Source organism: Crinia signifera, unplaced genomic scaffold (genome assembly GCF_055691185.1).
Source record: "Crinia signifera unplaced genomic scaffold, ASM5569118v1 HAP2_SCAFFOLD_401, whole genome shotgun sequence".
NCBI classification, from domain to species: domain Eukaryota; kingdom Metazoa; phylum Chordata; class Amphibia; order Anura; family Myobatrachidae; genus Crinia; species Crinia signifera.
This window is the reverse complement of record NW_028142294.1, coordinates 1,207-72,703: the sequence shown is the minus strand read 5'-3', so window position 1 is coordinate 72,703 and position 71,497 is coordinate 1,207. Positions and strand designations below refer to the sequence as shown.

General features: G+C 42.8%; 1 protein-coding gene across 3 annotated transcripts; it reads left to right on the top strand.

Annotated features, from left to right (window-relative positions):
- Positions 1-41,328: 41,328 nt before the first annotated feature.
- On the top strand, positions 41,329-57,776 carry LOC146055234 (uncharacterized). Of its 3 annotated transcripts, XR_014468540.1 has the most exons (11): positions 42,001-42,431; positions 43,225-43,452; positions 51,895-52,480; positions 52,583-52,663; positions 52,750-52,830; positions 52,917-52,997; positions 53,084-53,164; positions 53,246-53,326; positions 53,484-54,670; positions 54,839-57,527; positions 57,647-57,776. XR_014468540.1 is itself a non-coding variant. In XM_083168226.1 (10 exons), exons 1-9 carry the CDS (start codon positions 42,012-42,014, stop codon positions 54,665-54,667), a joined length of 2,823 nt encoding a protein of 940 aa, XP_083024352.1. In that variant the 5' UTR covers positions 41,329-42,011; the 3' UTR covers positions 54,668-54,670; positions 54,839-57,638. The 3 variants fall into 3 exon arrangements, 2 of the variants coding, with proteins under 2 accessions (XP_083024352.1, XP_083024351.1); XM_083168226.1 differs by lacking the exon at positions 57,647-57,776 and having other exon boundaries at positions 41,329-42,431; positions 54,839-57,638; XM_083168225.1 differs by lacking the exons at positions 52,750-52,830; positions 57,647-57,776 and having other exon boundaries at positions 54,839-57,638.
- Positions 57,777-71,497: the final 13,721 nt, after the last annotated feature.

Genomic DNA, 71,497 nt, shown 5'->3' with positions numbered 1-71,497 from the left:
AACGCGGTTTTCTCTAAGGCTGAATAAGCTGGGGCCGATTTTTCAACGTTATCTTGTTCACACAATGCCTACAAGTCTAAATCTGCATTTTCAGCCTTCCAGCTCTTTTCGTTAAGGAGATATTGCAAAGCATTTGGAAAAAATGTCAACGCGGTTTTCTCTAAGGCGGAATAAGCTGGGGCCGATTTTTCAACGCTATCTTGTTCACACAATGCCTACAAGTCTAAATCTGCATTTTCAGCCTTCCAGCTCTTTTCGTTAAGGAGATATTGCAAAGCATTTGGAAAAAATGTCAACGCGGTTTTCTCTAAGGCGGAATAAGCTGGGGCCGATTTTTCAACGCTATCTTGTTCACACAATGCCTACAAGTCTAAATCTGCATTTTCAGCCTTCTAGCTCTTTTCGTTAAGGAGATATTGCAAAGCATTTGGAAAAAATGTCAACGCGGTTTTCTCTAAGGCGGAATGAGCTGGGGCCGATTTTTCAACGCTATCTTGTTCACACAATGCCTACAAGTCTAAATCTGCATTTTCAGCCTTCTAGCTCTTTTCGTTAAGGAGATATTGCAAGGCATTTGGAAAAAATGTCAACGCGGTTTTCTCTAAGGCTGAATAAGCTGGGGCCGATTTTTCAACGTTATCTTGTTCACACAATGCCTACAAGTCTAAATCTGCATTTTCAGCCTTCCAGCTCTTTTCGTTAAGGAGATATTGCAAAGCATTTGGAAAAAATGTCAACGCGGTTTTCTCTAAGGCGGAATAAGCTGGGGCCGATTTTTCAACGTTATCTTGTTCACACAATGCCTACAAGTCTAAATCTGCATTTTCAGCCTTCTAGCTCTTTTCGTTAAGGAGATATTGCAAAGCATTTGGAAAAAATGTCAACGCGGTTTTCTCTAAGGCGGAATGAGCTGGGGCCGATTTTTCAACGCTATCTTGTTCACACAATGCCTACAAGTCTAAATCTGCATTTTCAGCCTTCCAGCTCTTTTCGTTAAGGAGATATTGCAAAGCATTTGGAAAAAATGTCAACGCGGTTTTCTCTAAGGCGGAATAAGCTGGGGCCGATTTTTCAACGCTATCTTGTTCACACAATGCCTACAAGTCTAAATCTGCATTTTCAGCCTTCCAGCTCTTTTCGTTAAGGAGATATTGCAAAGCATTTGGAAAAAATGTCAACGCGGTTTTCTCTAAGGCGGAATAAGCTGGGGCCGATTTTTCAACGTTATCTTGTTCACACAATGCCTACAAGTCTAAATCTGCATTTTCAGCCTTCCAGCTCTTTTCGTTAAGGAGATATTGCAAAGCATTTGGAAAAAATGTCAACGCGGTTTTCTCTAAGGCGGAATAAGCTGGGGCCGATTTTTCAAAGTTATCTTGTTCACACAATGCCTACAAGTCTAAATCTACATTTTCAGCCTTCTAGCTCTTTTCGTTAAGGAGATATTGCAAAGCATTTGGAAAAAATGTCAACGCGGTTTTCTCTAAGGCGGAATGAGCTGGGGCCGATTTTTCAACGCTATCTTGTTCACACAATGCCTACAAGTCTAAATATGCATTTTCAGCCTTCCAGCTCTTTTCGTTAAGGAGATATTGCAAAGCATTTGGAAAAAATGTCAACGCGGTTTTCTCTAAGGCGGAATAAGCTGGGGCCGATTTTTCAACGCTATCTTGTTCACACAATGCCTTCAAGTCTAAATCTGCATTTTCAGCCTTCCAGCTCTTTTCGTTAAGGAGATATTGCAAAGCATTTGGAAAAAATGTCAACGCGGTTTTCTCTAAGGCGGAATAAGCTGGGGCCGATTTTTCAACGTTATCTTGTTCACACAATGCCTACAAGTCTAAATCTGCATTTTCAGCCTTCTAGCTCTTTTCGTTAAGGAGATATTGCAAGGCATTTGGAAAAAATGTCAACGCGGTTTTCTCTAAGGCTGAATAAGCTGGGGCCGATTTTTCAACGTTATCTTGTTCACACAATGCCTACAAGTCTAAATCTACATTTTCAGCCTTCTAGCTCTTTTCGTTAAGGAGATATTGCAAAGCATTTGGAAAAAATGTCAACGCGGTTTTCTCTAAGGCGGAATGAGCTGGGGCCGATTTTTCAACGCTATCTTGTTCACACAATGCCTACAAGTCTAAATATGCATTTTCAGCCTTCCAGCTCTTTTCGTTAAGGAGATATTGCAAAGCATTTGGAAAAAATGTCAACGCGGTTTTCTCTAAGGCGGAATAAGCTGGGGCCGATTTTTCAACGCTATCTTGTTCACACAATGCCTTCAAGTCTAAATCTGCATTTTCAGCCTTCCAGCTCTTTTCGTTAAGGAGATATTGCAAAGCATTTGGAAAAAATGTCAACGCGGTTTTCTCTAAGGCGGAATAAGCTGGGGCCGATTTTTCAACGTTATCTTGTTCACACAATGCCTACAAGTCTAAATCTGCATTTTCAGCCTTCTAGCTCTTTTCGTTAAGGAGATATTGCAAGGCATTTGGAAAAAATGTCAACGCGGTTTTCTCTAAGGCTGAATAAGCTGGGGCCGATTTTTCAACGTTATCTTGTTCACACAATGCCTACAAGTCTAAATCTGCATTTTCAGCCTTCCAGCTCTTTTCGTTAAGGAGATATTGCAAAGCATTTGGAAAAAATGTCAACGCGGTTTTCTCTAAGGCGGAATAAGCTGGGGCCGATTTTTCAACGTTATCTTGTTCACACAATGCCTACAAGTCTAAATCTGCATTTTCAGCCTTCTAGCTCTTTTCGTTAAGGAGATATTGCAAAGCATTTGGAAAAAATGTCAACGCGGTTTTCTCTAAGGCGGAATGAGCTGGGGCCGATTTTTCAACGCTATCTTGTTCACACAATGCCTACAAGTCTAAATCTGCATTTTCAGCCTTCCAGCTCTTTTCGTTAAGGAGATATTGCAAAGCATTTGGAAAAAATGTCAACGCGGTTTTCTCTAAGGCGGAATAAGCTGGGGCCGATTTTTCAACGCTATCTTGTTCACACAATGCCTACAAGTCTAAATCTGCATTTTCAGCCTTCCAGCTCTTTTCGTTAAGGAGATATTGCAAAGCATTTGGAAAAAATGTCAACGCGGTTTTCTCTAAGGCGGAATAAGCTGGGGCCGATTTTTCAACGTTATCTTGTTCACACAATGCCTACAAGTCTAAATCTGCATTTTCAGCCTTCTAGCTCTTTTCGTTAAGGAGATATTGCAAGGCATTTGGAAAAAATGTCAACGCGGTTTTCTCTAAGGCTGAATAAGCTGGGGCCGATTTTTCAACGTTATCTTGTTCACACAATGCCTACAAGTCTAAATCTGCATTTTCAGCCTTCTAGCTCTTTTCGTTAAGGAGATATTGCAAAGCATTTGGAAAAAATGTCAACGCGGTTTTCTCTAAGGCGGAATAAGCTGGGGCCGATTTTTCAACGCTATCTTGTTCACACAATGCCTACAAGTCTAAATCTGCATTTTCAGCCTTCTAGCTCTTTTCGTTAAGGAGATATTGCAAGGCATTTGGAAAAAATGTCAACGCGGTTTTCTCTAAGGCGGAATAAGCTGGGGCCGATTTTTCAACGCTATCTTGTTCACACAATGCCTACAAGTCTAAATCTGCATTTTCAGCCTTCTAGCTCTTTTCGTTAAGGAGATATTGCAAAGCATTTGGAAAAAATGTCAACGCGGTTTTCTCTAAGGCGGAATGAGCTGGGGCCGATTTTTCAACGCTATCTTGTTCACACAATGCCTACAAGTCTAAATCTGCATTTTCAGCCTTCCAGCTCTTTTCGTTAAGGAGATATTGCAAAGCATTTGGAAAAAATGTCAACGCGGTTTTCTCTAAGGCGGAATAAGCTGGGGCCGATTTTTCAACGCTATCTTGTTCACACAATGCCTACAAGTCTAAATCTGCATTTTCAGCCTTCCAGCTCTTTTCGTTAAGGAGATATTGCAAAGCATTTGGAAAAAATGTCAACGCGGTTTTCTCTAAGGTGGAATAAGCTGGGGCCGATTTTTCAACGTTATCTTGTTCACACAATGCCTACAAGTCTAAATCTGCATTTTCAGCCTTCCAGCTCTTTTCGTTAAGGAGATATTGCAAAGCATTTGGAAAAAATGTCAACGCGGTTTTCTCTAAGGCGGAATAAGCTGGGGCCGATTTTTCAACGTTATCTTGTTCACACAATGCCTACAAGTCTAAATCTGCATTTTCAGCCTTCTAGCTCTTTTCGTTAAGGAGATATTGCAAAGCATTTGGAAAAAATGTCAACGCGGTTTTCTCTAAGGTGGAATAAGCTGGGGCCGATTTTTCAACGTTATCTTGTTCACACAATGCCTACAAGTCTAAATCTGCATTTTCAGCCTTCCAGCTCTTTTCGTTAAGGAGATATTGCAAAGCATTTGGAAAAAATGTCAACGCGGTTTTCTCTAAGGCGGAATAAGCTGGGGCCGATTTTTCAACGTTATCTTGTTCACACAATGCTTACAAGTCTAAATCTGCATTTTCAGCCTTCTAGCTCTTTTCGTTAAGGAGATATTGCAAAGCATTTGGAAAAAATGTCAACGCGGTTTTCTCTAAGGCGGAATGAGCTGGGGCCGATTTTTCAACGCTATCTTGTTCACACAATGCCTACAAGTCTAAATCTGCATTTTCAGCCTTCTAGCTCTTTTCGTTAAGGAGATATTGCAAAGCATTTGGAAAAAATGTCAACGCGGTTTTCTCTAAGGCGGAATGAGCTGGGGCCGATTTTTCAACGCTATCTTGTTCACACAATGCCTACAAGTCTAAATCTGCATTTTCAGCCTTCCAGCTCTTTTCGTTAAGGAGATATTGCAAAGCATTTGGAAAAAATGTCAACGCGGTTTTCTCTAAGGCGGAATAAGCTGGGGCCGATTTTTCAACGCTATCTTGTTCACACAATGCCTACAAGTCTAAATCTGCATTTTCAGCCTTCCAGCTCTTTTCGTTAAGGAGATATTGCAAAGCATTTGGAAAAAATGTCAACGCGGTTTTCTCTAAGGCGGAATAAGCTGGGGCCGATTTTTCAACGTTATCTTGTTCACACAATGCCTACAAGTCTAAATCTGCATTTTCAGCCTTCTAGCTCTTTTCGTTAAGGAGATATTGCAAAGCATTTGGAAAAAATGTCAACGCGGTTTTCTCTAAGGCGGAATAAGCTGGGGCCGATTTTTCAACGTTATCTTGTTCACACAATGCCTACAAGTCTAAATCTGCATTTTCAGCCTTCTAGCTCTTTTCGTTAAGGAGATATTGCAAAGCATTTGGAAAAAATGTCAACGCGGTTTTCTCTAAGGCTGAATAAGCTGGGGCCGATTTTTCAACGTTATCTTGTTCACACAATGCCTACAAGTCTAAATCTGCATTTTCAGCCTTCCAGCTCTTTTCGTTAAGGAGATATTGCAAAGCATTTGGAAAAAATGTCAACGCGGTTTTCTCTAAGGCGGAATAAGCTGGGGCCGATTTTTCAACGTTATCTTGTTCACACAATGCCTACAAGTCTAAATCTGCATTTTCAGCCTTCTAGCTCTTTTCGTTAAGGAGATATTGCAAAGCATTTGGAAAAAATGTCAACGCGGTTTTCTCTAAGGCGGAATGAGCTGGGGCCGATTTTTCAACGCTATCTTGTTCACACAATGCCTACAAGTCTAAATCTGCATTTTCAGCCTTCCAGCTCTTTTCGTTAAGGAGATATTGCAAAGCATTTGGAAAAAATGTCAACGCGGTTTTCTCTAAGGCGGAATAAGCTGGGGCCGATTTTTCAACGCTATCTTGTTCACACAATGCCTAAAAGTCTAAATCTGCATTTTCAGCCTTCCAGCTCTTTTCGTTAAGGAGATATTGCAAAGCATTTGGAAAAAATGTCAACGCGGTTTTCTCTAAGGCGGAATAAGCTGGGGCCGATTTTTCAACGTTATCTTGTTCACACAATGCCTATAAGTCTAAATCTGCATTTTCAGCCTTCTAGCTCTTTTCGTTAAGGAGATATTGCAAGGCATTTGGAAAAAATGTCAACGCGGTTTTCTCTAAGGTGGAATAAGCTGGGGCCGATTTTTCAACGTTATCTTGTTCACACAATGCCTACAAGTCTAAATCTGCATTTTCAGCCTTCCAGCTCTTTTCGTTAAGGAGATATTGCAAAGCATTTGGAAAAAATGTCAACGCGGTTTTCTCTAAGGCGGAATAAGCTGGGGCCGATTTTTCAACGCTATCTTGTTCACACAATGCCTACAAGTCTAAATCTGCATTTTCAGCCTTCCAGCTCTTTTCGTTAAGGAGATATTGCAAAGCATTTGGAAAAAATGTCAACGCGGTTTTCTCTAAGGCGGAATAAGCTGGGGCCGATTTTTCAACGTTATCTTGTTCACACAATGCCTACAAGTCTAAATCTGCATTTTCAGCCTTCTAGCTCTTTTCGTTAAGGAGATATTGCAAGGCATTTGGAAAAAATGTCAACGCGGTTTTCTCTAAGGCGGAATAAGCTGGGGCCGATTTTTCAACGCTATCTTGTTCACACAATGCCTACAAGTCTAAATCTGCATTTTCAGCCTTCTAGCTCTTTTCGTTAAGGAGATATTGCAAAGCATTTGGAAAAAATGTCAACGCGGTTTTCTCTAAGGCGGAATGAGCTGGGGCCGATTTTTCAACGCTATCTTGTTCACACAATGCCTACAAGTCTAAATCTGCATTTTCAGCCTTCCAGCTCTTTTCGTTAAGGAGATATTGCAAAGCATTTGGAAAAAATGTCAACGCGGTTTTCTCTAAGGCGGAATAAGCTGGGGCCGATTTTTCAACGCTATCTTGTTCACACAATGCCTACAAGTCTAAATCTGCATTTTCAGCCTTCCAGCTCTTTTCGTTAAGGAGATATTGCAAGGCATTTGGAAAAAATGTCAACGCGGTTTTCTCTAAGGTGGAATAAGCTGGGGCCGATTTTTCAACGTTATCTTGTTCACACAATGCCTACAAGTCTAAATCTGCATTTTCAGCCTTCCAGCTCTTTTCGTTAAGGAGATATTGCAAAGCATTTGGAAAAAATGTCAACGCGGTTTTCTCTAAGGCGGAATAAGCTGGGGCCGATTTTTCAACGCTATCTTGTTCACACAATGCCTACAAGTCTAAATCTGCATTTTCAGCCTTCCAGCTCTTTTCGTTAAGGAGATATTGCAAAGCATTTGGAAAAAATGTCAACGCGGTTTTCTCTAAGGCGGAATAAGCTGGGGCCGATTTTTCAACGTTATCTTGTTCACACAATGCCTACAAGTCTAAATCTGCATTTTCAGCCTTCTAGCTCTTTTCGTTAAGGAGATATTGCAAGGCATTTGGAAAAAATGTCAACGCGGTTTTCTCTAAGGCGGAATAAGCTGGGGCCGATTTTTCAACGCTATCTTGTTCACACAATGCCTACAAGTCTAAATCTGCATTTTCAGCCTTCTAGCTCTTTTCGTTAAGGAGATATTGCAAAGCATTTGGAAAAAATGTCAACGCGGTTTTCTCTAAGGCGGAATGAGCTGGGGCCGATTTTTCAACGCTATCTTGTTCACACAATGCCTACAAGTCTAAATCTGCATTTTCAGCCTTCCAGCTCTTTTCGTTAAGGAGATATTGCAAAGCATTTGGAAAAAATGTCAACGCGGTTTTCTCTAAGGCGGAATAAGCTGGGGCCGATTTTTCAACGCTATCTTGTTCACACAATGCCTACAAGTCTAAATCTGCATTTTCAGCCTTCCAGCTCTTTTCGTTAAGGAGATATTGCAAAGCATTTGGAAAAAATGTCAACGCGGTTTTCTCTAAGGCGGAATAAGCTGGGGCCGATTTTTCAACGTTATCTTGTTCACACAATGCCTACAAGTCTAAATCTGCATTTTCAGCCTTCTAGCTCTTTTCGTTAAGGAGATATTGCAAGGCATTTGGAAAAAATGTCAACGCGGTTTTCTCTAAGGCTGAATAAGCTGGGGCCGATTTTTCAACGTTATCTTGTTCACACAATGCCTACAAGTCTAAATCTGCATTTTCAGCCTTCTAGCTCTTTTCGTTAAGGAGATATTGCAAGGCATTTGGAAAAAATGTCAACGCGGTTTTCTCTAAGGCGGAATAAGCTGGGGCCGATTTTTCAACGTTATCTTGTTCACACAATGCCTACAAGTCTAAATCTGCATTTTCAGCCTTCCAGCTCTTTTCGTTAAGGAGATATTGCAAAGCATTTGGAAAAAATGTCAACGCGGTTTTCTCTAAGGCGGAATGAGCTGGGGCCGATTTTTCAACGCTATCTTGTTCACACAATGCCTACAAGTCTAAATCTGCATTTTCAGCCTTCCAGCTCTTTTCGTTAAGGAGATATTGCAAAGCATTTGGAAAAAATGTCAACGCGGTTTTCTCTAAGGCGGAATAAGCTGGGGCCGATTTTTCAACGCTATCTTGTTCACACAATGCCTACAAGTCTAAATCTGCATTTTCAGCCTTCCAGCTCTTTTCGTTAAGGAGATATTGCAAAGCATTTGGAAAAAATGTCAACGCGGTTTTCTCTAAGGCGGAATAAGCTGGGGCCGATTTTTCAACGTTATCTTGTTCACACAATGCCTACAAGTCTAAATCTGCATTTTCAGCCTTCTAGCTCTTTTCGTTAAGGAGATATTGCAAGGCATTTGGAAAAAATGTCAACGCGGTTTTCTCTAAGGCTGAATAAGCTGGGGCCGATTTTTCAACGTTATCTTGTTCACACAATGCCTACAAGTCTAAATCTGCATTTTCAGCCTTCCAGCTCTTTTCGTTAAGGAGATATTGCAAAGCATTTGGAAAAAATGTCAACGCGGTTTTCTCTAAGGCGGAATAAGCTGGGGCCGATTTTTCAACGTTATCTTGTTCACACAATGCCTACAAGTCTAAATCTGCATTTTCAGCCTTCCAGCTCTTTTCGTTAAGGAGATATTGCAAAGCATTTGGAAAAAATGTCAACGCGGTTTTCTCTAAGGCGGAATAAGCTGGGGCCGATTTTTCAACGTTATCTTGTTCACACAATGCCTACAAGTCTAAATCTGCATTTTCAGCCTTCTAGCTCTTTTCGTTAAGGAGATATTGCAAGGCATTTGGAAAAAATGTCAACGCGGTTTTCTCTAAGGCTGAATAAGCTGGGGCCGATTTTTCAACGTTATCTTGTTCACACAATGCCTACAAGTCTAAATCTGCATTTTCAGCCTTCCAGCTCTTTTCGTTAAGGAGATATTGCAAAGCATTTGGAAAAAATGTCAACGCGGTTTTCTCTAAGGCGGAATAAGCTGGGGCCGATTTTTCAACGTTATCTTGTTCACACAATGCCTACAAGTCTAAATCTGCATTTTCAGCCTTCCAGCTCTTTTCGTTAAGGAGATATTGCAAAGCATTTGGAAAAAATGTCAACGCGGTTTTCTCTAAGGCGGAATAAGCTGGGGCCGATTTTTCAACGTTATCTTGTTCACACAATGCCTACAAGTCTAAATCTGCATTTTCAGCCTTCTAGCTCTTTTCGTTAAGGAGATATTGCAAGGCATTTGGAAAAAATGTCAACGCGGTTTTCTCTAAGGCTGAATAAGCTGGGGCCGATTTTTCAACGTTATCTTGTTCACACAATGCCTACAAGTCTAAATCTGCATTTTCAGCCTTCCAGCTCTTTTCGTTAAGGAGATATTGCAAAGCATTTGGAAAAAATGTCAACGCGGTTTTCTCTAAGGCGGAATAAGCTGGGGCCGATTTTTCAACGCTATCTTGTTCACACAATGCCTACAAGTCTAAATCTGCATTTTCAGCCTTCCAGCTCTTTTCGTTAAGGAGATATTGCAAAGCATTTGGAAAAAATGTCAACGCGGTTTTCTCTAAGGCGGAATAAGCTGGGGCCGATTTTTCAACGTTATCTTGTTCACACAATGCCTACAAGTCTAAATCTGCATTTTCAGCCTTCTAGCTCTTTTCTTTAAGGAGATATTGCAAGGCATTTGGAAAAAATGTCAACGCGGTTTTCTCTAAGGCTGAATAAGCTGGGGCCGATTTTTCAACGTTATCTTGTTCACACAATGCCTACAAGTCTAAATCTGCATTTTCAGCCTTCCAGCTCTTTTCGTTAAGGAGATATTGCAAAGCATTTGGAAAAAATGTCAACGCGGTTTTCTCTAAGGCGGAATGAGCTGGGGCCGATTTTTCAACGCTATCTTGTTCACACAATGCCTACAAGTCTAAATCTGCATTTTCAGCCTTCCAGCTCTTTTCGTTAAGGAGATATTGCAAAGCATTTGGAAAAAATGTCAACGCGGTTTTCTCTAAGGCGGAATAAGCTGGGGCCGATTTTTCAACGCTATCTTGTTCACACAATGCCTACAAGTCTAAATCTGCATTTTCAGCCTTCCAGCTCTTTTCGTTAAGGAGATATTGCAAAGCATTTGGAAAAAATGTCAACGCGGTTTTCTCTAAGGCGGAATAAGCTGGGGCCGATTTTTCAACGTTATCTTGTTCACACAATGCCTACAAGTCTAAATCTGCATTTTCAGCCTTCTAGCTCTTTTCGTTAAGGAGATATTGCAAGGCATTTGGAAAAAATGTCAACGCGGTTTTCTCTAAGGCTGAATAAGCTGGGGCCGATTTTTCAACGTTATCTTGTTCACACAATGCCTACAAGTCTAAATCTGCATTTTCAGCCTTCCAGCTCTTTTCGTTAAGGAGATATTGCAAAGCATTTGGAAAAAATGTCAACGCGGTTTTCTCTAAGGCGGAATAAGCTGGGGCCGATTTTTCAACGTTATCTTGTTCACACAATGCCTACAAGTCTAAATCTGCATTTTCAGCCTTCTAGCTCTTTTCGTTAAGGAGATATTGCAAAGCATTTGGAAAAAATGTCAACGCGGTTTTCTCTAAGGCGGAATGAGCTGGGGCCGATTTTTCAACGCTATCTTGTTCACACAATGCCTACAAGTCTAAATCTGCATTTTCAGCCTTCCAGCTCTTTTCGTTAAGGAGATATTGCAAAGCATTTGGAAAAAATGTCAACGCGGTTTTCTCTAAGGCGGAATAAGCTGGGGCCGATTTTTCAACGCTATCTTGTTCACACAATGCCTACAAGTCTAAATCTGCATTTTCAGCCTTCCAGCTCTTTTCGTTAAGGAGATATTGCAAAGCATTTGGAAAAAATGTCAACGCGGTTTTCTCTAAGGCGGAATAAGCTGGGGCCGATTTTTCAACGTTATCTTGTTCACACAATGCCTACAAGTCTAAATCTGCATTTTCAGCCTTCTAGCTCTTTTCGTTAAGGAGATATTGCAAGGCATTTGGAAAAAATGTCAACGCGGTTTTCTCTAAGGCTGAATAAGCTGGGGCCGATTTTTCAACGTTATCTTGTTCACACAATGCCTACAAGTCTAAATCTGCATTTTCAGCCTTCCAGCTCTTTTCGTTAAGGAGATATTGCAAAGCATTTGGAAAAAATGTCAACGCGGTTTTCTCTAAGGCGGAATAAGCTGGGGCCGATTTTTCAACGCTATCTTGTTCACACAATGCCTACAAGTCTAAATCTGCATTTTCAGCCTTCCAGCTCTTTTCATTAAGGAGATATTGCAAAGCATTTGGAAAAAATGTCAACGCGGTTTTCTCTAAGGCGGAATAAGCTGGGGCCGATTTTTCAACGTTATCTTGTTCACACAATGCCTACAAGTCTAAATCTGCATTTTCAGCCTTCTAGCTCTTTTCTTTAAGGAGATATTGCAAGGCATTTGGAAAAAATGTCAACGCGGTTTTCTCTAAGGCGGAATAAGCTGGGGCCGATTTTTCAACGCTATCTTGTTCACACAATGCCTTCAAGTCTAAATCTGCATTTTCAGCCTTCCAGCTCTTTTCGTTAAGGAGATATTGCAAAGCATTTGGAAAAAATGTCAACGCGGTTTTCTCTAAGGCGGAATAAGCTGGGGCCGATTTTTCAACGTTATCTTGTTCACACAATGCCTACAAGTCTAAATCTGCATTTTCAGCCTTCTAGCTCTTTTCGTTAAGGAGATATTGCAAGGCATTTGGAAAAAATGTCAACGCGGTTTTCTCTAAGGCTGAATAAGCTGGGGCCGATTTTTCAACGTTATCTTGTTCACACAATGCCTACAAGTCTAAATCTGCATTTTCAGCCTTCTAGCTCTTTTCGTTAAGGAGATATTGCAAAGCATTTGGAAAAAATGTCAACGCGGTTTTCTCTAAGGCGGAATGAGCTGGGGCCGATTTTTCAACGCTATCTTGTTCACACAATGCCTACAAGTCTAAATCTGCATTTTCAGCCTTCCAGCTCTTTTCGTTAAGGAGATATTGCAAAGCATTTGGAAAAAATGTCAACGCGGTTTTCTCTAAGGCGGAATAAGCTGGGGCCGATTTTTCAACGCTATCTTGTTCACACAATGCCTACAAGTCTAAATCTGCATTTTCAGCCTTCCAGCTCTTTTCGTTAAGGAGATATTGCAAAGCATTTGGAAAAAATGTCAACGCGGTTTTCTCTAAGGCGGAATAAGCTGGGGCCGATTTTTCAACGTTATCTTGTTCACACAATGCCTACAAGTCTAAATCTGCATTTTCAGCCTTCTAGCTCTTTTCGTTAAGGAGATATTGCAAGGCATTTGGAAAAAATGTCAACGCGGTTTTCTCTAAGGCTGAATAAGCTGGGGCCGATTTTTCAACGTTATCTTGTTCACACAATGCCTACAAGTCTAAATCTGCATTTTCAGCCTTCCAGCTCTTTTCGTTAAGGAGATATTGCAAAGCATTTGGAAAAAATGTCAACGCGGTTTTCTCTAAGGCGGAATAAGCTGGGGCCGATTTTTCAACGCTATCTTGTTCACACAATGCCTACAAGTCTAAATCTGCATTTTCAGCCTTCCAGCTCTTTTCGTTAAGGAGATATTGCAAAGCATTTGGAAAAAATGTCAACGCGGTTTTCTCTAAGGCGGAATAAGCTGGGGCCGATTTTTCAACGCTATCTTGTTCACACAATGCCTACAAGTCTAAATCTGCATTTTCAGCCTTCTAGCTCTTTTCGTTAAGGAGATATTGCAAAGCATTTGGAAAAAATGTCAACGCGGTTTTCTCTAAGGCGGAATGAGCTGGGGCCGATTTTTCAACGCTATCTTGTTCACACAATGCCTACAAGTCTAAATCTGCATTTTCAGCCTTCTAGCTCTTTTCGTTAAGGAGATATTGCAAGGCATTTGGAAAAAATGTCAACGCGGTTTTCTCTAAGGCTGAATAAGCTGGGGCCGATTTTTCAACGTTATCTTGTTCACACAATGCCTACAAGTCTAAATCTGCATTTTCAGCCTTCCAGCTCTTTTCGTTAAGGAGATATTGCAAAGCATTTGGAAAAAATGTCAACGCGGTTTTCTCTAAGGCGGAATAAGCTGGGGCCGATTTTTCAACGTTATCTTGTTCACACAATGCCTACAAGTCTAAATCTGCATTTTCAGCCTTCTACCTCTTTTCGTTAAGGAGATATTGCAAAGCATTTGGAAAAAATGTCAACGCGGTTTTCTCTAAGGCGGAATGAGCTGGGGCCGATTTTTCAACGCTATCTTGTTCACACAATGCCTACAAGTCTAAATCTGCATTTTCAGCCTTCCAGCTCTTTTCGTTAAGGAGATATTGCAAAGCATTTGGAAAAAATGTCAACGCGGTTTTCTCTAAGGCGGAATAAGCTGGGGCCGATTTTTCAACGCTATCTTGTTCACACAATGCCTACAAGTCTAAATCTGCATTTTCAGCCTTCCAGCTCTTTTCGTTAAGGAGATATTGCAAAGCATTTGGAAAAAATGTCAACGCGGTTTTCTCTAAGGCGGAATAAGCTGGGGCCGATTTTTCAACGTTATCTTGTTCACACAATGCCTACAAGTCTAAATCTGCATTTTCAGCCTTCCAGCTCTTTTCGTTAAGGAGATATTGCAAAGCATTTGGAAAAAATGTCAACGCGGTTTTCTCTAAGGCGGAATAAGCTGGGGCCGATTTTTCAAAGTTATCTTGTTCACACAATGCCTACAAGTCTAAATCTACATTTTCAGCCTTCTAGCTCTTTTCGTTAAGGAGATATTGCAAAGCATTTGGAAAAAATGTCAACGCGGTTTTCTCTAAGGCGGAATGAGCTGGGGCCGATTTTTCAACGCTATCTTGTTCACACAATGCCTACAAGTCTAAATATGCATTTTCAGCCTTCCAGCTCTTTTCGTTAAGGAGATATTGCAAAGCATTTGGAAAAAATGTCAACGCGGTTTTCTCTAAGGCGGAATAAGCTGGGGCCGATTTTTCAACGCTATCTTGTTCACACAATGCCTTCAAGTCTAAATCTGCATTTTCAGCCTTCCAGCTCTTTTCGTTAAGGAGATATTGCAAAGCATTTGGAAAAAATGTCAACGCGGTTTTCTCTAAGGCGGAATAAGCTGGGGCCGATTTTTCAACGTTATCTTGTTCACACAATGCCTACAAGTCTAAATCTGCATTTTCAGCCTTCTAGCTCTTTTCGTTAAGGAGATATTGCAAGGCATTTGGAAAAAATGTCAACGCGGTTTTCTCTAAGGCTGAATAAGCTGGGGCCGATTTTTCAACGTTATCTTGTTCACACAATGCCTACAAGTCTAAATCTGCATTTTCAGCCTTCCAGCTCTTTTCGTTAAGGAGATATTGCAAAGCATTTGGAAAAAATGTCAACGCGGTTTTCTCTAAGGCGGAATGAGCTGGGGCCGATTTTTCAACGCTATCTTGTTCACACAATGCCTACAAGTCTAAATCTGCATTTTCAGCCTTCCAGCTCTTTTCGTTAAGGAGATATTGCAAAGCATTTGGAAAAAATGTCAACGCGGTTTTCTCTAAGGCGGAATAAGCTGGGGCCGATTTTTCAACGCTATCTTGTTCACACAATGCCTACAAGTCTAAATCTGCATTTTCAGCCTTCCAGCTCTTTTCGTTAAGGAGATATTGCAAAGCATTTGGAAAAAATGTCAACGCGGTTTTCTCTAAGGCGGAATAAGCTGGGGCCGATTTTTCAACGTTATCTTGTTCACACAATGCCTACAAGTCTAAATCTGCATTTTCAGCCTTCTAGCTCTTTTCGTTAAGGAGATATTGCAAAGCATTTGGAAAAAATGTCAACGCGGTTTTCTCTAAGGCGGAATGAGCTGGGGCCGATTTTTCAACGCTATCTTGTTCACACAATGCCTACAAGTCTAAATCTGCATTTTCAGCCTTCCAGCTCTTTTCGTTAAGGAGATATTGCAAAGCATTTGGAAAAAATGTCAACGCGGTTTTCTCTAAGGCGGAATAAGCTGGGGCCGATTTTTCAACGCTATCTTGTTCACACAATGCCTACAAGTCTAAATCTGCATTTTCAGCCTTCCAGCTCTTTTCGTTAAGGAGATATTGCAAAGCATTTGGAAAAAATGTCAACGCGGTTTTCTCTAAGGCGGAATAAGCTGGGGCCGATTTTTCAACGTTATCTTGTTCACACAATGCCTACAAGTCTAAATCTGCATTTTCAGCCTTCCAGCTCTTTTCGTTAAGGAGATATTGCAAAGCATTTGGAAAAAATGTCAACGCGGTTTTCTCTAAGGCGGAATAAGCTGGGGCCGATTTTTCAAAGTTATCTTGTTCACACAATGCCTACAAGTCTAAATCTACATTTTCAGCCTTCTAGCTCTTTTCGTTAAGGAGATATTGCAAAGCATTTGGAAAAAATGTCAACGCGGTTTTCTCTAAGGCGGAATGAGCTGGGGCCGATTTTTCAACGCTATCTTGTTCACACAATGCCTACAAGTCTAAATATGCATTTTCAGCCTTCCAGCTCTTTTCGTTAAGGAGATATTGCAAAGCATTTGGAAAAAATGTCAACGCGGTTTTCTCTAAGGCGGAATAAGCTGGGGCCGATTTTTCAACGCTATCTTGTTCACACAATGCCTTCAAGTCTAAATCTGCATTTTCAGCCTTCCAGCTCTTTTCGTTAAGGAGATATTGCAAAGCATTTGGAAAAAATGTCAACGCGGTTTTCTCTAAGGCGGAATAAGCTGGGGCCGATTTTTCAACGTTATCTTGTTCACACAATGCCTACAAGTCTAAATCTGCATTTTCAGCCTTCTAGCTCTTTTCGTTAAGGAGATATTGCAAGGCATTTGGAAAAAATGTCAACGCGGTTTTCTCTAAGGCTGAATAAGCTGGGGCCGATTTTTCAACGTTATCTTGTTCACACAATGCCTACAAGTCTAAATCTGCATTTTCAGCCTTCCAGCTCTTTTCGTTAAGGAGATATTGCAAAGCATTTGGAAAAAATGTCAACGCGGTTTTCTCTAAGGCGGAATGAGCTGGGGCCGATTTTTCAACGCTATCTTGTTCACACAATGCCTACAAGTCTAAATCTGCATTTTCAGCCTTCCAGCTCTTTTCGTTAAGGAGATATTGCAAAGCATTTGGAAAAAATGTCAACGCGGTTTTCTCTAAGGCGGAATAAGCTGGGGCCGATTTTTCAACGCTATCTTGTTCACACAATGCCTACAAGTCTAAATCTGCATTTTCAGCCTTCCAGCTCTTTTCGTTAAGGAGATATTGCAAAGCATTTGGAAAAAATGTCAACGCGGTTTTCTCTAAGGCGGAATAAGCTGGGGCCGATTTTTCAACGTTATCTTGTTCACACAATGCCTACAAGTCTAAATCTGCATTTTCAGCCTTCTAGCTCTTTTCGTTAAGGAGATATTGCAAGGCATTTGGAAAAAATGTCAACGCGGTTTTCTCTAAGGCTGAATAAGCTGGGGCCGATTTTTCAACGTTATCTTGTTCACACAATGCCTACAAGTCTAAATCTGCATTTTCAGCCTTCCAGCTCTTTTCGTTAAGGAGATATTGCAAAGCATTTGGAAAAAATGTCAACGCGGTTTTCTCTAAGGCGGAATAAGCTGGGGCCGATTTTTCAACGTTATCTTGTTCACACAATGCCTACAAGTCTAAATCTGCATTTTCAGCCTTCTAGCTCTTTTCGTTAAGGAGATATTGCAAAGCATTTGGAAAAAATGTCAACGCGGTTTTCTCTAAGGCGGAATGAGCTGGGGCCGATTTTTCAACGCTATCTTGTTCACACAATGCCTACAAGTCTAAATCTGCATTTTCAGCCTTCCAGCTCTTTTCGTTAAGGAGATATTGCAAAGCATTTGGAAAAAATGTCAACGCGGTTTTCTCTAAGGCGGAATAAGCTGGGGCCGATTTTTCAACGCTATCTTGTTCACACAATGCCTACAAGTCTAAATCTGCATTTTCAGCCTTCCAGCTCTTTTCGTTAAGGAGATATTGCAAAGCATTTGGAAAAAATGTCAACGCGGTTTTCTCTAAGGCGGAATAAGCTGGGGCCGATTTTTCAACGTTATCTTGTTCACACAATGCCTACAAGTCTAAATCTGCATTTTCAGCCTTCTAGCTCTTTTCGTTAAGGAGATATTGCAAGGCATTTGGAAAAAATGTCAACGCGGTTTTCTCTAAGGCTGAATAAGCTGGGGCCGATTTTTCAACGTTATCTTGTTCACACAATGCCTACAAGTCTAAATCTGCATTTTCAGCCTTCCAGCTCTTTTCGTTAAGGAGATATTGCAAAGCATTTGGAAAAAATGTCAACGCGGTTTTCTCTAAGGCGGAATAAGCTGGGGCCGATTTTTCAACGTTATCTTGTTCACACAATGCCTACAAGTCTAAATCTGCATTTTCAGCCTTCTAGCTCTTTTCGTTAAGGAGATATTGCAAAGCATTTGGAAAAAATGTCAACGCGGTTTTCTCTAAGGCGGAATGAGCTGGGGCCGATTTTTCAACGCTATCTTGTTCACACAATGCCTACAAGTCTAAATCTGCATTTTCAGCCTTCCAGCTCTTTTCGTTAAGGAGATATTGCAAAGCATTTGGAAAAAATGTCAACGCGGTTTTCTCTAAGGCGGAATAAGCTGGGGCCGATTTTTCAACGTTATCTTGTTCACACAATGCCTACAAGTCTAAATCTGCATTTTCAGCCTTCTAGCTCTTTTCGTTAAGGAGATATTGCAAGGCATTTGGAAAAAATGTCAACGCGGTTTTCTCTAAGGCTGAATAAGCTGGGGCCGATTTTTCAACGTTATCTTGTTCACACAATGCCTACAAGTCTAAATCTGCATTTTCAGCCTTCCAGCTCTTTTCGTTAAGGAGATATTGCAAAGCATTTGGAAAAAATGTCAACGCGGTTTTCTCTAAGGCGGAATAAGCTGGGGCCGATTTTTCAACGTTATCTTGTTCACACAATGCCTACAAGTCTAAATCTGCATTTTCAGCCTTCTAGCTCTTTTCGTTAAGGAGATATTGCAAAGCATTTGGAAAAAATGTCAACGCGGTTTTCTCTAAGGCGGAATGAGCTGGGGCCGATTTTTCAACGCTATCTTGTTCACACAATGCCTACAAGTCTAAATCTGCATTTTCAGCCTTCCAGCTCTTTTCGTTAAGGAGATATTGCAAAGCATTTGGAAAAAATGTCAACGCGGTTTTCTCTAAGGCGGAATAAGCTGGGGCCGATTTTTCAACGCTATCTTGTTCACACAATGCCTACAAGTCTAAATCTGCATTTTCAGCCTTCCAGCTCTTTTCGTTAAGGAGATATTGCAAAGCATTTGGAAAAAATGTCAACGCGGTTTTCTCTAAGGCGGAATAAGCTGGGGCCGATTTTTCAACGTTATCTTGTTCACACAATGCCTACAAGTCTAAATCTGCATTTTCAGCCTTCTAGCTCTTTTCGTTAAGGAGATATTGCAAGGCATTTGGAAAAAATGTCAACGCGGTTTTCTCTAAGGCTGAATAAGCTGGGGCCGATTTTTCAACGTTATCTTGTTCACACAATGCCTACAAGTCTAAATCTGCATTTTCAGCCTTCCAGCTCTTTTCGTTAAGGAGATATTGCAAAGCATTTGGAAAAAATGTCAACGCGGTTTTCTCTAAGGCGGAATAAGCTGGGGCCGATTTTTCAACGTTATCTTGTTCACACAATGCCTACAAGTCTAAATCTGCATTTTCAGCCTTCTAGCTCTTTTCGTTAAGGAGATATTGCAAAGCATTTGGAAAAAATGTCAACGCGGTTTTCTCTAAGGCGGAATGAGCTGGTGCCGATTTTTCAACGCTATCTTGTTCACACAATGCCTACAAGTCTAAATATGCATTTTCAGCCTTCCAGCTCTTTTCGTTAAGGAGATATTGCAAAGCATTTGGAAAAAATGTCAACGCGGTTTTCTCTAAGGCGGAATAAGCTGGGGCCGATTTTTCAACGCTATCTTGTTCACACAATGCCTTCAAGTCTAAATCTGCATTTTCAGCCTTCCAGCTCTTTTCGTTAAGGAGATATTGCAAAGCATTTGGAAAAAATGTCAACGCGGTTTTCTCTAAGGCGGAATAAGCTGGGGCCGATTTTTCAACGTTATCTTGTTCACACAATGCCTACAAGTCTAAATCTGCATTTTCAGCCTTCTAGCTCTTTTCGTTAAGGAGATATTGCAAGGCATTTGGAAAAAATGTCAACGCGGTTTTCTCTAAGGCTGAATAAGCTGGGGCCGATTTTTCAACGTTATCTTGTTCACACAATGCCTACAAGTCTAAATCTGCATTTTCAGCCTTCCAGCTCTTTTCGTTAAGGAGATATTGCAAAGCATTTGGAAAAAATGTCAACGCGGTTTTCTCTAAGGCGGAATAAGCTGGGGCCGATTTTTCAACGTTATCTTGTTCACACAATGCCTACAAGTCTAAATCTGCATTTTCAGCCTTCTAGCTCTTTTCGTTAAGGAGATATTGCAAAGCATTTGGAAAAAATGTCAACGCGGTTTTCTCTAAGGCGGAATGAGCTGGGGCCGATTTTTCAACGCTATCTTGTTTACACAATGCCTACAAGTCTAAATCTGCATTTTCAGCCTTCCAGCTCTTTTCGTTAAGGAGATATTGCAAAGCATTTGGAAAAAATGTCAACGCGGTTTTCTCTAAGGCGGAATAAGCTGGGGCCGATTTTTCAACGCTATCTTGTTCACACAATGCCTACAAGTCTAAATCTGCATTTTCAGCCTTCCAGCTCTTTTCGTTAAGGAGATATTGCAAAGCATTTGGAAAAAATGTCAACGCGGTTTTCTCTAAGGCGGAATAAGCTGGGGCCGATTTTTCAACGTTATCTTGTTCACACAATGCCTACAAGTCTAAATCTGCATTTTCAGCCTTCTAGCTCTTTTCGTTAAGGAGATATTGCAAGGCATTTGGAAAAAATGTCAACGCGGTTTTCTCTAAGGCTGAATAAGCTGGGGCCGATTTTTCAACGTTATCTTGTTCACACAATGCCTACAAGTCTAAATCTGCATTTTCAGCCTTCCAGCTCTTTTCGTTAAGGAGATATTGCAAAGCATTTGGAAAAAATGTCAACGCGGTTTTCTCTAAGGCGGAATAAGCTGGGGCCGATTTTTCAACGCTATCTTGTTCACACAATGCCTACAAGTCTAAATCTGCATTTTCAGCCTTCCAGCTCTTTTCGTTAAGGAGATATTGCAAAGCATTTGGAAAAAATGTCAACGCGGTTTTCTCTAAGGCGGAATAAGCTGGGGCCGATTTTTCAACGCTATCTTGTTCACACAATGCCTACAAGTCTAAATCTGCATTTTCAGCCTTCTAGCTCTTTTCGTTAAGGAGATATTGCAAAGCATTTGGAAAAAATGTCAACGCGGTTTTCTCTAAGGCGGAATGAGCTGGGGCCGATTTTTCAACGCTATCTTGTTCACACAATGCCTACAAGTCTAAATCTGCATTTTCAGCCTTCTAGCTCTTTTCGTTAAGGAGATATTGCAAGGCATTTGGAAAAAATGTCAACGCGGTTTTCTCTAAGGCTGAATAAGCTGGGGCCGATTTTTCAACGTTATCTTGTTCACACAATGCCTACAAGTCTAAATCTGCATTTTCAGCCTTCCAGCTCTTTTCGTTAAGGAGATATTGCAAAGCATTTGGAAAAAATGTCAACGCGGTTTTCTCTAAGGCGGAATAAGCTGGGGCCGATTTTTCAACGTTATCTTGTTCACACAATGCCTACAAGTCTAAATCTGCATTTTCAGCCTTCTAGCTCTTTTCGTTAAGGAGATATTGCAAAGCATTTGGAAAAAATGTCAACGCGGTTTTCTCTAAGGCGGAATGAGCTGGGGCCGATTTTTCAACGCTATCTTGTTCACACAATGCCTACAAGTCTAAATCTGCATTTTCAGCCTTCCAGCTCTTTTCGTTAAGGAGATATTGCAAAGCATTTGGAAAAAATGTCAACGCGGTTTTCTCTAAGGCGGAATAAGCTGGGGCCGATTTTTCAACGCTATCTTGTTCACACAATGCCTACAAGTCTAAATCTGCATTTTCAGCCTTCCAGCTCTTTTCGTTAAGGAGATATTGCAAAGCATTTGGAAAAAATGTCAACGCGGTTTTCTCTAAGGCGGAATAAGCTGGGGCCGATTTTTCAACGTTATCTTGTTCACACAATGCCTACAAGTCTAAATCTGCATTTTCAGCCTTCCAGCTCTTTTCGTTAAGGAGATATTGCAAAGCATTTGGAAAAAATGTCAACGCGGTTTTCTCTAAGGCGGAATAAGCTGGGGCCGATTTTTCAAAGTTATCTTGTTCACACAATGCCTACAAGTCTAAATCTACATTTTCAGCCTTCTAGCTCTTTTCGTTAAGGAGATATTGCAAAGCATTTGGAAAAAATGTCAACGCGGTTTTCTCTAAGGCGGAATGAGCTGGGGCCGATTTTTCAACGCTATCTTGTTCACACAATGCCTACAAGTCTAAATATGCATTTTCAGCCTTCCAGCTCTTTTCGTTAAGGAGATATTGCAAAGCATTTGGAAAAAATGTCAACGCGGTTTTCTCTAAGGCGGAATAAGCTGGGGCCGATTTTTCAACGCTATCTTGTTCACACAATGCCTTCAAGTCTAAATCTGCATTTTCAGCCTTCCAGCTCTTTTCGTTAAGGAGATATTGCAAAGCATTTGGAAAAAATGTCAACGCGGTTTTCTCTAAGGCGGAATAAGCTGGGGCCGATTTTTCAACGTTATCTTGTTCACACAATGCCTACAAGTCTAAATCTGCATTTTCAGCCTTCTAGCTCTTTTCGTTAAGGAGATATTGCAAGGCATTTGGAAAAAATGTCAACGCGGTTTTCTCTAAGGCTGAATAAGCTGGGGCCGATTTTTCAACGTTATCTTGTTCACACAATGCCTACAAGTCTAAATCTACATTTTCAGCCTTCTAGCTCTTTTCGTTAAGGAGATATTGCAAAGCATTTGGAAAAAATGTCAACGCGGTTTTCTCTAAGGCGGAATGAGCTGGGGCCGATTTTTCAACGCTATCTTGTTCACACAATGCCTACAAGTCTAAATATGCATTTTCAGCCTTCCAGCTCTTTTCGTTAAGGAGATATTGCAAAGCATTTGGAAAAAATGTCAACGCGGTTTTCTCTAAGGCGGAATAAGCTGGGGCCGATTTTTCAACGCTATCTTGTTCACACAATGCCTTCAAGTCTAAATCTGCATTTTCAGCCTTCCAGCTCTTTTCGTTAAGGAGATATTGCAAAGCATTTGGAAAAAATGTCAACGCGGTTTTCTCTAAGGCGGAATAAGCTGGGGCCGATTTTTCAACGTTATCTTGTTCACACAATGCCTACAAGTCTAAATCTGCATTTTCAGCCTTCTAGCTCTTTTCGTTAAGGAGATATTGCAAGGCATTTGGAAAAAATGTCAACGCGGTTTTCTCTAAGGCTGAATAAGCTGGGGCCGATTTTTCAACGTTATCTTGTTCACACAATGCCTACAAGTCTAAATCTGCATTTTCAGCCTTCCAGCTCTTTTCGTTAAGGAGATATTGCAAAGCATTTGGAAAAAATGTCAACGCGGTTTTCTCTAAGGCGGAATAAGCTGGGGCCGATTTTTCAACGCTATCTTGTTCACACAATGCCTACAAGTCTAAATCTGCATTTTCAGCCTTCTAGCTCTTTTCGTTAAGGAGATATTGCAAAGCATTTGGAAAAAATGTCAACGCGGTTTTCTCTAAGGCGGAATGAGCTGGGGCCGATTTTTCAACGCTATCTTGTTCACACAATGCCTACAAGTCTAAATCTGCATTTTCAGCCTTCTAGCTCTTTTCGTTAAGGAGATATTGCAAGGCATTTGGAAAAAATGTCAACGCGGTTTTCTCTAAGGCTGAATAAGCTGGGGCCGATTTTTCAACGTTATCTTGTTCACACAATGCCTACAAGTCTAAATCTGCATTTTCAGCCTTCCAGCTCTTTTCGTTAAGGAGATATTGCAAAGCATTTGGAAAAAATGTCAACGCGGTTTTCTCTAAGGCGGAATGAGCTGGGGCCGATTTTTCAACGCTATCTTGTTCACACAATGCCTACAAGTCTAAATATGCATTTTCAGCCTTCCAGCTCTTTTCGTTAAGGAGATATTGCAAAGCATTTGGAAAAAATGTCAACGCGGTTTTCTCTAAGGCGGAATAAGCTGGGGCCGATTTTTCAACGCTATCTTGTTCACACAATGCCTTCAAGTCTAAATCTGCATTTTCAGCCTTCCAGCTCTTTTCGTTAAGGAGATATTGCAAAGCATTTGGAAAAAATGTCAACGCGGTTTTCTCTAAGGCGGAATAAGCTGGGGCCGATTTTTCAACGTTATCTTGTTCACACAATGCCTACAAGTCTAAATCTGCATTTTCAGCCTTCTAGCTCTTTTCGTTAAGGAGATATTGCAAGGCATTTGGAAAAAATGTCAACGCGGTTTTCTCTAAGGCTGAATAAGCTGGGGCCGATTTTTCAACGTTATCTTGTTCACACAATGCCTACAAGTCTAAATCTGCATTTTCAGCCTTCCAGCTCTTTTCGTTAAGGAGATATTGCAAAGCATTTGGAAAAAATGTCAACGCGGTTTTCTCTAAGGCGGAATAAGCTGGGGCCGATTTTTCAACGCTATCTTGTTCACACAATGCCTACAAGTCTAAATCTGCATTTTCAGCCTTCTAGCTCTTTTCGTTAAGGAGATATTGCAAAGCATTTGGAAAAAATGTCAACGCGGTTTTCTCTAAGGCGGAATGAGCTGGGGCCGATTTTTCAACGCTATCTTGTTCACACAATGCCTACAAGTCTAAATCTGCATTTTCAGCCTTCTAGCTCTTTTCGTTAAGGAGATATTGCAAGGCATTTGGAAAAAATGTCAACGCGGTTTTCTCTAAGGCTGAATAAGCTGGGGCCGATTTTTCAACGTTATCTTGTTCACACAATGCCTACAAGTCTAAATCTGCATTTTCAGCCTTCCAGCTCTTTTCGTTAAGGAGATATTGCAAAGCATTTGGAAAAAATGTCAACGCGGTTTTCTCTAAGGCGGAATAAGCTGGGGCCGATTTTTCAACGTTATCTTGTTCACACAATGCCTACAAGTCTAAATCTGCATTTTCAGCCTTCTAGCTCTTTTCGTTAAGGAGATATTGCAAAGCATTTGGAAAAAATGTCAACGCGGTTTTCTCTAAGGCGGAATGAGCTGGGGCCGATTTTTCAACGCTATCTTGTTCACACAATGCCTACAAGTCTAAATCTGCATTTTCAGCCTTCCAGCTCTTTTCGTTAAGGAGATATTGCAAAGCATTTGGAAAAAATGTCAACGCGGTTTTCTCTAAGGCGGAATAAGCTGGGGCCGATTTTTCAACGTTATCTTGTTCAGACAATGCCTACAAGTCTAAATCTGCATTTTCAGCCTTCCAGCTCTTTTCGTTAAGGAGATATTGCAAAGCATTTGGAAAAAATGTCAACGCGGTTTTCTCTAAGGCGGAATAAGCTGGGGCCGATTTTTCAAAGTTATCTTGTTCACACAATGCCTACAAGTCTAAATCTACATTTTCAGCCTTCTAGCTCTTTTCGTTAAGGAGATATTGCAAAGCATTTGGAAAAAATGTCAACGCGGTTTTCTCTAAGGCGGAATGAGCTGGGGCCGATTTTTCAACGCTATCTTGTTCACACAATGCCTACAAGTCTAAATATGCATTTTCAGCCTTCCAGCTCTTTTCGTTAAGGAGATATTGCAAAGCATTTGGAAAAAATGTCAACGCGGTTTTCTCTAAGGCGGAATAAGCTGGGGCCGATTTTTCAACGCTATCTTGTTCACACAATGCCTTCAAGTCTAAATCTGCATTTTCAGCCTTCCAGCTCTTTTCGTTAAGGAGATATTGCAAAGCATTTGGAAAAAATGTCAACGCGGTTTTCTCTAAGGCGGAATAAGCTGGGGCCGATTTTTCAACGTTATCTTGTTCACACAATGCCTACAAGTCTAAATCTGCATTTTCAGCCTTCTAGCTCTTTTCGTTAAGGAGATATTGCAAGGCATTTGGAAAAAATGTCAACGCGGTTTTCTCTAAGGCTGAATAAGCTGGGGCCGATTTTTCAACGTTATCTTGTTCACACAATGCCTACAAGTCTAAATCTACATTTTCAGCCTTCTAGCTCTTTTCGTTAAGGAGATATTGCAAAGCATTTGGAAAAAATGTCAACGCGGTTTTCTCTAAGGCGGAATGAGCTGGGGCCGATTTTTCAACGCTATCTTGTTCACACAATGCCTACAAGTCTAAATCTGCATTTTCAGCCTTCCAGCTCTTTTCGTTAAGGAGATATTGCAAAGCATTTGGAAAAAATGTCAACGCGGTTTTCTCTAAGGCGGAATAAGCTGGGGCCGATTTTTCAACGCTATCTTGTTCACACAATGCCTACAAGTCTAAATCTGCATTTTCAGCCTTCCAGCTCTTTTCGTTAAGGAGATATTGCAAAGCATTTGGAAAAAATGTCAACGCGGTTTTCTCTAAGGCGGAATAAGCTGGGGCCGATTTTTCAACGTTATCTTGTTCACACAATGCCTACAAGTCTAAATCTGCATTTTCAGCCTTCCAGCTCTTTTCGTTAAGGAGATATTGCAAAGCATTTGGAAAAAATGTCAACGCGGTTTTCTCTAAGGCGGAATAAGCTGGGGCCGATTTTTCAAAGTTATCTTGTTCACACAATGCCTACAAGTCTAAATCTACATTTTCAGCCTTCTAGCTCTTTTCGTTAAGGAGATATTGCAAAGCATTTGGAAAAAATGTCAACGCGGTTTTCTCTAAGGCGGAATGAGCTGGGGCCGATTTTTCAACGCTATCTTGTTCACACAATGCCTACAAGTCTAAATATGCATTTTCAGCCTTCCAGCTCTTTTCGTTAAGGAGATATTGCAAAGCATTTGGAAAAAATGTCAACGCGGTTTTCTCTAAGGCGGAATAAGCTGGGGCCGATTTTTCAACGCTATCTTGTTCACACAATGCCTTCAAGTCTAAATCTGCATTTTCAGCCTTCCAGCTCTTTTCGTTAAGGAGATATTGCAAAGCATTTGGAAAAAATGTCAACGCGGTTTTCTCTAAGGCGGAATAAGCTGGGGCCGATTTTTCAACGTTATCTTGTTCACACAATGCCTACAAGTCTAAATCTGCATTTTCAGCCTTCTAGCTCTTTTCGTTAAGGAGATATTGCAAGGCATTTGGAAAAAATGTCAACGCGGTTTTCTCTAAGGCTGAATAAGCTGGGGCCGATTTTTCAACGTTATCTTGTTCACACAATGCCTACAAGTCTAAATCTACATTTTCAGCCTTCTAGCTCTTTTCGTTAAGGAGATATTGCAAAGCATTTGGAAAAAATGTCAACGCGGTTTTCTCTAAGGCGGAATGAGCTGGGGCCGATTTTTCAACGCTATCTTGTTCACACAATGCCTACAAGTCTAAATATGCATTTTCAGCCTTCCAGCTCTTTTCGTTAAGGAGATATTGCAAAGCATTTGGAAAAAATGTCAACGCGGTTTTCTCTAAGGCGGAATAAGCTGGGGCCGATTTTTCAACGCTATCTTGTTCACACAATGCCTTCAAGTCTAAATCTGCATTTTCAGCCTTCCAGCTCTTTTCGTTAAGGAGATATTGCAAAGCATTTGGAAAAAATGTCAACGCGGTTTTCTCTAAGGCGGAATAAGCTGGGGCCGATTTTTCAACGCTATCTTGTTCACACAATGCCTACAAGTCTAAATCTGCATTTTCAGCCTTCTAGCTCTTTTCGTTAAGGAGATATTGCAAAGCATTTGGAAAAAATGTCAACGCGGTTTTCTCTAAGGCGGAATGAGCTGGGGCCGATTTTTCAACGCTATCTTGTTCACACAATGCCTACAAGTCTAAATCTGCATTTTCAGCCTTCTAGCTCTTTTCGTTAAGGAGATATTGCAAGGCATTTGGAAAAAATGTCAACGCGGTTTTCTCTAAGGCTGAATAAGCTGGGGCCGATTTTTCAACGTTATCTTGTTCACACAATGCCTACAAGTCTAAATCTGCATTTTCAGCCTTCCAGCTCTTTTCGTTAAGGAGATATTGCAAAGCATTTGGAAAAAATGTCAACGCGGTTTTCTCTAAGGCGGAATGAGCTGGGGCCGATTTTTCAACGCTATCTTGTTCACACAATGCCTACAAGTCTAAATATGCATTTTCAGCCTTCCAGCTCTTTTCGTTAAGGAGATATTGCAAAGCATTTGGAAAAAATGTCAACGCGGTTTTCTCTAAGGCGGAATAAGCTGGGGCCGATTTTTCAACGCTATCTTGTTCACACAATGCCTTCAAGTCTAAATCTGCATTTTCAGCCTTCCAGCTCTTTTCGTTAAGGAGATATTGCAAAGCATTTGGAAAAAATGTCAACGCGGTTTTCTCTAAGGCGGAATAAGCTGGGGCCGATTTTTCAACGTTATCTTGTTCACACAATGCCTACAAGTCTAAATCTGCATTTTCAGCCTTCTAGCTCTTTTCGTTAAGGAGATATTGCAAGGCATTTGGAAAAAATGTCAACGCGGTTTTCTCTAAGGCTGAATAAGCTGGGGCCGATTTTTCAACGTTATCTTGTTCACACAATGCCTACAAGTCTAAATCTGCATTTTCAGCCTTCCAGCTCTTTTCGTTAAGGAGATATTGCAAAGCATTTGGAAAAAATGTCAACGCGGTTTTCTCTAAGGCGGAATAAGCTGGGGCCGATTTTTCAACGCTATCTTGTTCACACAATGCCTACAAGTCTAAATCTGCATTTTCAGCCTTCTAGCTCTTTTCGTTAAGGAGATATTGCAAAGCATTTGGAAAAAATGTCAACGCGGTTTTCTCTAAGGCGGAATGAGCTGGGGCCGATTTTTCAACGCTATCTTGTTCACACAATGCCTACAAGTCTAAATCTGCATTTTCAGCCTTCTAGCTCTTTTCGTTAAGGAGATATTGCAAGGCATTTGGAAAAAATGTCAACGCGGTTTTCTCTAAGGCTGAATAAGCTGGGGCCGATTTTTCAACGTTATCTTGTTCACACAATGCCTACAAGTCTAAATCTGCATTTTCAGCCTTCCAGCTCTTTTCGTTAAGGAGATATTGCAAAGCATTTGGAAAAAATGTCAACGCGGTTTTCTCTAAGGCGGAATAAGCTGGGGCCGATTTTTCAACGTTATCTTGTTCACACAATGCCTACAAGTCTAAATCTGCATTTTCAGCCTTCTAGCTCTTTTCGTTAAGGAGATATTGCAAAGCATTTGGAAAAAATGTCAACGCGGTTTTCTCTAAGGCGGAATGAGCTGGGGCCGATTTTTCAACGCTATCTTGTTCACACAATGCCTACAAGTCTAAATCTGCATTTTCAGCCTTCCAGCTCTTTTCGTTAAGGAGATATTGCAAAGCATTTGGAAAAAATGTCAACGCGGTTTTCTCTAAGGCGGAATAAGCTGGGGCCGATTTTTCAACGTTATCTTGTTCAGACAATGCCTACAAGTCTAAATCTGCATTTTCAGCCTTCCAGCTCTTTTCGTTAAGGAGATATTGCAAAGCATTTGGAAAAAATGTCAACGCGGTTTTCTCTAAGGCGGAATAAGCTGGGGCCGATTTTTCAAAGTTATCTTGTTCACACAATGCCTACAAGTCTAAATCTACATTTTCAGCCTTCTAGCTCTTTTCGTTAAGGAGATATTGCAAAGCATTTGGAAAAAATGTCAACGCGGTTTTCTCTAAGGCGGAATGAGCTGGGGCCGATTTTTCAACGCTATCTTGTTCACACAATGCCTACAAGTCTAAATATGCATTTTCAGCCTTCCAGCTCTTTTCGTTAAGGAGATATTGCAAAGCATTTGGAAAAAATGTCAACGCGGTTTTCTCTAAGGCGGAATAAGCTGGGGCCGATTTTTCAACGCTATCTTGTTCACACAATGCCTTCAAGTCTAAATCTGCATTTTCAGCCTTCCAGCTCTTTTCGTTAAGGAGATATTGCAAAGCATTTGGAAAAAATGTCAACGCGGTTTTCTCTAAGGCGGAATAAGCTGGGGCCGATTTTTCAACGTTATCTTGTTCACACAATGCCTACAAGTCTAAATCTGCATTTTCAGCCTTCTAGCTCTTTTCGTTAAGGAGATATTGCAAGGCATTTGGAAAAAATGTCAACGCGGTTTTCTCTAAGGCTGAATAAGCTGGGGCCGATTTTTCAACGTTATCTTGTTCACACAATGCCTACAAGTCTAAATCTACATTTTCAGCCTTCTAGCTCTTTTCGTTAAGGAGATATTGCAAAGCATTTGGAAAAAATGTCAACGCGGTTTTCTCTAAGGCGGAATGAGCTGGGGCCGATTTTTCAACGCTATCTTGTTCACACAATGCCTACAAGTCTAAATCTGCATTTTCAGCCTTCCAGCTCTTTTCGTTAAGGAGATATTGCAAAGCATTTGGAAAAAATGTCAACGCGGTTTTCTCTAAGGCGGAATAAGCTGGGGCCGATTTTTCAACGCTATCTTGTTCACACAATGCCTACAAGTCTAAATCTGCATTTTCAGCCTTCCAGCTCTTTTCGTTAAGGAGATATTGCAAAGCATTTGGAAAAAATGTCAACGCGGTTTTCTCTAAGGCGGAATAAGCTGGGGCCGATTTTTCAACGTTATCTTGTTCACACAATGCCTACAAGTCTAAATCTGCATTTTCAGCCTTCCAGCTCTTTTCGTTAAGGAGATATTGCAAAGCATTTGGAAAAAATGTCAACGCGGTTTTCTCTAAGGCGGAATAAGCTGGGGCCGATTTTTCAAAGTTATCTTGTTCACACAATGCCTACAAGTCTAAATCTACATTTTCAGCCTTCTAGCTCTTTTCGTTAAGGAGATATTGCAAAGCATTTGGAAAAAATGTCAACGCGGTTTTCTCTAAGGCGGAATGAGCTGGGGCCGATTTTTCAACGCTATCTTGTTCACACAATGCCTACAAGTCTAAATATGCATTTTCAGCCTTCCAGCTCTTTTCGTTAAGGAGATATTGCAAAGCATTTGGAAAAAATGTCAACGCGGTTTTCTCTAAGGCGGAATAAGCTGGGGCCGATTTTTCAACGCTATCTTGTTCACACAATGCCTTCAAGTCTAAATCTGCATTTTCAGCCTTCCAGCTCTTTTCGTTAAGGAGATATTGCAAAGCATTTGGAAAAAATGTCAACGCGGTTTTCTCTAAGGCGGAATAAGCTGGGGCCGATTTTTCAACGTTATCTTGTTCACACAATGCCTACAAGTCTAAATCTGCATTTTCAGCCTTCTAGCTCTTTTCGTTAAGGAGATATTGCAAGGCATTTGGAAAAAATGTCAACGCGGTTTTCTCTAAGGCTGAATAAGCTGGGGCCGATTTTTCAACGTTATCTTGTTCACACAATGCCTACAAGTCTAAATCTACATTTTCAGCCTTCTAGCTCTTTTCGTTAAGGAGATATTGCAAAGCATTTGGAAAAAATGTCAACGCGGTTTTCTCTAAGGCGGAATGAGCTGGGGCCGATTTTTCAACGCTATCTTGTTCACACAATGCCTACAAGTCTAAATATGCATTTTCAGCCTTCCAGCTCTTTTCGTTAAGGAGATATTGCAAAGCATTTGGAAAAAATGTCAACGCGGTTTTCTCTAAGGCGGAATAAGCTGGGGCCGATTTTTCAACGCTATCTTGTTCACACAATGCCTTCAAGTCTAAATCTGCATTTTCAGCCTTCCAGCTCTTTTCGTTAAGGAGATATTGCAAAGCATTTGGAAAAAATGTCAACGCGGTTTTCTCTAAGGCGGAATAAGCTGGGGCCGATTTTTCAACGTTATCTTGTTCACACAATGCCTACAAGTCTAAATCTGCATTTTCAGCCTTCTAGCTCTTTTCGTTAAGGAGATATTGCAAGGCATTTGGAAAAAATGTCAACGCGGTTTTCTCTAAGGCTGAATAAGCTGGGGCCGATTTTTCAACGTTATCTTGTTCACACAATGCCTACAAGTCTAAATCTGCATTTTCAGCCTTCCAGCTCTTTTCGTTAAGGAGATATTGCAAAGCATTTGGAAAAAATGTCAACGCGGTTTTCTCTAAGGCGGAATAAGCTGGGGCCGATTTTTCAACGTTATCTTGTTCACACAATGCCTACAAGTCTAAATCTGCATTTTCAGCCTTCTAGCTCTTTTCGTTAAGGAGATATTGCAAAGCATTTGGAAAAAATGTCAACGCGGTTTTCTCTAAGGCGGAATGAGCTGGGGCCGATTTTTCAACGCTATCTTGTTCACACAATGCCTACAAGTCTAAATCTGCATTTTCAGCCTTCCAGCTCTTTTCGTTAAGGAGATATTGCAAAGCATTTGGAAAAAATGTCAACGCGGTTTTCTCTAAGGCGGAATAAGCTGGGGCCGATTTTTCAACGCTATCTTGTTCACACAATGCCTACAAGTCTAAATCTGCATTTTCAGCCTTCCAGCTCTTTTCGTTAAGGAGATATTGCAAAGCATTTGGAAAAAATGTCAACGCGGTTTTCTCTAAGGCGGAATAAGCTGGGGCCGATTTTTCAACGTTATCTTGTTCACACAATGCCTACAAGTCTAAATCTACATTTTCAGCCTTCTAGCTCTTTTCGTTAAGGAGATATTGCAAGGCATTTGGAAAAAATGTCAACGCGGTTTTCTCTAAGGCTGAATAAGCTGGGGCCGATTTTTCAACGTTATCTTGTTCACACAATGCCTACAAGTCTAAATCTGCATTTTCAGCCTTCCAGCTCTTTTCGTTAAGGAGATATTGCAAAGCATTTGGAAAAAATGTCAACGCGGTTTTCTCTAAGGCGGAATAAGCTGGGGCCGATTTTTCAACGCTATCTTGTTCACACAATGCCTACAAGTCTAAATCTGCATTTTCAGCCTTCCAGCTCTTTTCGTTAAGGAGATATTGCAAAGCATTTGGAAAAAATGTCAACGCGGTTTTCTCTAAGGCGGAATAAGCTGGGGCCGATTTTTCAACGCTATCTTGTTCACACAATGCCTACAAGTCTAAATCTGCATTTTCAGCCTTCTAGCTCTTTTCGTTAAGGAGATATTGCAAAGCATTTGGAAAAAATGTCAACGCGGTTTTCTCTAAGGCGGAATGAGCTGGGGCCGATTTTTCAACGCTATCTTGTTCACACAATGCCTACAAGTCTAAATCTGCATTTTCAGCCTTCTAGCTCTTTTCGTTAAGGAGATATTGCAAGGCATTTGGAAAAAATGTCAACGCGGTTTTCTCTAAGGCTGAATAAGCTGGGGCCGATTTTTCAACGTTATCTTGTTCACACAATGCCTACAAGTCTAAATCTGCATTTTCAGCCTTCCAGCTCTTTTCGTTAAGGAGATATTGCAAAGCATTTGGAAAAAATGTCAACGCGGTTTTCTCTAAGGCGGAATAAGCTGGGGCCGATTTTTCAACGTTATCTTGTTCACACAATGCCTACAAGTCTAAATCTGCATTTTCAGCCTTCCAGCTCTTTTCGTTAAGGAGATATTGCAAAGCATTTGGAAAAAATGTCAACGCGGTTTTCTCTAAGGCGGAATAAGCTGGGGCCGATTTTTCAACGTTATCTTGTTCACACAATGCCTACAAGTCTAAATCTGCATTTTCAGCCTTCTAGCTCTTTTCGTTAAGGAGATATTGCAAAGCATTTGGAAAAAATGTCAACGCGGTTTTCTCTAAGGCGGAATGAGCTGGGGCCGATTTTTCAACGCTATCTTGTTCACACAATGCCTACAAGTCTAAATCTGCATTTTCAGCCTTCCAGCTCTTTTCGTTAAGGAGATATTGCAAAGCATTTGGAAAAAATGTCAACGCGGTTTTCTCTAAGGCGGAATAAGCTGGGGCCGATTTTTCAACGCTATCTTGTTCACACAATGCCTACAAGTCTAAATCTGCATTTTCAGCCTTCCAGCTCTTTTCGTTAAGGAGATATTGCAAAGCATTTGGAAAAAATGTCAACGCGGTTTTCTCTAAGGCGGAATAAGCTGGGGCCGATTTTTCAACGTTATCTTGTTCACACAATGCCTACAAGTCTAAATCTGCATTTTCAGCCTTCTAGCTCTTTTCGTTAAGGAGATATTGCAAGGCATTTGGAAAAAATGTCAACGCGGTTTTCTCTAAGGCTGAATAAGCTGGGGCCGATTTTTCAACGTTATCTTGTTCACACAATGCCTACAAGTCTAAATCTGCATTTTCAGCCTTCCAGCTCTTTTCGTTAAGGAGATATTGCAAAGCATTTGGAAAAAATGTCAACGCGGTTTTCTCTAAGGCGGAATAAGCTGGGGCCGATTTTTCAACGCTATCTTGTTCACACAATGCCTACAAGTCTAAATCTGCATTTTCAGCCTTCCAGCTCTTTTCGTTAAGGAGATATTGCAAAGCATTTGGAAAAAATGTCAACGCGGTTTTCTCTAAGGCGGAATAAGCTGGGGCCGATTTTTCAACGCTATCTTGTTCACACAATGCCTACAAGTCTAAATCTGCATTTTCAGCCTTCTAGCTCTTTTCGTTAAGGAGATATTGCAAAGCATTTGGAAAAAATGTCAACGCGGTTTTCTCTAAGGCGGAATGAGCTGGGGCCGATTTTTCAACGCTATCTTGTTCACACAATGCCTACAAGTCTAAATCTGCATTTTCAGCCTTCTAGCTCTTTTCGTTAAGGAGATATTGCAAGGCATTTGGAAAAAATGTCAACGCGGTTTTCTCTAAGGCTGAATAAGCTGGGGCCGATTTTTCAACGTTATCTTGTTCACACAATGCCTACAAGTCTAAATCTGCATTTTCAGCCTTCCAGCTCTTTTCGTTAAGGAGATATTGCAAAGCATTTGGAAAAAATGTCAACGCGGTTTTCTCTAAGGCGGAATAAGCTGGGGCCGATTTTTCAACGTTATCTTGTTCACACAATGCCTACAAGTCTAAATCTGCATTTTCAGCCTTCTAGCTCTTTTCGTTAAGGAGATATTGCAAAGCATTTGGAAAAAATGTCAACGCGGTTTTCTCTAAGGCGGAATGAGCTGGGGCCGATTTTTCAACGCTATCTTGTTCACACAATGCCTACAAGTCTAAATCTGCATTTTCAGCCTTCCAGCTCTTTTCGTTAAGGAGATATTGCAAAGCATTTGGAAAAAATGTCAACGCGGTTTTCTCTAAGGCGGAATAAGCTGGGGCCGATTTTTCAACGCTATCTTGTTCACACAATGCCTACAAGTCTAAATCTGCATTTTCAGCCTTCCAGCTCTTTTCGTTAAGGAGATATTGCAAAGCATTTGGAAAAAATGTCAACGCGGTTTTCTCTAAGGCGGAATAAGCTGGGGCCGATTTTTCAACGTTATCTTGTTCACACAATGCCTACAAGTCTAAATCTGCATTTTCAGCCTTCCAGCTCTTTTCGTTAAGGAGATATTGCAAAGCATTTGGAAAAAATGTCAACGCGGTTTTCTCTAAGGCGGAATAAGCTGGGGCCGATTTTTCAAAGTTATCTTGTTCACACAATGCCTACAAGTCTAAATCTACATTTTCAGCCTTCTAGCTCTTTTCGTTAAGGAGATATTGCAAAGCATTTGGAAAAAATGTCAACGCGGTTTTCTCTAAGGCGGAATGAGCTGGGGCCGATTTTTCAACGCTATCTTGTTCACACAATGCCTACAAGTCTAAATATGCATTTTCAGCCTTCCAGCTCTTTTCGTTAAGGAGATATTGCAAAGCATTTGGAAAAAATGTCAACGCGGTTTTCTCTAAGGCGGAATAAGCTGGGGCCGATTTTTCAACGCTATCTTGTTCACACAATGCCTTCAAGTCTAAATCTGCATTTTCAGCCTTCCAGCTCTTTTCGTTAAGGAGATATTGCAAAGCATTTGGAAAAAATGTCAACGCGGTTTTCTCTAAGGCGGAATAAGCTGGGGCCGATTTTTCAACGTTATCTTGTTCACACAATGCCTACAAGTCTAAATCTGCATTTTCAGCCTTCTAGCTCTTTTCGTTAAGGAGATATTGCAAGGCATTTGGAAAAAATGTCAACGCGGTTTTCTCTAAGGCTGAATAAGCTGGGGCCGATTTTTCAACGTTATCTTGTTCACACAATGCCTACAAGTCTAAATCTACATTTTCAGCCTTCTAGCTCTTTTCGTTAAGGAGATATTGCAAAGCATTTGGAAAAAATGTCAACGCGGTTTTCTCTAAGGCGGAATGAGCTGGGGCCGATTTTTCAACGCTATCTTGTTCACACAATGCCTACAAGTCTAAATATGCATTTTCAGCCTTCCAGCTCTTTTCGTTAAGGAGATATTGCAAAGCATTTGGAAAAAATGTCAACGCGGTTTTCTCTAAGGCGGAATAAGCTGGGGCCGATTTTTCAACGCTATCTTGTTCACACAATGCCTTCAAGTCTAAATCTGCATTTTCAGCCTTCCAGCTCTTTTCGTTAAGGAGATATTGCAAAGCATTTGGAAAAAATGTCAACGCGGTTTTCTCTAAGGCGGAATAAGCTGGGGCCGATTTTTCAACGTTATCTTGTTCACACAATGCCTACAAGTCTAAATCTGCATTTTCAGCCTTCTAGCTCTTTTCGTTAAGGAGATATTGCAAGGCATTTGGAAAAAATGTCAACGCGGTTTTCTCTAAGGCTGAATAAGCTGGGGCCGATTTTTCAACGTTATCTTGTTCACACAATGCCTACAAGTCTAAATCTGCATTTTCAGCCTTCCAGCTCTTTTCGTTAAGGAGATATTGCAAAGCATTTGGAAAAAATGTCAACGCGGTTTTCTCTAAGGCGGAATAAGCTGGGGCCGATTTTTCAACGTTATCTTGTTCACACAATGCCTACAAGTCTAAATCTGCATTTTCAGCCTTCTAGCTCTTTTCGTTAAGGAGATATTGCAAAGCATTTGGAAAAAATGTCAACGCGGTTTTCTCTAAGGCGGAATAAGCTGGGGCCGATTTTTCAACGTTATCTTGTTCACACAATGCCTACAAGTCTAAATCTACATTTTCAGCCTTCTAGCTCTTTTCGTTAAGGAGATATTGCAAAGCATTTGGAAAAAATGTCAACGCGGTTTTCTCTAAGGCGGAATGAGCTGGGGCCGATTTTTCAACGCTATCTTGTTCACACAATGCCTACAAGTCTAAATATGCATTTTCAGCCTTCCAGCTCTTTTCGTTAAGGAGATATTGCAAAGCATTTGGAAAAAATGTCAACGCGGTTTTCTCTAAGGCGGAATAAGCTGGGGCCGATTTTTCAACGCTATCTTGTTCACACAATGCCTTCAAGTCTAAATCTGCATTTTCAGCCTTCCAGCTCTTTTCGTTAAGGAGATATTGCAAAGCATTTGGAAAAAATGTCAACGCGGTTTTCTCTAAGGCGGAATAAGCTGGGGCCGATTTTTCAAAGTTATCTTGTTCACACAATGCCTACAAGTCTAAATCTACATTTTCAGCCTTCTAGCTCTTTTCGTTAAGGAGATATTGCAAAGCATTTGGAAAAAATGTCAACGCGGTTTTCTCTAAGGCGGAATGAGCTGGGGCCGATTTTTCAACGCTATCTTGTTCACACAATGCCTACAAGTCTAAATATGCATTTTCAGCCTTCCAGCTCTTTTCGTTAAGGAGATATTGCAAAGCATTTGGAAAAAATGTCAACGCGGTTTTCTCTAAGGCGGAATAAGCTGGGGCCGATTTTTCAACGCTATCTTGTTCACACAATGCCTTCAAGTCTAAATCTGCATTTTCAGCCTTCCAGCTCTTTTCGTTAAGGAGATATTGCAAAGCATTTGGAAAAAATGTCAACGCGGTTTTCTCTAAGGCGGAATAAGCTGGGGCCGATTTTTCAACGTTATCTTGTTCACACAATGCCTACAAGTCTAAATCTGCATTTTCAGCCTTCTAGCTCTTTTCGTTAAGGAGATATTGCAAGGCATTTGGAAAAAATGTCAACGCGGTTTTCTCTAAGGCTGAATAAGCTGGGGCCGATTTTTCAACGTTATCTTGTTCACACAATGCCTACAAGTCTAAATCTACATTTTCAGCCTTCTAGCTCTTTTCGTTAAGGAGATATTGCAAAGCATTTGGAAAAAATGTCAACGCGGTTTTTCTCTAAGGCGGAATGAGCTGGGGCCGATTTTTCAACGCTATCTTGTTCACACAATGCCTACAAGTCTAAATATGCATTTTCAGCCTTCCAGCTCTTTTCGTTAAGGAGATATTGCAAAGCATTTGGAAAAAATGTCAACGCGGTTTTCTCTAAGGCGGAATAAGCTGGGGCCGATTTTTCAACGCTATCTTGTTCACACAATGCCTTCAAGTCTAAATCTGCATTTTCAGCCTTCCAGCTCTTTTCGTTAAGGAGATATTGCAAAGCATTTGGAAAAAATGTCAACGCGGTTTTCTCTAAGGCGGAATAAGCTGGGGCCGATTTTTCAACGTTATCTTGTTCACACAATGCCTACAAGTCTAAATCTGCATTTTCAGCCTTCTAGCTCTTTTCGTTAAGGAGATATTGCAAGGCATTTGGAAAAAATGTCAACGCGGTTTTCTCTAAGGCTGAATAAGCTGGGGCCGATTTTTCAACGTTATCTTGTTCACACAATGCCTACAAGTCTAAATCTGCATTTTCAGCCTTCCAGCTCTTTTCGTTAAGGAGATATTGCAAAGCATTTGGAAAAAATGTCAACGCGGTTTTCTCTAAGGCGGAATAAGCTGGGGCCGATTTTTCAACGTTATCTTGTTCACACAATGCCTACAAGTCTAAATCTGCATTTTCAGCCTTCTAGCTCTTTTCGTTAAGGAGATATTGCAAAGCATTTGGAAAAAATGTCAACGCGGTTTTCTCTAAGGCGGAATAAGCTGGGGCCGATTTTTCAACGTTATCTTGTTCACACAATGCCTACAAGTCTAAATCTACATTTTCAGCCTTCTAGCTCTTTTCGTTAAGGAGATATTGCAAAGCATTTGGAAAAAATGTCAACGCGGTTTTCTCTAAGGCGGAATGAGCTGGGGCCGATTTTTCAACGCTATCTTGTTCACACAATGCCTACAAGTCTAAATATGCATTTTCAGCCTTCCAGCTCTTTTCGTTAAGGAGATATTGCAAAGCATTTGGAAAAAATGTCAACGCGGTTTTCTCTAAGGCGGAATAAGCTGGGGCCGATTTTTCAACGCTATCTTGTTCACACAATGCCTTCAAGTCTAAATCTGCATTTTCAGCCTTCCAGCTCTTTTCGTTAAGGAGATATTGCAAAGCATTTGGAAAAAATGTCAACGCGGTTTTCTCTAAGGCGGAATAAGCTGGGGCCGATTTTTCAACGTTATCTTGTTCACACAATGCCTACAAGTCTAAATCTGCATTTTCAGCCTTCTAGCTCTTTTCGTTAAGGAGATATTGCAAGGCATTTGGAAAAAATGTCAACGCGGTTTTCTCTAAGGCTGAATAAGCTGGGGCCGATTTTTCAACGTTATCTTGTTCACACAATGCCTACAAGTCTAAATCTACATTTTCAGCCTTCTAGCTCTTTTCGTTAAGGAGATATTGCAAAGCATTTGGAAAAAATGTCAACGCGGTTTTCTCTAAGGCGGAATGAGCTGGGGCCGATTTTTCAACGCTATCTTGTTCACACAATGCCTACAAGTCTAAATATGCATTTTCAGCCTTCCAGCTCTTTTCGTTAAGGAGATATTGCAAAGCATTTGGAAAAAATGTCAACGCGGTTTTCTCTAAGGCGGAATAAGCTGGGGCCGATTTTTCAACGCTATCTTGTTCACACAATGCCTTCAAGTCTAAATCTGCATTTTCAGCCTTCCAGCTCTTTTCGTTAAGGAGATATTGCAAAGCATTTGGAAAAAATGTCAACGCGGTTTTCTCTAAGGCGGAATAAGCTGGGGCCGATTTTTCAACGTTATCTTGTTCACACAATGCCTACAAGTCTAAATCTGCATTTTCAGCCTTCTAGCTCTTTTCGTTAAGGAGATATTGCAAAGCATTTGGAAAAAATGTCAACGCGGTTTTCTCTAAGGTGGAATGAGCTGGGGCCGATTTTTCAACGTTATCTTGTTCACACAATGCCTACAAGTCTAAATCTGCATTTTCAGCCTTCCAGCTCTTTTCGTTAAGGAGATATTGCAAAGCATTTGGAAAAAATGTCAACGCGGTTTTCTCTAAGGCGGAATAAGCTGGGGCCGATTTTTCAACGTTATCTTGTTCACACAATGCCTACAAGTCTAAATCTGCATTTTCAGCCTTCTAGCTCTTTTCGTTAAGGAGATATTGCAAAGCATTTGGAAAAAATGTCAACGCGGTTTTCTCTAAGGCGGAATAAGCTGGGGCCGATTTTTCAACGCTATCTTGTTCACACAATGCCTACAAGTCTAAATCTGCATTTTCAGCTTTCCAGCTCTTTTCGTTAAGGAGATATTGCAAAGCATTTGGAAAAAATGTCAACGCGGTTTTCTCTAAGGCGGAATAAGCTGGGGCCGATTTTTCAACGCTATCTTGTTCACACAATGCCTACAAGTCTAAATCTGCATTTTCAGCCTTCCAGCTCTTTTCGTTAAGGAGATATTGCAAAGCATTTGGAAAAAATGTCAACGCGGTTTTCTCTAAGGCGGAATAAGCTGGGGCCGATTTTTCAACGTTATCTTGTTCACACAATGCCTACAAGTCTAAATCTGCATTTTCAGCCTTCTAGCTCTTTTCGTTAAGGAGATATTGCAAGGCATTTGGAAAAAATGTCAACGCGGTTTTCTCTAAGGCTGAATAAGCTGGGGCCGATTTTTCAACGTTATCTTGTTCACACAATGCCTACAAGTCTAAATCTGCATTTTCAGCCTTCCAGCTCTTTTCGTTAAGGAGATATTGCAAAGCATTTGGAAAAAATGTCAACGCGGTTTTCTCTAAGGCGGAATAAGCTGGGGCCGATTTTTCAACGCTATCTTGTTCACACAATGCCTACAAGTCTAAATCTGCATTTTCAGCCTTCCAGCTCTTTTCGTTAAGGAGATATTGCAAAGCATTTGGAAAAAATGTCAACGCGGTTTTCTCTAAGGCGGAATAAGCTGGGGCCGATTTTTCAACGCTATCTTGTTCACACAATGCCTACAAGTCTAAATCTGCATTTTCAGCCTTCTAGCTCTTTTTGTTAAGGAGATATTGCAAAGCATTTGGAAAAAATGTCAACGCGGTTTTCTCTAAAGCTGGGTACACATATATACAATCGTCGGTCCGTTCTTCCGTTCTGGGTCGGACAGCCGTTCAATTGTATATGTGTGTACGCTGTGCCTACCGACCGATAAACGGCAAAAAACTGTCTTGATCGTCCATACTCGGTCGGTCGACGGTTCTTTGCTGTTTAATTTTCATCCGACAGGACGGCCCCATATCGGTACAAAAGTGCAGTGTGTACGCACGTCCGACCGATATGCTGCCGTCCTTGCGACTATACTGCCAAAGCTGGAACGCCCATGTGGGCGTTCCATAGCTACAGGATCTCTCCTAGCATTCACCTCCCCGCCCCCATGTTTATGGTACAACACAAGAAGCATTCACCTCCCCCCATGTTTACACAAGAAGCTCTCACCTCCCGCCCCCATGTTTATGGTACAACACAAGAAGCATTCACCTCCCCATGTTTATGGTTCAGCACAAGAAGCACTCACCTCCCCCCACCTCACTTGTTTATGGGGGGAGGTGAATTTATGGGCATATGGACATATACCGCAAACTGCTATAAAGATGCGGAAAGTCACTACCCAGTCACTTTGCCGTATCTGTCCCTAGTCACCCTGCCGGCTGCTATAGAGATGCGGTAAGCGACTGGACTACCCAGTCAGTTTGCTGTATCTGTCCCTAGTCACCCTGCCGGCTGCTATAGAGATGCGGTAAGCGACTGGACTACCCAGTCAGTTTGCTGTATCTGTCCCTAGTCACCCTGCCGGCTGCTATAGAGATGCGGAAAGCGACTGGTCTACCCAGTCACTTTCCTGCCGGCTGCTATAGAGATGCGGAAAGCGACTGGTCTACCCAGTCACTTTCCTGCCGGCTGCTATAGAGATGCGGAAAGCGACTGGTCTACCCAGTCACTTTCCTGCCGGCTGCTATAGAGATGCGGAAAGCGACTGGTCTACCCAGTCACTTTCCTGCCGGCTGCTATAGAGATGCGGAAAGCGACTGGTCTACCCAGTCACTTTCCTGCCGGCTGCTATAGAGATGCGGAAAGCGACTGGACTACCCAGTCATTTTGCCGTATCTGTCCATATAGTCATCCTGCCGGCTGACCCGTACCCCTTTTTTTTTAGTGGTCAGAGAGCAGTACATGGCTCCTTGTAGTTGTTTGTGCCACTGTACACGTGCATGGGCGGGACATTCGAGCGCTAATAACCAATCACACAGTTTTCTCTGCACGCGTGCGACAGGTATTTATGCGTGCGACACAAAAGAATCGTCATTCTGGAGAAATACGTGGACGTTAAAGCACCAGAATTTATTTGTTCCTTTCACTTTTTTCTTTGGTGAGTATTCAACCACAGTTTGGACAAATGCTGTATTATTGATGTATTGTGTGCATCATGAAAGTAATGTCCATTATGTTTTATTTTTGAACAGACATTTCGAGAATGGCGGAGAAGAACGTGGAATTCATGAAAGAATTCATAGAGGCCTACAGAGACCAGACTTCTCTATGGAACAGCAAGTCAAGAGAATACTCAAATAGGCAAAAGAAAGCTGCCGCTCTGGAGGAGTTGGTGAAGGTCTGCCTCCCTTTTTACCCGACGGCAAATGTAGAATGGGTGCGACAAAGGATTGCCAACATGAGGACAGTCTTCAAAAAGGAGCTGAACAAGGTAGAGGCATCCAAGAAATCAGGGGCCGGTACGGACCAGGTTTATGTGCCCAGGCTTTGGTATTACAGCCTGCTGGCATTTACAGTGGACCAGGAGCTGCCGAGGGACTCCATCAACAGTCATAGCTATACTCCAGGCCAGGCTTCCCCATCTGAGAACCCTGAACCTGCTGAGGAAACCTTCTCTGGCACAGTAAGTACACCGATTTTACCCATACTTGAAATATTTATTGAAAATTATGTATTATGTGTACCTGCTTTCTCTAGTGTGTACCTGCCTTGTATTGGTCTTCCCTGGTATGTACCTGCCTTTCCTGGTATGTGTATCTGCGGAAGGCAGGTACACACCACGGAAGGCAGATACACACCAGGGAAGGCAGGTACATACCAGGGAAGACCAGTACATATCAGGGATTTGTACCTGCCTTCCCTGGTGTTTACCTGCCTTCCCTGATATGTACTGGTCTTTCCTGGTATGTACCTGCCTTCCCTGGTGTGTACCTGCAGAAGGCAGATACACACCAGGGAAGGCAGGTACATACCAGGGAAGACCAGTACATATCAGGGATTTGTACCTGCCTTCCCTGGTGTTTACCTGCCTTCCCTGATATGTACTGGTTTTTAATGGTATGTACCTGCCTTCCCTGGTGTGTACCTGCAGAAGGCAGATACATATCAGGGAAGGCAGGTACATACCAGGGAAGACCAGTACATATCAGGGAAGGCAGGTACATACCAGGGAAGACCAGTACATATCAGGGATGTGTACCTGCCTTCCCTGGTGTGTACCTGCCTTCCCTGGTGTGTACCTGCCTTCCCTGATATGTACTGGTCTTCCCTGATATGTACCTGCTTTCCTTGGTATGTACAAGTATGCCAAATGTATTTTCAACCCCTTGCCTAGCTCTTGACAGGCGGTAGTAGAAAATTCTAAAGAGGTTTTACAAAACAAATTAGTGATTTTGTTGTTACATTTTATTTTACAGCCTTCTCTATTTGCGGAAGAGGAGTCTCCACCCACACTGGATGAGCCCTCACATCTGCCTTCACCCCTCCTCTGCTCTACCCCTAGACCCACAACCACCACCACCACTCAGCAAGCCACGCAGCAACCTGAAGCTGCATCAAGGAGAGGCCGTAAAAGGCCAAGGCAGGCCACAGAGTCATTGGAGGTCATAAGCCGCCAGATTCTGGATTCTGCCAATCGAGTGATGGTAATAAACGACGATGAGCAGGACAATGTGGGGCGCAACATTGCAAATAAACTGCGCAAACTGGATCTGGAAACAAGGACTGAAACAGAGCGCCTGATCAACGACGCCCTGTACCGGGCCCATATTGGCATTGTGAACAGACAATCCAGGATAACAAATGAACCCCCTATGCCACTACAACCGATCAACCCTGCCCCAGTACCGCACCACCACCACCAAATTTACCATCCTGCTGATTATCCCCACTATCCCCAGTACAATCATTCTGAGCAACCATGGCAGCACAATCAAACCATGGGAAACCATGGGAACACCAGCTCCCTCCCAAGCAGTGATGGATAGCGACAGTCCCCTCCATTACCAGCCACTTTAATTTAATTTGATTTGCTTTATATAGTTTTTTTTTTAAATATATTTATTATAAAGTTTTTATTGTTCTGTTTCAAGGTTTGCCAAGGTTTTAATAAAAGATTTTACTTTAAAAATATTATTTGGTGTTCGTGTCTAAAATCCAGCAGGGTGTCTAGGGACAGACATACGCGTGGTAAGCAAGTCAGCCGGCTGGGTGTCTGCAGCAGTGAGGAGGTGCCGGCCGTCACAGTGAGATCACCCTGCTCCACAATCACAGTGACAGCAGTGTGTGCAGAGGGGGTGCAGCAAGGGGGAAGCTTGCTCCTGTAACATGCAGAGTGGAGGAGGGCGGCAGCGGGAGCCCAAGCTTCTCCTGCCCTTGCAGTTCCGGCCTCTCCATCCTCTGGCTCACACAAGGGGCTGGGAAACATGCAGAGAAGGGAGGGGGCAGACTGGGGGACATACAGTGAATGGTGTCAGGGTGGGGAACATACAGTGAAGAAGGGTCAGGCTGAGGGACATACAGTGAATGGAGGCAGTGATGGACATTCAGAGAAGGGGGGAGGGGCAGGCTGTGGGACATAGTGAATGGGAGTCATACAGTGAATGGGGGCAGATTGGGGGACATACAGTCAAGGAGGGTCAGGCTTCTATATCCATGCCTCTTTCCTGCCCATATGTGCCTCTGATACTTCCTCCTCCTCTGTGTCCCTGCTCTCCATGCCATATTTACCTCTGCCACCATCCAATTTTACACTTTGGGGTACTATGGTGGGTGGCATATAGTGTAAAAGGTCCACTATATAGGGCGGGGTACAGTGGCACTTATGTGTCAAATGTGTAATGTGCATTACGGTGTGTTATATAGTATGTAACTGGCATTATGGTAGTATGTAATGGCCATCATTTGCGACCTTATGTGTCATTGGCATTATGGAATGTTCAATGGCCATTACGGTGTGTGGTATAATGTTAGGCCATGCCAACTTTTTGCCACCCAAGAGCCCCGAGTACAATAAATTGTGTGTGTGTGTGTGTGGGGGGGGGGGGGGGGGAGGATATGCCCTGTGCACATGCACTGTGGCACCTAGCTACCCCACTGAGCAGTCTGGGGGGACATACAGAGAAAGATGGTCAGGTAGGGGAATATACAGTGGAGGAGGCAGAGTGGGGGACATACAGTGAATGGTGGCACAGTGGGTGATCAAAATAGTGTCAGGCTGAATGGTCGGCCCCCACAGATTTTTACCTCACCAAAACTGGCCCTTGTTGCAAACCCATCATAGGCAGCACCCACCCACCATCTCCCCACCTGCACCCATCAAACGCTGCACCCCCACACCCCACTACAACTATACGCCACAAGCGTCTGCAAAATGACTAGGCTGCAGACGCATCCTTCGGTTTGCCTGCCGCCCGTGGAACAGGTCATCCTGTGGAACTACAAGTGACAGGATGACCTGTCACCTTGTAGCGCTGTGCTAGTGCTGCAAACCCATCATGGGCAGCACCCACCCACCCTCTCCCCACCTGCACCTATCAAACGCTGCACCCATCAAACGCTGCACCCCCACACCCCACTACAACTATACGCCACAAGCGTCTGCAAAATGACTAGGCTGCAGACGCATCCTTCGGTTTGCCAGCCGCCTGTGGAACAGGTCATCCTGTGGAACTACAAGTGACAGGATGACCTGTCACCTTGTAGCGCTGTGCTAGTGCTGCAAACCCATCATGGGCAGCACCCACCCACCATCTCCCCACCTACACCCATCAAACGCTGCACCCCCACACCCCACTACAACTATACGCCACAAGCGTCTGCAAAATGACTAGGCTGCAGACGCATCCTTCGGTTTGCCAGCCGCCTGTGGAACAGGTCATCCTGTGGAACTACAAGTGACAGGATGACCTGTCACCTTGTAGCGCTGTGCTAGTGCTGCAAACCCATCATGGGCAGCACCCACCCACCATCTCCCCACCTGCACCCATCAAACGCTGCACCCCCACACCCCACTACAACTATACGCCACAAGCGTCTGCAAAATGATGCCCGTGTAATTTGGACTGTGGAACTACAAGTGACAGGATGAAGTCCACCCCAAAAAATGTTATACTGGTTTCCCTACTACAAGTAGCACAATGACCTTGCACTGCGCTGCGCTATGCTGCTGCTTGCGATACCATCAGACACCTCGGTTTTGTGTCATACGTGTGCTATGTGTCAGCTGACAGGTGTATGTAACCTTTTTAATTAATCCTTTAATGGTATACATATTGTAAAGTCCTGGCACTGCTTCACAAACAACAAACAAACATCACGAGTTTCTTCCCGCCAAAATTCAGTCAGATACGCGCTACCAATGCATCTTTTAAAATAACAAATCACAGATTGTGGTGCAATTTAAAATGTCCAATTACACCATAGCAATGTTGAAGGTGGAGCTATAGGGGGAGACTATAAAAAGTAATGTCCCTCCCTTGCTTCGGCGCCGTTAACCGGAGATTGCTGCCTGGCTGCTAGTTTGGGTTGGCTTCTTGGTTGGTTGGCTTATTGGCTGCTTGCTATTGGCAAAGAGCTTTGGATTACAATCACCGGAGGATCTTTTGGCTGACGCGGAGGAGTATACTGAGGACTCTGGGAAGGAGATTTTTCCACGCGGAGGAGGAGATTCATCTCACCAGAATCTGTGGAATTTCTTTTCTTTTATGTGAGTGTTCTACTCCCTGTCTCTCTATATTCCTCTCCACCCATAGACACTGTGCTGTATTTACTTCCCCTCTGCCCCACTTCACCTTTTATATACATCTAAACTGTCTCTGGGACCCACCTCCGTACCCCCACCCCTCCACTTGGCTTGCTCCAAACAGCTCCCTATTCTCCGTGACCCGCCGTATATGCGCATCACCCCCTACTTTATCAAACTATTCCATGCATTACAGGGTTTTCTGTGCTAAAATGGAGAGTGATAAACAGCCAGCCAATCAGCTCCTGCCTGACATTTTTCAAACACAGTCTGTGACATGGCAGGTAGGAGCTGATTGTTTATCACTCTCCACTTTATCACTTTTGAAGGTAGTCAGTTTGCTGTATTTGTCCCTAGTCACCCTGCCGGCTGCTATAGAGATGCGGTAAGCGACTGGACTACCCAGTCAGTTTGCGGTATCTGTCCCTAGTCACCCTGCCGGCTGCTATAGAAATGCGGTAAGCGACTGGACTACCCAGTCAGTTTGCTGTATCTGTCCCTAGTCACCCTGCCGGCTGCTATAGAGATGCGGTAAGCGACTGGACTACCCAGTCAGTTTGCTGTATCTGTCCCTAGTCATATGTGGCACTCAATATGTATATGAATATAGTGGATTGCTGAAGCTGTTGCAGGGCATGCTGAGACCTGTAGTTCCACAACAGCTGTAGGGCCATGAGTTTGACACAGCTTGTCAATTATGCTGGCTGTGTCAGATTGTGTTGGCATATTTGATATCTGGCACTGTGTTGGCTTATTTGTTCTCTTTCACTGTGGGGGCATATGTGGCACTCAATATGTCGGGAACTATACGTACCAGCATGCCCTGCCTCAGATTTGCTATAGTGGATTGCTGAAGCTGTTGCAGGGCATGCTGAGACCTGTAGTTCCACAACAGCTGTAGGGCCATGAGTTTGACACAGCTTGTCAATTATGCTGGCTGTGTCAGATTGTGTTGGCATATTTGATATCTGGCACTGTGTTGGCTTATTTGTTCTCTTTCACTGTGGGGGCATATGTGGCACTCAATATGTCGGGAACTATACGTACCAGCATGCCCTGCCTCAGATTTGCTATAGTGGATTGCTGAAGCTGTTGCAGGGCATGCTGAGACCTGTAGTTCCACAACAGCTGTGGCACTCAATATGTCGGGAACTATACGTACCAGCATGCCCTGCCTCAGATTTGCTATAGTGGATTGCTGAAGCTGTTGCAGGGCATGCTGAGACCTGTAGTTCCACAACAGCTGTAGGGCCATGAGTTTGACACAGCTTGTCAATTATGCTGGCTGTGTCAGATTGTGTTGGCATATTTGATATCTGGCACTGTGTTGGCTTATTTGTTCTCTTTCACTGTGGGGGCATATGTGGCACTCAATATGTCGGGAACTATACGTACCAGCATGCCCTGCCTCAGATTTGCTATAGTGGATTGCTGAAGCTGTTGCAGGGCATGCTGAGACCTGTAGTTCCACAACAGCTGTGGCACTCAATATGTCGGGAACTATACGTACCAGCATGCCCTGCCTCAGATTTGCTATAGTGGATTGCTGAAGCTGTTGCAGGGCATGCTGAGACCTGTAGTTCCACAACAGCTGTAGGGCCATGAGTTTGACACAGCTTGTCAATTATGCTGGCTGTGTCAGATTGTGTTGGCATATTTGATATCTGGCACTGTGTTGGCTTATTTGTTCTCTTTCACTGTGGGGGCATATGTGGCACTCAATATGTCGGGAACTATACGTACCAGCATGCCCTGCCTCAGATTTGCTATAGTGGATTGCTGAAGCTGTTGCAGGGCATGCTGAGACCTGTAGTTCCACAACAGCTGTGGCACTCAATATGTCGGGAACTATACGTACCAGCATGCCCTGCCTCAGATTTGCTATAGTGGATTGCTGAAGCTGTTGCAGGGCATGCTGAGACCTGTAGTTCCACAACAGCTGTAGGGCCATGAGTTTGACACAGCTTGTCAATTATGCTGGCTGTGTCAGATTGTGTTGGCATATTTGATATCTGGCACTGTGTTGGCTTATTTGTTCTCTTTCACTGTGGGGGCATATGTGGCACTCAATATGTCGGGAACTATACGTACCAGCATGCCCTGCCTCAGATTTGCTATAGTGGATTGCTGAAGCTGTTGCAGGGCATGCTGAGACCTGTAGTTCCACAACAGCTGTGGCACTCAATATGTCGGGAACTATACGTACCAGCATGCCCTGCCTCAGATTTGCTATAGTGGATTGCTGAAGCTGTTGCAGGGCATGCTGAGACCTGTAGTTCCACAACAGCTGTAGGGCCATGAGTTTGACACAGCTTGTCAATTATGCTGGCTGTGTCAGATTGTGTTGGCATATTTGATATCTGGCACTGTGTTGGCTTATTTGTTCTCTTTCACTGTGGGGGCATATGTGGCACTCAATATGTCGGGAACTATACGTACCAGCATGCCCTGCCTCAGATTTGCTATAGTGGATTGCTGAAGCTGTTGCAGGGCATGCTGAGACCTGTAGTTCCACAACAGCTGTGGCACTCAATATGTCGGGAACTATACGTACCAGCATGCCCTGCCTCAGATTTGCTATAGTGGATTGCTGAAGCTGTTGCAGGGCATGCTGAGACCTGTAGTTCCACAACAGCTGTGGCACTCAATATGTCGGGAACTATACGTACCAGCATGCCCTGCCTCAGATTTGCTATAGTGGATTGCTGAAGCTGTTGCAGGGCATGCTGAGACCTGTAGTTCCACAACAGCTGTAGGGCCATGAGTTTGACACAGCTTGTCAATTATGCTGGCTGTGTCAGATTGTGTTGGCATATTTGATATCTGGCACTGTGTTGGCTTATTTGTTCTCTTTCACTGTGGGGGCATATGTGGCACTCAATATGTCGGGAACTATACGTACCAGCATGCCCTGCCTCAGATTTGCTATAGTGGATTGCTGAAGCTGTTGCAGGGCATGCTGAGACCTGTAGTTCCACAACAGCTGTAGGGCCATGAGTTTGACACAGCTTGTCAATTATGCTGGCTGTGTCAGATTGTGTTGGCATATTTGATATCTGGCACTGTGTTGGCTTATTTGTTCTCTTTCACTGTGGGGGCATATGTGGCACTCAATATGTCGGGAACTATACGTACCAGCATGCCCTGCCTCAGATTTGCTATAGTGGATTGCTGAAGCTGTTGCAGGGCATGCTGAGACCTGTAGTTCCACAACAGCTGTGGCACTCAATATGTCGGGAACTATACGTACCAGCATGCCCTGCCTCAGATTTGCTATAGTGGATTGCTGAAGCTGTTGCAGGGCATGCTGAGACCTGTAGTTCCACAACAGCTGTAGGGCCATGAGTTTGACACAGCTTGTCAATTATGCTGGCTGTGTCAGATTGTGTTGGCATATTTGATATCTGGCACTGTGTTGGCTTATTTGTTCTCTTTCACTGTGGGGGCATATGTGGCACTCAATATGTCGGGAACTATACGTACCAGCATGCCCTGCCTCAGATTTGCTATAGTGGATTGCTGAAGCTGTTGCAGGGCATGCTGAGACCTGTAGTTCCACAACAGCTGTGGCACTCAATATGTCGGGAACTATACGTACCAGCATGCCCTGCCTCAGATTTGCTATAGTGGATTGCTGAAGCTGTTGCAGGGCATGCTGAGACCTGTAGTTCCACAACAGCTGTAGGGCCATGAGTTTGACACAGCTTGTCAATTATGCTGGCTGTGTCAGATTGTGTTGGCATATTTGATATCTGGCACTGTGTTGGCTTATTTGTTCTCTTTCACTGTGGGGGCATATGTGGCACTCAATATGTCGGGAACTATACGTACCAGCATGCCCTGCCTCAGATTTGCTATAGTGGATTGCTGAAGCTGTTGCAGGGCATGCTGAGACCTGTAGTTCCACAACAGCTGTAGGGCCATGAGTTTGACACAGCTTGTCAATTATGCTGGCTGTGTCAGATTGTGTTGGCATATTTGATATCTGGCACTGTGTTGGCTTATTTGTTCTCTTTCACTGTGGGGGCATATGTGGCACTCAATATGTCGGGAACTATACGTACCAGCATGCCCTGCCTCAGATTTGCTATAGTGGATTGCTGAAGCTGTTGCAGGGCATGCTGAGACCTGTAGTTCCACAACAGCTGTGGCACTCAATATGTCGGGAACTATACGTACCAGCATGCCCTGCCTCAGATTTGCTATAGTGGATTGCTGAAGCTGTTGCAGGGCATGCTGAGACCTGTAGTTCCACAACAGCTGTAGGGCCATGAGTTTGACACAGCTTGTCAATTATGCTGGCTGTGTCAGATTGTGTTGGCATATTTGATATCTGGCACTGTGTTGGCTTATTTGTTCTCTTTCACTGTGGGGGCATATGTGGCACTCAATATGTCGGGAACTATACGTACCAGCATGCCCTGCCTCAGATTTGCTATAGTGGATTGCTGAAGCTGTTGCAGGGCATGCTGAGACCTGTAGTTCCACAACAGCTGTGGCACTCAATATGTCGGGAACTATACGTACCAGCATGCCCTGCCTCAGATTTGCTATAGTGGATTGCTGAAGCTGTTGCAGGGCATGCTGAGACCTGTAGTTCCACAACAGCTGTGGCACTCAATATGTCGGGAACTATACGTACCAGCATGCCCTGCCTCAGATTTGCTATAGTGGATTGCTGAAGCTGTTGCAGGGCATGCTGAGACCTGTAGTTCCACAACAGCTGTAGGGCCATGAGTTTGACACAGCTTGTCAATTATGCTGGCTGTGTCAGATTGTGTTGGCATATTTGATATCTGGCACTGTGTTGGCTTATTTGTTCTCTTTCACTGTGGGGGCATATGTGGCACTCAATATGTCGGGAACTATACGTACCAGCATGCCCTGCCTCAGATTTGCTATAGTGGATTGCTGAAGCTGTTGCAGGGCATGCTGAGACCTGTAGTTCCACAACAGCTGTGGCACTCAATATGTCGGGAACTATACGTACCAGCATGCCCTGCCTCAGATTTGCTATAGTGGATTGCTGAAGCTGTTGCAGGGCATGCTGAGACCTGTAGTTCCACAACAGTTGTGGCACTCAATATGTCGGGAACTATACGTACCAGCATGCCCTGCCTCAGATTTGCTATAGTGGATTGCTGAAGCTGTTGCAGGGCATGCTGAGACCTGTAGTTCCACAACAGCTGTAGGGCCATGAGTTTGACACAGCTTGTCAATTATGCTGGCTGTGACATTCTGTGTCAGATTGTGTTGGCATATTTGATATCTGGCACTGTGTTGGCTTATTTGTTACACATTTTTTTATTTTATTGTATTTAACAATTTGCATTTCTATATGCAGTTATCATTTTTAGAAATGTCCCAGGAGGAAAGGAGGCTTCAGATCACCTTGGAGGAAGAGGAGCCATTTCAAACGACTGAAGATTTGGTTTTACCAATGGCTCAAGAAGAAAGAGGTATGCTTTCTCTCTCTTCACAGGAAGAACAGCAGCAACAGGTTGGAGAACAAACATCACAGACTGAACAAGAACCACAGGAAGAACAGCAGCAACAGGAACAAACATCACAGACTGAACATGAAGCAGACTCAGGAGATGTCACCCAGAGAGGACCGAACTTCACTGACGAGGAGATGGACACCCTCATCACTCAGGTAATACATAACAATGTACAGCTTTTTGGTCGACAGACAAAGATGCCAAAATCCAGATTCAAGAGCACGACGTGGGAAGAAATTGCACAAGCAGTCAGCTTGCAGGGGAATTGCCAGCGAATCAAAGACAGCTGCAAGAAGAGGTTACGTGACTGCAGAAGAGTCGTCCGTGAGAAGCTGCAGTCTGGGGAAACTCTGCAGAAGAATTGGGAGAAGAAGATCGCAGAGTACTTCTCGCTCGTCCCAGAAGAAAGGCCTGGAACAAGTGCACAAGGTACATTAAATTAAACCATAAAAGTGTGGCTATAACTAAAAGCTTTTAATAAATTTAACAACAATGAGAAATCCAGTAACTGTAACATCCATTTTGGTCAAGGTGCAACGAAGGATTCCGCCGGGAAAGAAAAGACACCGAAGAAAAGCACGCCGCGGAAGAAGGCCAAAACATCACACACAGGTTAGTACTTTCCTTGATACTTTACATTGAACTAACAATTTAATTTGGCAACTGATTGATGAGGGTTTACCTTGTTTTGTCATAAGCATCACCACAGGATCCAACAGAAGAGTCAATGGCACCGAAGAAAAGCACGCCGCGGAAGAAGGCCAAAACATCACACACAGGTTAGTACTTTCCTTGATACTTTACATTGATTTAACAATTTAATTTGGCAACTGATTGATGAGGGTTTACCTTGTTTTGTCATAAGCATCACCACAGGATCCAACAGAAGAGTCAATGGCACCAAAGGAAACCACGACGCTGAGGAAGTCACAAACATCACACACAGGTTAGTACTTTCCTTGATACTTTACATTGAACTAACAATTTAATTTGGCAACTGATTGATGAGGGTTTACCTTGTTTTGTCATAAGCATCACCACAGGATCCAACAGAAGAGTCAATGGCACCAAAGGAAACCACGACGCTGAGGAAGTCACAAACATCACGCACAGGTTAGGAATGTCATTACTGTTAAATTTTGGAATTTCAAAACAAATCAGTAAATAACATTAGGTAATGGTTGAATATTGCAGCTTCTGTGGAAAAGGTCAGGAGAAGGGTTTCATTTGGAGGATTTGACAAAGAAACCAGAGGACCAACAGTTGGCATGGCTGGTAAGGCATAGTGGCCCAAAAATTAGACTTTTTCTGTATACATTATATTAGAAACTTTTTTAAATTGTTATTTCGGTTAGAAATACAATGGGTAAATCTGTTGGTTGTTTTTAAAAAAGCATTTCACATAAAATACAAACATTATTTTGCATTACAGGTTCACACCAAACTGCTATTCAAGAGAGTTTGAGGAACTTGGAGCAAAGAAGAGCTGAAGATGCTGCAAGGAATGACAGCCGTTTTGAGAGGATGGAACAGAGCATGGACGAGTTGAAGACAGCCATCAGTCAACAAACGGAGGCAATGGTAACAATTGGTCGTTACCACGACCAACTTCTGGCCTCACATTTGTCTGTGGTGGGACAATGCCAGGCAATTCACCAGAAGATTGATGAAATCGCCAACACACAAAATCAACACACTGCAGGACAGTCAAATCTGCATCAAATCACTACACAGCTGACTGAATCACAGTCCAATCTTTGTGTGCAATCCCAACAGATGCAACAAACTCTACAGAGCATGCTTCTGTGGCAGCAGCAGTGCAATGCCAATACCACCATGATCTGTACAAGCCTTCAGCTGCTGACAGAAGAAAGGAGAAGATCTTCAGCCACACACGTTCAGGAACTCCAAAGTTCACAATCGACACAACTGGTTGATCCTGAATGGTATGCTCGACAAGTGGAGGCTGAAAGGGCATACCAGAGAAGAATTCAAATTGAAACAAGCCACCATCAAAGTCTAGATCAAATGCAGCAGACGACAACCACACCAGAGCAGCATCCAAGACTACATGAGAACGATCATTGGGAAAGAGCCCTCCAACAGGAGCGGCAAAACATAGAAGAGGAGGATCAGCGTAAACAAGCACAGGCAAAGGCTGAGCGTGCAAGAGCACAGGAGGCTGAGGTTGCCAGAGCCAAGGAGGCTGAGCGGACCAGAGCAGAAGAGGCAAAGCGGGCCAGAGCAGAGCATGAACATTACCTGAGAATGCAACAAGAAATGTGGGACCATGCAGTGAGGGAGCAGCAGGAGATAGACCGAAGAAAGAAAGAGGCATCCACTGGCCAACAGGAGATGCAGATAGAGGTAGCCCAAAGAGAGGAGTCATCCATTGGGCAACAGAAGACGCAGGAGGAGGTAGCCCAAAGAGAGGAGTCATCCATTGGGCAACAGAAGACGCAGGAGGAGGTAGCCCAAAGAGAGGAGTCATCCATGGGACAACAGGAGACGCAGGCGACCATCTGCCTGTTCGAGATGTGGCAGGCAGCACAGCAGAATAAGCAGGATCCCAAAAGAAAAAGAAAGAAGGACAAACAGAGGACAGAGCTTAAGTGAAAGGTCAATATTTCTTTTTTATATATGTTGCCTAATACTTGTGCAGTTTACTGTTTCAAATATTTTTCTATGTACTTAGCTAGGTGTTGTACCCTAGGGGCAGATGCACAGACTAGGAAGGGAAAGAGCATATCACAGTATGGGGGAATAATAACTCACCGTTTCTTACAGGAATTCACATCAAGGCTCCGCACCTCTGCCACACTGAAGAATTTGTCAATCAGCAACGGGATCCAGTCTGCAAAGAGGACAGGCTGGCACACAGCTTTCCAGTGATGCTGCAGAGGTAATGCTTTCCTCCCAAGCTAGGTGTTGTACCCCAGTGAATTAGGGGCAGATGCACAGACTAGGAAGGGAAAGAGCATATCACAGTATGGGGGAATAATAACTCACCGTTTCTTACAGGAATTCACATCAAGGCTCCGCACCTCTGCCACACTGAAGAATTTGTCAATCAGCAACGGGATCCAGTCTGCAAAGAGGACAGGCTGGCACACAGCTTTCCAGTGATGCTGCAGAGGTAATGCTTTCCTCCCAAGCTAGGTGTTGTACCCCAGTGAATTAGGGGCAGATGCACAGACTAGGAAGGGAAAGAGCATATCACAGTATGGGGGAATAATAACTCACCGTTTCTTACAGGAATTCACATCAAGGCTCCGCACCTCTGCCACACTGAAGAATTTGTCAATCAGCAACGGGATCCAGTCTGCAAAGAGGACAGGCTGGCACACAGCTTTCCAGTGATGCTGCAGAGGTAATGCTTTCCTCCCAAGCTAGGTGTTGTACCCCAGTGAATTAGGGGCAGATGCACAGACTAGGAAGGGAAAGAGCATATCACAGTATGGGGGAATAATAACTCACCGTTTCTTACAGGAATTCACATCAAGGCTCCGCACCTCTGCCACACTGAAGAATTTGTCAATCAGCAACGGGATCCAGTCTGCAAAGAGGACAGGCTGGCACACAGCTTTCCAGTGATGCTGCAGAGGTAATGCTTTCCTCCCAAGCTAGGTGTTGTACCCCAGTGAATTAGGGGCAGATGCACAGACTAGGAAGGGAAAGAGCATATCACAGTATGGGGGAATAATAACTCACCGTTTCTTACAGGAATTCACATCAAGGCTCCGCACCTCTGCCACACTGAAGAATTTGTCAATCAGCAACGGGATCCAGTCTGCAAAGAGGACAGGCTGGCACACAGCTTTCCAGTGATGCTGCAGAGGTAATGCTTTCCTCCCAAGCTAGGTGTTGTACCCCAGTGAATTAGGGGCAGATGCACAGACTAGGAAGGGAAAGAGCATATCACAGTATGGGGGAATAATAACTCACCGTTTCTTACAGGAATTCACATCAAGGCTCCGCACCTCTGCCACACTGAAGAATTTGTCAATCAGCAACGGGATCCAGTCTGCAAAGAGGACAGGCTGGCACACAGCTTTCCAGTGATGCTGCAGAGGTAATGCTTTCCTCCCAAGCTAGGTGTTGTACCCCAGTGAATTAGGGGCAGATGCACAGACTAGGAAGGGAAAGAGCATATCACAGTATGGGGGAATAATAACTCACCGTTTCTTACAGGAATTCACATCAAGGCTCCGCACCTCTGCCACACTGAAGAATTTGTCAATCAGCAACGGGATCCAGTCTGCAAAGAGGACAGGCTGGCACACAGCTTTCCAGTGATGCTGCAGAGGTAATGCTTTCCTCCCAAGCTAGGTGTTGTACCCCAGTGAATTAGGGGCAGATGCACAGACTAGGAAGGGAAAGAGCATATCACAGTATGGGGGAATAATAACTCACCGTTTCTTACAGGAATTCACATCAAGGCTCCGCACCTCTGCCACACTGAAGAATTTGTCAATCAGCAACGGGATCCAGTCTGCAAAGAGGACAGGCTGGCACACAGCTTTCCAGTGATGCTGCAGAGGTAATGCTTTCCTCCCAAGCTAGGTGTTGTACCCCAGTGAATTAGGGGCAGATGCACAGACTAGGAAGGGAAAGAGCATATCACAGTATGGGGGAATAATAACTCACCGTTTCTTACAGGAATTCACATCAAGGCTCCGCACCTCTGCCACACTGAAGAATTTGTCAATCAGCAACGGGATCCAGTCTGCAAAGAGGACAGGCTGGCACACAGCTTTCCAGTGATGCTGCAGAGGTAATGCTTTCCTCCCAAGCTAGGTGTTGTACCCCAGTGAATTAGGGGCAGATGCACAGACTAGGAAGGGAAAGAGCATATCACAGTATGGGGGAATAATAACTCACCGTTTCTTACAGGAATTCACATCAAGGCTCCGCACCTCTGCCACACTGAAGAATTTGTCAATCAGCAACGGGATCCAGTCTGCAAAGAGGACAGGCTGGCACACAGCTTTCCAGTGATGCTGCAGAGGTAATGCTTTCCTCCCAAGCTAGGTGTTGTACCCCAGTGAATTAGGGGCAGATGCACAGACTAGGAAGGGAAAGAGCATATCACAGTATGGGGGAATAATAACTCACCGTTTCTTACAGGAATTCACATCAAGGCTCCGCACCTCTGCCACACTGAAGAATTTGTCAATCAGCAACGGGATCCAGTCTGCAAAGAGGACAGGCTGGCACACAGCTTTCCAGTGATGCTGCAGAGGTAATGCTTTCCTCCCAAGCTAGGTGTTGTACCCCAGTGAATTAGGGGCAGATGCACAGACTAGGAAGGGAAAGAGCATATCACAGTATGGGGGAATAATAACTCACCGTTTCTTACAGGAATTCACATCAAGGCTCCGCACCTCTGCCACACTGAAGAATTTGTCAATCAGCAACGGGATCCAGTCTGCAAAGAGGACAGGCTGGCACACAGCTTTCCAGTGATGCTGCAGAGGTAATGCTTTCCTCCCAAGCTAGGTGTTGTACCCCAGTGAATTAGGGGCAGATGCACAGACTAGGAAGGGAAAGAGCATATCACAGTATGGGGGAATAATAACTCACCGTTTCTTACAGGAATTCATCTGTGAAGACAAGGCCATCCAGGAGGAAGAGGACACTTCGGCACAGAAGCGTGCAAGGGTCCAGCCTGGGACGAGAAGACCATCTGGAGGCTGGCATAGCGCTCTCAAGGGTGCTGCACTCGGTAAGTTTCTTCAAGCAGCACACACCAAAAGAGGGTTGGTTGGAAAATGTCAGCTAGGGAAAGGCCATAAGGAGAGAATAGATGCAAGACACAGTAAAGGCAATAAGTAAATGATCTATTTTTTGGGGTGTTGCAGCATCTGTGAAGACAAGGCCATCCAGGAGGAAGAGGACACTTCGGCACAGAAGCGTGCAAGGGTCCAGCCTGGGACGAGAAGACCATCTGGAGGCTGGCATAGCGCTCTCAAGGGTGCTGCACTCGGTAAGTTTCTTCAAGCAGCACACACCAAAAGAGGGTTGGTTGGAAAATGTCAGCTAGGGAAAGGCCATAAGGAGAGAATAGATGCAAGACACAGTAAAGGCAATAAGTAAATGATCTATTTTTTGGGGTGTTGCAGCATCTGTGAAGACAAGGCCATCCAGGAGGAAGAGGACACTTCGGCACAGAAGCGTGCAAGGGTCCAGCCTGGGACGAGAAGACCATCTGGAGGCTGGCATAGCGCTCTCAAGGGTGCTGCACTAGATAAGATAAGTTGCTGAATCTGATGCAAGGCATGCTGGGATGTGTAGTTAATAAACAACTGGAGGGCAGCAATTGCCCAGCCCTGCTCTAACCTTTGAACTTATATGTATGGCATAACAGTTTGGAACTTCAATATGTAGTATTGCACAGGATCCATTGAAACTATGTAATCAATATTTTGTTTTTCCTTTTTTTTTTCAGCACAGAAATTTATGAACTGAAGTCTTTTGAAAAAAGAATATTTAAAGGAAAGAAAGTATACCAAAATCAGAACCTAAAAAATTTGCATTAAAATGATTCTGCTTTAAATGAATGTATTGACCGGTTTAGATTTTTAAATCAAAAATAGATTAGATATATTAACTGGACTGAAACTTTGTGGACTGACTGAATAACTTTGTAATTGCGCACATATTGCATATAAATGTAATGTAAAATTATTTTACACAAAAATAAACATCTGTAATTTGTGATTGTATTGTAAATGTAGTATATTTTGTGGAAATGAGTTTAAATAAACTTTGGAATTGGCATTCTTCTCTCTGTGATTTACATACTACAGTATGGGATTAATAAGATCTGCAATGGGTTAACATTGTCTGGCAGCATGTAAATCAGGCATATACAACTATGGCCCTCCAGCTGTTACGAAACAAAGTCCCAGCACACAAAGAAGTCTCAACACCTGAGGGAGAGACAGCACTCCCCCAAAGACAATACGCAAGATACAAAATTCAGACGGAGACAACACTGGCGCTCAAAAAAAATGCAAACGTTATCAAATGTGTGACTTTCAACACTTGTCCTCGACTGGATTCAATCCAGGACAAGTGTTGAAAGTCACACATTTGAAGCATTTGCATTTTTTTTTTAATGCCAGTGTTGTCTCCGTCTGAATTTTGTATCTTGTGTATTGTCTTTGGGGGAGTGCTGTCTCTCCCTCAGGTTCCCAGCATGCCTTGCATGCAATGCTAAAACTATGCTGGGATATGTTAGGTGCAAAATCAAAAGGGGGGGATAGTGCTCTAGGGATTTGATCAAATAAATTGTACAATCTTTACAAATATGTATTGTTTACCACATGAATTGATAATATTATAGAAACCATACCCACAATTGATAGCAAACTAGGGAGAGTCCGTTGCTAGTATGCACCAAGAATTTATTGTAGAAATGATAACTACCACTCCCGGTTAAATGCTGGCATGCTTCTGTAGGCACCTTCCATATGTCCAAGTAGCCGGACCAAAACTGGCACAAATAACTGGTAACCACTGGTAGTTTGAAGAAATGGTGGGTCTTTTTACAGCAGGAGAAGAGATGGCTGGTGCACCAGAAAATTAAATGACCTCACAGATGGAGATGGGTGGTTTACAGTTCAATCTTGTAGCCTGGGGGTGTAGCTCATAACAGACAGTGCTGTCAGTGTGCTCCCAACGGTGCCGCCTCCAACCGGTGACTCCTATCTTGGGCTGCACCCCAGCCAATGCCTCCTTAAACCTATGCCTCCCAATGTTGATACCCCCAGCCTGTGCCTCCCAATGGTGACCTCCCCATCCTGTGTCCCCCAACGATGCACTCCCAATGGTGCCCTGCCTCCAGCCTGTGCCTCCAAATGGTGGCCACACCAAGCCAGCGCCTCAACATGCCCAGCCAGTGCCTCTCGACGTGCCCACCTCCAGCCTGTGCCTCTCTACTCCCCCCCCACCTCAGCCCGTGCCTCAAAACGTGCCCAGCTTGTGACTCTTTATGTGCCCCCCCCAGCCTGTGCCTCTCAACATGCCCACCCTCAGCCTGTCCTCTCCGTATGCTCCCGCAATGTAGTAATGTCTCCTTACCCTGTGTCTCCCACATTGTACCACAACAATGTGTAGGGGAATCTCTAGTCTCCTTTTTTTTTTATTCATAATTAAGTTTTTATTTATTGAGAATTTTAATACAATATAATCACATTAAGAACAATAAACAGCAGATATGTTACTCAACAAAAGGAAAATAAAACAATACATTGGGGGTGAAGATATTGGTAATAGAGGTCGGTAGATACACCGAGCAATTTTAATCGTAGGTACATAGAAAGAAAGAGGCAATTATTATCAATTAGCAGATCATGTCATCCTGCCAACCCACTGCGCCTACACCATTAAAGTACTGCAAGTACTCTTCTCTTGTCACTTTAGCATGCATAGTAGGATTTCTTGTGTTTTGATTGCTCTCCAAACATGTTAATCCTACTGGCTCCTCAACTGTTTCACTGTCATCCATGGTTGAAACATTGGGATGTGCAGACTGTGTTTTTCTGCGTAGATAGTTGTGCAGCACACAACAGGCCATAACTACCTTGTCTATTTTATCTAGCCGCAGATTTATGGCACTATGAAAAATCCTAAACTTATTGCTAAGTATGCCAAAGGTATTTTCAACCACTCGCCTAGCTCGTGACAGGCGGTAGTTGAAGATTCTGCGTTCTCTATTCAGTGACCTTTGGGGGTAGGGTTTTAACACATTGGAGTGCAATGCAAACGCCTCATCGGCCACAAAAACAAAGTTCAACCCATGGACATTCTGTGTGCGCTCTGGTAAATTAAGTCCATTGTTTTTCAGTTTGTCATGGAACCAGGTCTTTTCCAAAGCCCCACCGTCAGAAACCCTGCCATTTTTGCCAACGTCCACAAAGAGAAATTCATATTTGGCATTGGCAATAGCCATTAAAACAATGCTAAAGAAGCCCTTATAGTTATAGAAAAAAGAGCCACTATTAGCAGGTGGCATGATGCGGATATGCTTTCCGTCGATGGCACCAGCACAATTGGGGAAATTCCAAAGATCCTTGAAATCTTGGGCAATAGCTTGCCACTCCTCAGTAGTCGTAGGTAACTGAAATTTAGAAGTAAAGTGGTTTTACAAAACAAATCAGTGATTTTGCTGTTACATTATGTTTTACAGCCTTCTCTAAATAGTGGAAGAGGAGTGTTCACCCACACTGGATGTGCCCACACAGCTGCCTTCACCCCTCCTCTATGCCTAGACCCACAACCCGTCAAAGCCCTATGTCATTCCAACCCATCAACCCTGCCCCAGTCCCACAACACCACCAAATTTATCACTCTTGTCATTATCCCCACTATCCCCAGTTTGCGCACAAATCTGCCCAACCATTTCAGCAACCGGCAGCAGGTTCAACCAGCAGTCCTTTCCATGGCTTTGTGGAAACCCCATCCCCCTCCCATACTGCGATGGACCAGGAGCAGTATCCTCAGGATACCACCACCTACCATCAAATGTAAAAAGTGTAGTTTTGGTTTCTCTATTTACTATACAGTTTTTATATTCTAAAAGTTTACAGGTGTGCTAAGTTTATAATAAAACATTTTACTTTAAAAAAATATTTGGTGTTCAATCAATAAAATCAATCCGGCAGAGTGATAAGCGACTACACTTGCTACGGCCAGATACGCTAAGCGACTACACTTTAGTCAGCCGGCAGAATGACTACGGCCAGATACGGCTGGTAAGCGACTACACTGTAGTCAGCCGGCTGAGTGACTACGGCCAGATACGGGTGGTAAGCGACTACACTTTAGTCAGCCGGCAGAGTGACTACGGAGAGACTACCGCTGCTGAACATATATTTACCTTTATGTATTGCTCCTTTAGAACTTGGATGATGGCATCACAGGTCTCAGGTATTATTAGTCCCAGAGCTTGAGAGGATATAGCGGTGCTGTACCTCAGATCCGCAAGGGTCCTCCCAGTAGCCAGGAAACGTAGTGTTGCCACCAGTCTCTGCTCCGCTGAAATAGGCCGCCTAAAATAGGTGTCCTGTTTTTCGATTAAAGGGGTGACTAGTGCCAGTAGCTCCATGAATGTAGGGTCATCCATACGAAGATAATTCCGGAAGTCATCGGGGTTTTTCTCCCGTATCTCCTGTACCAACGGCATATGAGAGAAGGTGTCTCGCCTCAGTAGCCAGTCTCTTGTCCAGCAGCTTCGATTCTTGCTCCTCTTTTTTTTATTTAGAGACAGCAATGTAGTGGCCATAGCAGCAAGAATGCCAGCCCGAGCCTTTCTTTTCATCAAGCTCATGATGAAAGTGGTAGAAAACAACGGAATGAATTAACGCACGTACGTGTTCTCTGCACAGCCAGCACTGATGTAAAAAAGAAAAGAAAATCACTTCTGTTCACGTTCTGTAATCACGCCCCCTTTGTTTTGGTATGCCCTTAACCCAGCCCATTATGATAATTATGTTTATATATATCGTGTCACTAGCCCAAATCGGGAGAGTGTGTACGGTGGTACAATCTTTTTATTGCGACTGTTTGGACGGGAGTACATCGTACGTCGCAAGAAAATTGTACAGGTGTGTACGAGGTGTGTACGCGCGTGTCGGCTGTTGTTTGTGGACGGTCCGACGGGAGTACGGTCGGCCGAACGGTTGAAAGAAGCAGGGATTGTATATATGTGTACCCAGCTTAAGGCGGAATGAGCTGGGGCCGATTTTTCAACGCTATCTTGTTCACACAATGCCTACAAGTCTAAATCTGCATTTTCAGCCTTCCAGCTCTTTTCGTTAAGGAGATATTGCAAAGCATTTGGAAAAAATGTCAACGCGGTTTTCTCTAAGGCGGAATAAGCTGGGGCCGATTTTTCAACGCTATCTTGTTCACACAATGCCTACAAGTCTAAATCTGCATTTTCAGCCTTCCAGCTCTTTTCGTTAAGGAGATATTGCAAAGCATTTGGAAAAAATGTCAACGCGGTTTTCTCTAAGGCGGAATAAGCTGGGGCCGATTTTTCAACGTTATCTTGTTCACACAATGCCTACAAGTCTAAATCTGCATTTTCAGCCTTCTAGCTCTTTTCGTTAAGGAGATATTGCAAGGCATTTGGAAAAAATGTCAACGCGGTTTTCTCTAAGGCTGAATAAGCTGGGGCCGATTTTTCAACGTTATCTTGTTCACACAATGCCTACAAGTCTAAATCTGCATTTTCAGCCTTCTAGCTCTTTTCGTTAAGGAGATATTGCAAAGCATTTGGAAAAAATGTCAACGCGGTTTTCTCTAAGGCGGAATAAGCTGGGGCCGATTTTTCAACGTTATCTTGTTCACACAATGCCTACAAGTCTAAATCTGCATTTTCAGCCTTCTAGCTCTTTTCTTTAAGGAGATATTGCAAAGCATTTGGAAAAAATGTCAACGCGGTTTTCTCTAAGGCGGAATGAGCTGGGGCCGATTTTTCAACGCTATCTTGTTCACACAATGCCTACAAGTCTAAATCTGCATTTTCAGCCTTCCAGCTCTTTTCGTTAAGGAGATATTGCAAAGCATTTGGAAAAAATGTCAACGCGGTTTTCTCTAAGGCGGAATAAGCTGGGGCCGATTTTTCAACGCTATCTTGTTCACACAATGCCTACAAGTCTAAATCTGCATTTTCAGCCTTCCAGCTCTTTTCGTTAAGGAGATATTGCAAAGCATTTGGAAAAAATGTCAACGCGGTTTTCTCTAAGGCGGAATAAGCTGGGGCCGATTTTTCAACGTTATCTTGTTCACACAATGCCTACAAGTCTAAATCTGCATTTTCAGCCTTCTAGCTCTTTTCGTTAAGGAGATATTGCAAGGCATTTGGAAAAAATGTCAACGCGGTTTTCTCTAAGGCTGAATAAGCTGGGGCCGATTTTTCAACGTTATCTTGTTCACACAATGCCTACAAGTCTAAATCTGCATTTTCAGCCTTCCAGCTCTTTTCGTTAAGGAGATATTGCAAAGCATTTGGAAAAAATGTCAACGCGGTTTTCTCTAAGGCGGAATAAGCTGGGGCCGATTTTTCAACGTTATCTTGTTCACACAATGCCTACAAGTCTAAATCTGCATTTTCAGCCTTCTAGCTCTTTTCGTTAAGGAGATATTGCAAGGCATTTGGAAAAATGTCAACGCGGTTTTCTCTAAGGCTGAATAAGCTGGGGCCGATTTTTCAACGTTATCTTGTTCACACAATGCCTACAAGTCTAAATCTGCATTTTCAGCCTTCTAGCTCTTTTCGTTAAGGAGATATTGCAAAGCATTTGGAAAAAATGTCAACGCGGTTTTCTCTAAGGTGGAATAAGCTGGGGCCGATTTTTCAACGTTATCTTGTTCACACAATGCCTACAAGTCTAAATCTGCATTTTCAGCCTTCCAGCTCTTTTCGTTAAGGAGATATTGCAAAGCATTTGGAAAAAATGTCAACGCGGTTTTCTCTAAGGCGGAATAAGCTGGGGCCGATTTTTCAACGTTATCTTGTTCACACAATGCCTACAAGTCTAAATCTGCATTTTCAGCCTTCTAGCTCTTTTCGTTAAGGAGATATTGCAAAGCATTTGGAAAAAATGTCAACGCGGTTTTCTCTAAGGCGGAATGAGCTGGGGCCGATTTTTCAACGCTATCTTGTTCACACAATGCCTACAAGTCTAAATCTGCATTTTCAGCCTTCCAGCTCTTTTCGTTAAGGAGATATTGCAAAGCATTTGGAAAAAATGTCAACGCGGTTTTCTCTAAGGCGGAATAAGCTGGGGCCGATTTTTCAACGCTATCTTGTTCACACAATGCCTACAAGTCTAAATCTGCATTTTCAGCCTTCCAGCTCTTTTCGTTAAGGAGATATTGCAAAGCATTTGGAAAAAATGTCAACGCGGTTTTCTCTAAGGCGGAATAAGCTGGGGCCGATTTTTCAACGTTATCTTGTTCACACAATGCCTACAAGTCTAAATCTGCATTTTCAGCCTTCTAGCTCTTTTCGTTAAGGAGATATTGCAAGGCATTTGGAAAAAATGTCAACGCGGTTTTCTCTAAGGCTGAATAAGCTGGGGCCGATTTTTCAACGTTATCTTGTTCACACAATGCCTACAAGTCTAAATCTGCATTTTCAGCCTTCCAGCTCTTTTCGTTAAGGAGATATTGCAAAGCATTTGGAAAAAATGTCAACGCGGTTTTCTCTAAGGCGGAATAAGCTGGGGCCGATTTTTCAACGCTATCTTGTTCACACAATGCCTACAAGTCTAAATCTGCATTTTCAGCCTTCCAGCTCTTTTCATTAAGGAGATATTGCAAAGCATTTGGAAAAAATGTCAACGCGGTTTTCTCTAAGGCGGAATAAGCTGGGGCCGATTTTTCAACGTTATCTTGTTCACACAATGCCTACAAGTCTAAATCTGCATTTTCAGCCTTCTAGCTCTTTTCTTTAAGGAGATATTGCAAGGCATTTGGAAAAAATGTCAACGCGGTTTTCTCTAAGGCTGAATAAGCTGGGGCCGATTTTTCAACGTTATCTTGTTCACACAATGCCTACAAGTCTAAATCTGCATTTTCAGCCTTCCAGCTCTTTTCGTTAAGGAGATATTGCAAAGCATTTGGAAAAAATGTCAACGCGGTTTTCTCTAAGGCGGAATGAGCTGGGGCCGATTTTTCAACGCTATCTTGTTCACACAATGCCTACAAGTCTAAATCTGCATTTTCAGCCTTCCAGCTCTTTTCGTTAAGGAGATATTGCAAAGCATTTGGAAAAAATGTCAACGCGGTTTTCTCTAAGGCGGAATAAGCTGGGGCCGATTTTTCAACGCTATCTTGTTCACACAATGCCTACAAGTCTAAATCTGCATTTTCAGCCTTCCAGCTCTTTTCGTTAAGGAGATATTGCAAAGCATTTGGAAAAAATGTCAACGCGGTTTTCTCTAAGGCGGAATAAGCTGGGGCCGATTTTTCAACGTTATCTTGTTCACACAATGCCTACAAGTCTAAATCTGCATTTTCAGCCTTCCAGCTCTTTTCGTTAAGGAGATATTGCAAAGCATTTGGAAAAAATGTCAACGCGGTTTTCTCTAAGGCGGAATAAGCTGGGGCCGATTTTTCAACGTTATCTTGTTCACACAATGCCTACAAGTCTAAATCTGCATTTTCAGCCTTCTAGCTCTTTTCGTTAAGGAGATATTGCAAAGCATTTGGAAAAAATGTCAACGCGGTTTTCTCTAAGGCGGAATGAGCTGGGGCCGATTTTTCAACGCTATCTTGTTCACACAATGCCTACAAGTCTAAATCTGCATTTTCAGCCTTCCAGCTCTTTTCGTTAAGGAGATATTGCAAAGCATTTGGAAAAAATGTCAACGCGGTTTTCTCTAAGGCGGAATAAGCTGGGGCCGATTTTTCAACGCTATCTTGTTCACACAATGCCTACAAGTCTAAATCTGCATTTTCAGCCTTCCAGCTCTTTTCGTTAAGGAGATATTGCAAAGCATTTGGAAAAAATGTCAACGCGGTTTTCTCTAAGGCGGAATAAGCTGGGGCCGATTTTTCAACGTTATCTTGTTCACACAATGCCTACAAGTCTAAATCTGCATTTTCAGCCTTCTAGCTCTTTTCGTTAAGGAGATATTGCAAGGCATTTGGAAAAAATGTCAACGCGGTTTTCTCTAAGGCTGAATAAGCTGGGGCCGATTTTTCAACGTTATCTTGTTCACACAATGCCTACAAGTCTAAATCTGCATTTTCAGCCTTCCAGCTCTTTTCGTTAAGGAGATATTGCAAAGCATTTGGAAAAAATGTCAACGCGGTTTTCTCTAAGGCGGAATAAGCTGGGGCCGATTTTTCAACGTTATCTTGTTCACACAATGCCTACAAGTCTAAATCTGCATTTTCAGCCTTCTAGCTCTTTTCGTTAAGGAGATATTGCAAAGCATTTGGAAAAAATGTCAACGCGGTTTTCTCTAAGGCGGAATAAGCTGGGGCCGATTTTTCAACGCTATCTTGTTCACACAATGCCTACAAGTCTAAATATGCATTTTCAGCCTTCCAGCTCTTTTCGTTAAGGAGATATTGCAAAGCATTTGGAAAAAATGTCAACGCGGTTTTCTCTAAGGCGGAATAAGCTGGGGCCGATTTTTCAACGTTATCTTGTTCACACAATGCCTACAAGTCTAAATCTGCATTTTCAGCCTTCTAGCTCTTTTCGTTAAGGAGATATTGCAAGGCATTTGGAAAAAATGTCAACGCGGTTTTCTCTAAGGCTGAATAAGCTGGGGCCGATTTTTCAACGTTATCTTGTTCACACAATGCCTACAAGTCTAAATCTGCATTTTCAGCCTTCCAGCTCTTTTCGTTAAGGAGATATTGCAAAGCATTTGGAAAAAATGTCAACGCGGTTTTCTCTAAGGCGGAATAAGCTGGGGACGATTTTTCAACGTTATCTTGTTCACACAATGCCTACAAGTCTAAATCTGCATTTTCAGCCTTCTAGCTCTTTTCGTTAAGGAGATATTGCAAGGCATTTGGAAAAATGTCAACGCGGTTTTCTCTAAGGCTGAATAAGCTGGGGCCGATTTTTCAACGTTATCTTGTTCACACAATGCCTACAAGTCTAAATCTGCATTTTCAGCCTTCTAGCTCTTTTCGTTAAGGAGATATTGCAAAGCATTTGGAAAAAATGTCAACGCGGTTTTCTCTAAGGCGGAATGAGCTGGGGCCGATTTTTCAACGCTATCTTGTTCACACAATGCCTACAAGTCTAAATCTGCATTTTCAGCCTTCCAGCTCTTTTCGTTAAGGAGATATTGCAAAGCATTTGGAAAAAATGTCAACGCGGTTTTCTCTAAGGCGGAATAAGCTGGGGCCGATTTTTCAACGCTATCTTGTTCACACAATGCCTACAAGTCTAAATCTGCATTTTCAGCCTTCCAGCTCTTTTCGTTAAGGAGATATTGCAAAGCATTTGGAAAAAATGTCAACGCGGTTTTCTCTAAGGCGGAATAAGCTGGGGCCGATTTTTCAACGTTATCTTGTTCACACAATGCCTACAAGTCTAAATCTGCATTTTCAGCCTTCCAGCTCTTTTCGTTAAGGAGATATTGCAAAGCATTTGGAAAAAATGTCAACGCGGTTTTCTCTAAGGCGGAATAAGCTGGGGCCGATTTTTCAACGTTATCTTGTTCACACAATGCCTACAAGTCTAAATCTGCATTTTCAGCCTTCTAGCTCTTTTCGTTAAGGAGATATTGCAAAGCATTTGGAAAAAATGTCAACGCGGTTTTCTCTAAGGCGGAATGAGCTGGGGCCGATTTTTCAACGCTATCTTGTTCACACAATGCCTACAAGTCTAAATCTGCATTTTCAGCCTTCCAGCTCTTTTCGTTAAGGAGATATTGCAAAGCATTTGGAAAAAATGTCAACGCGGTTTTCTCTAAGGCGGAATAAGCTGGGGCCGATTTTTCAACGCTATCTTGTTCACACAATGCCTACAAGTCTAAATCTGCATTTTCAGCCTTCCAGCTCTTTTCGTTAAGGAGATATTGCAAAGCATTTGGAAAAAATGTCAACGCGGTTTTCTCTAAGGCGGAATAAGCTGGGGCCGATTTTTCAACGTTATCTTGTTCACACAATGCCTACAAGTCTAAATCTGCATTTTCAGCCTTCTAGCTCTTTTCGTTAAGGAGATATTGCAAGGCATTTGGAAAAAATGTCAACGCGGTTTTCTCTAAGGCTGAATAAGCTGGGGCCGATTTTTCAACGTTATCTTGTTCACACAATGCCTACAAGTCTAAATCTGCATTTTCAGCCTTCCAGCTCTTTTCGTTAAGGAGATATTGCAAAGCATTTGGAAAAAATGTCAACGCGGTTTTCTCTAAGGCGGAATAAGCTGGGGACGATTTTTCAACGTTATCTTGTTCACACAATGCCTACAAGTCTAAATCTGCATTTTCAGCCTTCTAGCTCTTTTCGTTAAGGAGATATTGCAAGGCATTTGGAAAAATGTCAACGCGGTTTTCTCTAAGGCTGAATAAGCTGGGGCCGATTTTTCAACGTTATCTTGTTCACACAATGCCTACAAGTCTAAATCTGCATTTTCAGCCTTCTAGCTCTTTTCGTTAAGGAGATATTGCAAAGCATTTGGAAAAAATGTCAACGCGGTTTTCTCTAAGGCGGAATGAGCTGGGGCCGATTTTTCAACGCTATCTTGTTCACACAATGCCTACAAGTCTAAATCTGCATTTTCAGCCTTCCAGCTCTTTTCGTTAAGGAGATATTGCAAAGCATTTGGAAAAAATGTCAACGCGGTTTTCTCTAAGGCGGAATAAGCTGGGGCCGATTTTTCAACGCTATCTTGTTCACACAATGCCTACAAGTCTAAATCTGCATTTTCAGCCTTCCAGCTCTTTTCGTTAAGGAGATATTGCAAAGCATTTGGAAAAAATGTCAACGCGGTTTTCTCTAAGGCGGAATAAGCTGGGGCCGATTTTTCAACGTTATCTTGTTCACACAATGCCTACAAGTCTAAATCTGCATTTTCAGCCTTCCAGCTCTTTTCGTTAAGGAGATATTGCAAAGCATTTGGAAAAAATGTCAACGCGGTTTTCTCTAAGGCGGAATAAGCTGGGGCCGATTTTTCAACGTTATCTTGTTCACACAATGCCTACAAGTCTAAATCTGCATTTTCAGCCTTCTAGCTCTTTTCGTTAAGGAGATATTGCAAAGCATTTGGAAAAAATGTCAACGCGGTTTTCTCTAAGGCGGAATGAGCTGGGGCCGATTTTTCAACGCTATCTTGTTCACACAATGCCTACAAGTCTAAATCTGCATTTTCAGCCTTCCAGCTCTTTTCGTTAAGGAGATATTGCAAAGCATTTGGAAAAAATGTCAACGCGGTTTTCTCTAAGGCGGAATAAGCTGGGGCCGATTTTTCAACGCTATCTTGTTCACACAATGCCTACAAGTCTAAATCTGCATTTTCAGCCTTCCAGCTCTTTTCGTTAAGGAGATATTGCAAAGCATTTGGAAAAAATGTCAACGCGGTTTTCTCTAAGGCGGAATAAGCTGGGGCCGATTTTTCAACGTTATCTTGTTCACACAATGCCTACAAGTCTAAATCTGCATTTTCAGCCTTCTAGCTCTTTTCGTTAAGGAGATATTGCAAGGCATTTGGAAAAAATGTCAACGCGGTTTTCTCTAAGGCTGAATAAGCTGGGGCCGATTTTTCAACGTTATCTTGTTCACACAATGCCTACAAGTCTAAATCTGCATTTTCAGCCTTCCAGCTCTTTTCGTTAAGGAGATATTGCAAAGCATTTGGAAAAAATGTCAACGCGGTTTTCTCTAAGGCGGAATAAGCTGGGGCCGATTTTTCAACGTTATCTTGTTCACACAATGCCTACAAGTCTAAATCTGCATTTTCAGCCTTCTAGCTCTTTTCGTTAAGGAGATATTGCAAAGCATTTGGAAAAAATGTCAACGCGGTTTTCTCTAAGGCGGAATAAGCTGGGGCCGATTTTTCAACGCTATCTTGTTCACACAATGCCTACAAGTCTAAATATGCATTTTCAGCCTTCCAGCTCTTTTCGTTAAGGAGATATTGCAAAGCATTTGGAAAAAATGTCAACGCGGTTTTCTCTAAGGCGGAATAAGCTGGGGCCGATTTTTCAACGTTATCTTGTTCACACAATGCCTACAAGTCTAAATCTGCATTTTCAGCCTTCTAGCTCTTTTCGTTAAGGAGATATTGCAAGGCATTTGGAAAAAATGTCAACGCGGTTTTCTCTAAGGCTGAATAAGCTGGGGCCGATTTTTCAACGTTATCTTGTTCACACAATGCCTACAAGTCTAAATCTGCATTTTCAGCCTTCCAGCTCTTTTCGTTAAGGAGATATTGCAAAGCATTTGGAAAAAATGTCAACGCGGTTTTCTCTAAGGCGGAATAAGCTGGGGCCGATTTTTCAACGTTATCTTGTTCACACAATGCCTACAAGTCTAAATCTGCATTTTCAGCCTTCTAGCTCTTTTCGTTAAGGAGATATTGCAAGGCATTTGGAAAAATGTCAACGCGGTTTTCTCTAAGGCTGAATAAGCTGGGGCCGATTTTTCAACGTTATCTTGTTCACACAATGCCTACAAGTCTAAATCTGCATTTTCAGCCTTCTAGCTCTTTTCGTTAAGGAGATATTGCAAAGCATTTGGAAAAAATGTCAACGCGGTTTTCTCTAAGGTGGAATAAGCTGGGGCCGATTTTTCAACGTTATCTTGTTCACACAATGCCTACAAGTCTAAATCTGCATTTTCAGCCTTCCAGCTCTTTTCGTTAAGGAGATATTGCAAAGCATTTGGAAAAAATGTCAACGCGGTTTTCTCTAAGGCGGAATAAGCTGGGGCCGATTTTTCAACGTTATCTTGTTCACACAATGC

Bases quoted from the DNA above. Each gene is read 5' to 3' on its own strand.
- LOC146055234 (XM_083168226.1), top strand. From the start codon at position 42,012: ATGGCGGAGAAGAACGTGGAATTCATGAAAGAATTCATAGAGGCCTAC. The intron at 52,998-53,083 runs GTTAGTACTTTC...TTTTGTCATAAG, and splicing joins GTCACAAACATCACACACAG to CATCACCACAGGATCCAACA. The intron at 53,327-53,483 runs GTAAGGCATAGT...TTTGCATTACAG, and splicing joins ACCAACAGTTGGCATGGCTG to GTTCACACCAAACTGCTATT.